Here is a 72,089-nt window from a genome sequence, read left to right on the forward strand (position 1 = left end):
CGTTGGTAAAGGTTCGGGATGTAAAATCAGTGTACAAAACTCAGTCGCATTTTTATGCACCAATAACATTCAAGCTGAACATCAAATTAAGAACACAATCCCATCAGAAAAGGAAAATGCTTGGGAATACAGCTAACCAAAGATGTGAAATATCTTACAAGGAGAGTTACAAAACACTGCTGAAAGAAATCAGAGATGACACACATAAATGAAAAAATATCCCATGATCATGGATGGGAAGAATCGATATTGTTAACATGGCCATACTGCCCAAAGCAACTTACAGATTCAATGCTATTCTTATCAAAATAACAATGTTGTTTTTCACAGAATTAGAAAAAACTATTCTAAAATTCTTATGAAGCCAAAAAAGAGTCTAAATGGCCAAAACAATTCTTAGCAAAAAGAACAAAACTAAAGGCATCAATCACATTACCCAACTTCAAACTATGCCATAGGCTACAGTAACCAAAATGTGTAGTACTGGTACAAAAACAGACACATAGACTGATGTGGAACAGAATAGCGAACTCAGAAGTAAAACCACCTACAACACATCTACAACCATTTGATCTTCTACAAGGTTGACAAAAACAACCAATGGAGAAAGGACTCCCTATTTGATAATTGTGCTGAGATAACTGGCTAATAAGCATATGCTGAAAAATGTAATTGGACCCCCTACCTTTCAACATATGCAAAAAGTCACGTCACTCAAAAAGGATTAAAGATTTAAATGTAGGTCCTCAAACTATAAAAATCCGAGAAGAAGACCTAGGAAATACCCTCTCAACACTGACTTTGGCAAAGAATTTTGGCTAAGTCCTCAAAAGCAATCGCAAGGAAAACAAAAATCAGCAAGTGGGATCTGATCAAACTAAAGAGCTTATGTGCAGCAAAAGAAATTATCAGTAAACAGACAACCTACAGAATGGGAGAAAATATTCGTAACATATGCATCGGACAAAGGTCTAATATGCAGAATCTATAAGAAATGTAAGAAAATCAACAAGGAAAAAACAAATAACCCCATTATGAATGGGAAAATATGGGGGTTTTAGAGACAAATGAGACCATCAATCATATTTTAACAGCTCTATGAAGGTATAATTTTCATACTATATATTCAGCCATTTAAAGAGATTTTTAGTGAATTTACACAATTATGCAACCAGCAACAAAATTCAATTTTTGAACATTTCCATCATCCCCAAATTGTCTCTTGTGCCCACTTCCAGTCAATATCCATTCCCTCTCCCAATTCCAGGCAACCACTAATTTGCTTCTGTCTTTATAGATTTGCCTTTTCTGGACATTTCATATAAATGGAATTATGCAACATGTAGTATTTTGCATTCGGTTTCTTTTCACACGAAGTTTTGAGGTTTATTCATGTTGAATGATAAATTAGTAGTGCTAATTCATTACAAAATAATATTTTATTGTGTTGTGTATGTTACATTTTCTTTATCAGTTAAGGCAACCATGTTTTGTCATTAAAATAAGCTAAAGGTTTTAATATCCTGTCTATAGAAAAAAATTAGTCCATATTTTCACATTTTAAAACATTGGAAAGTTGCTAAAAGTCATATTTGCTATTTAAGTCAGACCTTGGGGATGCTGTGATTCTTATTCTCCTGGGAGAATTTTGAGGGAGAAGGAAAGGCTCCAAAGCTGCAGACACCAAGATGGAGCTATTACAATACCCTATTCTTGAAATGGTTAAAGGAAAGAACATGATCAGAGGATACAGGTACCACCTATGATAGTTAGCAAGACTGACTCAAAAACTAATAATAAGAGCAGAGGTTCCACTTCTGGAATGGCAACATGTGGAGCCCCATAAAAGTGTTCCCCAGTGAAAGAAATACTGTATATATATATATGTATTTATGGGTGCATATTTGTACATGTGTGTGTACACACACTCACACCCCTCCACCACACCACTAACATAAAGTTTATGAAAATTGTCCTAAGGGCTTATAACAAATAAATGAAGAAACATTTATTCGGAAATTTGAGCTACATCCACTTTCTTCTTCTGCCTTCTCTCGACTCCCTCACCAGACCTTCGCCCACCAGCTCAGCTTGACAGAAGGGCCACCATTCTGGGTGGGTATGGCTAGGAAGACGGTGTTTCTCCTCCTTCCAGCTCCCTATCAAGGGACAGGGCATCTGATAGGAGGTGTGGGCCATCAGCATTTCTAATCCCCTCTAACTTTTAGTTTTAGAGGCTAAATTGTTGAATGAATTGCTGGGGGTTTCATTTCTCTATCCAGCCTCTACTCATAGAGCTCTAACCAGACGAGACAAGCTAAGAATATTAGGGCCCAGATTACTTTCACTCTAGTTCACTCATAAGGCAGACTCTCAATGTCAGGAGAGGCAAAATGAGAACAAAGGCTACAACCCCCACCCAGTATCCAGAGCAGCAGCCTAGAGACTAATAGTGCTCTCAAAAACAATGATTTAGATGATAAACAATTAGGAAGATGCTGTTAGTTCTATGAGAGAAACTAGCTAAACTGTAAGTCAGCTATTTTACCAGAGACAACCAGGGAAATAGACAACTAAGAAAAGCCCTTCTAGAGTCAAAACAAACCTCCAAGAAAGTACTGAAAGCCCATTCCTGCCCAAATTTAATTGGACCAGACTGCAGAGTAATTTATGCCCCAAGACATTGTCAAAAACAATAAAGCAATCAGCTCACAATTAGTGGAGTCTTAACAGCTGGGTGTAATACCAATAGAGGCAAGATAGCTTCACAGAGATCAGAAAAAGAGACAAAGAGAGCCCTACTAAAACAAGTGTAATCCCATGAGGACTGTGCACATAGCGGAGGCTATACCCTGGGAAGAATGAAGTCTTCACACAGCAGGGAGAATAGACTTCACTAAAATATTCCAGCCAAGTCACTAAACAAATAAGCAAGCAAATAACAATAAAAATAAACTCTAGAGAGAAAGATGACAACCAATATTCAGAGGTGTGACAATATATCACCTAAAATATCCAGTTTTTAACAAAAATTATGAGACATGGGAAGAACAGAAAAATGTGACTTTTGTACGTGGGGGGAAAAAGCAGGCAAAAGAAATTGTCTATGAGCGGGGCCCGATGTCAGATTAGAGAAACAGTAATCCCTCTGGAAGGAACCAACTCCCGTCTAGCCAGAATGGAAAGGCTTTCTAGAGGTTCAGGTCTTCAGGTTCCTGGCGAAAGACTCCTAGAGAGGAACCAGAGTGACAGTAAAGAAAAGACCTGTGATTGTGAGTAATAAGAAGCTGCAATATGTCGTGTAGCTTATCTTTTAAAAAAATTAATACTTTGCTTTGTAGATGTGCATATATATATAATATAAAACTAGAAAAATAATGAAAAAATAAAATATGTTTGTATCTGGAAAGTTAATTTATTCCTAAACCTCAAAAATGTTCCACCTTTTTCTAAATGCTAAATGGAATACTAAATAGAAACATTATTAGTTGGATTAAATTTAATGATTTAAGAAAATACATCACTAAAAATCCTCATCTTTATTATTATATATTGAACCCTAGATACTTTCCTGCACTTATATCAAGAATATAAAACACAATTTATAAGATCATTTCCCACTTAAACTGATTTTTCTTCTTTCCTACCATGAGATTGTTTTAATCTATGTTTTTTCAGACTACTACCATAGATAGTTATAGAGATGCCACAACCATCTTACATATTTGACAGATTTATTGTAATATGTTTACTGTGGGAAATAATTATATTTAATAAAATAAATTATTTGTTGCTTCATTGCTTCTAAAACCCTCTGGTATATGAGTTTCCTCTGTATCTGACACTTTGTGATGAGAATACCAGATGTTAAACTAATAAATCCATATAGAAGTTCAAGGAACACAAATTAAAAGAGATTTCCTAATTTTTCCACAAGTGACCAAATTAGTAATTAAATAGAAACATGAAGGCTGTTCACTTAAGATTGGAAATAGTGGATTCTAAGATGTTTTCATATCTTACTGCAGAAAAAAGCCATGTAAGAGAATCTTAATGCTATCTGCACGTATGTAAAACTTTGTGCACCTAGGTTGAAAAAAATAAAAATAAAAAGAAATTTGATAAATATGTTTAGAAATTCTTCCATAGAAAAATTATAATATTATTAGAATATATTGTGTATTAATTCAAAGAATCATGTAGATTACCTATGAAATTAAAAAAGAAAAACATTTCAATCAAGATAACAACTATGCTTTAAGTTCCTATCATTCTTTTTTTTTTTGAATCATGAAGATCTATACCACAAAGGTTAAAGATTTTAAATATTTAGCAAAATGTACCTTTTAACCTTCTCTCTCTCAGAAGGCAATCCAAACTCTATTTAATTCATTAAATTAATCCTTTGTGGCCACAGCAGAATAAAAATTTCATTTCTTTAGCATGCAAATGATGCTATTAATGTGCGGAAATATACAGCACAAAAGTCATTTACTTGTCTGTGTTAATTTTGTTTTAAAACCCACGATATAGTTCATATACAAGAAATAAAGATCAAAAGCAATGTACAACTTAATCTGTCAAAAAGTGCCAAACATTGGTTTTGTTTTTATGGATAAAAATTTTGTTTTAAAAATTGTTTTGGAAAGATTGTGGATATTTTCTTTTGGCATAAAATTAGAATGGGCTGCCAACTTAGATTTACAGAATTATTTCAAAGAGAGTAAAGAGTATTTGTTCTCTTTACCCAGTTTTCTCTATAATTAACAAGTAGAATTAGTGTGGTCCATTGGTCACAACTCATGAAATGATATCGGTATATTATTATTAACCCACGTCCATATTTCATTTAAATTTCTTCAGTTTTTTTTCTGTCCTTCCCAAAATCACATCCAGGATGCCACATTATAATTGGTCATCCTATTCCTTTAAGCTCCTCTTGGTTGTAAGAAGTTTTCAGACTTTCCTTGTTTTTGATGACCTTGACAGTTTGAAGAGTACTAATCATGTATTTTGTAGAATGTCCTTCAATTGAGATTTGTTTGCTGCTTTTCTCATGATTAGTATGTGGTTGTGGGTTTGGAGAGGAAGACTTTAGAGGTACAGTACCATTCTCATCACATCATATCTAGGGTACGTACTATCAATTTGACATAAATTTTCATGTTAATCTTGATCATGTGGCTTGGGTAGTGTTGCTCAGGTTTCTGCACTGTAAAGTAATTCTTTTTTTCTCCCTTTCCGAAGTGTACTCTTTGGAAGCAAGTTGCTATAAATGAGTTTATACTTAAGGAGTGAGGAGTAGTGCTTCGTCTCCTTAAATGTGGAATAATTACCTAAATTATTTGAAATTTGAAATTCTTTTGCTCCAGAATTTGTCTGTTCTCCCTCATTAATTTATTTTTTCAATCGTTTTTAATATCAGGAGGTACACATGGGTATTTAATTTATACTTTGGAACCCAATACTACTTTATTTTCTTGCTCAGGTGTTTCAGATTTGGCCATTAAGAGTTCTTTCACTTGACTCCTGGGTCCCTTTGACATAACCCCATTTTCCCCCTCTTTTGAGCACTTCCATATTTTCTGGCAGTGGAAGATACTCTAGGCTCCTCTTGTATATTTCCTGTCCCATTCCTAGAATCAACAATCTTCTCAAGGAGCCCTGGTTCTTTTTATTGTAGAACGACATTGAAAACCAAGATCCGTGCACTAGGTGTGCTCGTTACTACTTAGTTCTTGTTGCTTCTATGTTCTCTAAGCTGAACAAATATATATATGTATGTATATTAATCCATGTATATATGCACATATACAAATATATATACATACACATACAGCTATATATATATTCATCGGTATCTATATTAAAGTAAATGAGTTCATTAGATTCTCTAATTCGTTACTATACAGGTCATTCTAACCTCCTTTTCTTGCTTATATTCCTATTCCAACAGTGAGAAACCTGGCTCTCACCATCTGCTGTTCACTTACTTAATCATTCAATTCCAATGTCCATGCACAGGAGTTTCAGAATTGTTAACACATATGCCAATGGGAAATAACTTTACCAAACAGAGAACAGTGCTAGGTATAGTTACTTTTGCATTTAGTCTTATAGATTTCATTCATTTCTAAAGTTATTAGGTAAGAATCTTTGTTTTATCCTTTTAAAATATATTTAGGGTGTTTTATACTTTTAAAGTGTATTTAGATTATTTTGTCATCTTCTCTATTCCATCTGAGGATCTACCAATTTGCTAAATATGTATTTTAGATTTATATATGTTAAGGTTCACTCTTTGTGCTATATAGCTATAGGGTTTTGAATGAATGCAAAATGTTATGTATTCACTATCACAGTATGGTACAGAACACTTTCACTGCCATAACAATGTCCTATGCTTCACCTATTCAACTCTAGGTCCTACTCTGAACCCCTGTGAACCACAGATCTTTTTCCTATCTCTTGTTGTTTCTTTGCCAAAACGACATATAATTGGAATCATATAGTATGTAGATTTTTCAGAATAGTTTCTTTCACTCAACAAAATGCATTTCAGATTTATTCATGTATTGATAGCACATTACTTATAATCATTGAATAATGTTCCCTCATATGAAAGTACCATAGTTTGTTTATCCATTAATCTATTCAAGGATATCTTGGTTGTTTCCAGGTTTTGGAGATTTTGAGTAAAGTGCTATAAACATTCATGTGCAGATTTTATGGTGACATTTTTCAAATCAGTTGGTTAAATGACTAGGAACATATGATTGTATTTTATGGTAAGATTATATTTAGCTTTGTAATAAACTCTCAAACTGTATTTCAAAGTGGCTTTACCATTTTGCATTCCCACCAGCAATGAATAAGAGCACATGTTGCCCCATGTTTTACCACTAATTGCTATTTTCAAGTTTTTGAATTCTAGAATTTCTAATAAGTGTTCAACAGTCACAAATTTAAAATAAATTTAATATAAATTTGTTAATGTCTACAAAATAGCTTGCTAATATTTTATTGGAATTTTCTTAAATCTACAGATTAAACAATTGACATCTTAACAATATTGAGTCTTCCAATACATAAACATTTCATATGTCTTTATTTATTTAGATCTTATTTGATTTTTTTTCTCTATCAGTGTTTTGTAATTTCCTGCATGTAGGTTTATACCTAAGAATTTTGGGTTTGGGGATGTTGTTGTAATTTATATTTTTTAAAATTCCAAATTCCTATTATTCTTTGTTGATATGTAGATAAGCAATGAACTTTTGTCTATTAACTTTTTATCCTGTGACCTTGCTATACATTTTTTTTTTTTTAGTTCAGGAGTCTTTATTTATTTGTTTATTTTTGCAAATTCTTTGGATTTCTGCAGAGACAAACCTATTATTTGTGATTAGAGATGTTTTATTTTTCTTTTCCAATCTGTGTGTCCTATTTATTAATTGACATATAATAATTATATATATTCACAGGATACATCGTGAAAATATTATACACATAATGTATAATGATCAGATTAGGGTAATTAACATATCCATCATCTCAAAAATTTATCATTTCTTTATATTGGGAGCATTTAATATCCTCCTTCTAGCAATTTGAAAATATATAATATATTATTGTCAACTATAGTCATTCCACAGTGATATAGAATGATAGAATGAATCTCTCCTATTTAGCTATAAATTTCTATCCTTTAACAAATTTCTCCCTATTTTTGCCTTCCCCCGTACCCTTCACAGCCTCTAGTATCCTCTGTTATACTTCTTACTTTTAGATCAACTTTTTTTAGCTTCCACATGTGAGTCAGAACATGTGATGTTTAATTTTATTTCCTTTTATTGTCTCAGTGAACTACCTAGGACTTTCAGTATGAAGGGTGATGCCATGTTCTTGACCTTAATAGAGGAAAAGAGTCTAGTTTCTTACCAAGAAGTATAATGAGTATGATGTTAGCTGTTTTAATATATTTTTAATCAAGTTAGGGAAGTTATCCTCAGTTTCTAATTTGCTCAATGCTTTTATAATAAATATTTACTGAATTTTGTCATATGCATTAATACATCAATTAATATGCTCATATGATATTTCTTGTTTAGATTGTTGATGTGGTGGATTACACTGGTTGATTTTTGAATATTGAACCAGGCTGGTCTTACCTGGAACAATGCTCATTTTGTGGTGCTTATAATTTTTTTGGATACTTTGTTGGTAATTTTTCATTCTTATATTGTTTTTGTCTAGTTTAGGTATTAGGGTAATGATGACCTCAAAGAATGACTTAGGAGGTATGCTCTCTGATTCTATTTTCTGGGAGAGTTTCTGTATATGTGTTACAATTTTACCCTTAAAACTTTATCAAAACTCTCTGGGCCTGGTACTTATTTCAGGGGGAAGAATATTAGTATTATTTCAATTTCTTTAGAAGACATATGGCTTTTAGGCTTCTCCTCCTCCCTCCCCTCCTCCCCCTCCACCTCCTTCCTTCACTAACAACTCCTCCTCCTTCTTCTTCCCCTTCTCCTCCTCCTTCTTCTCCTCCTTCTCCTCCTCCTCCTCCTTCTCCTCCTCCTCCTCTTTCTTGTTTCTTCTTCTTCTTCTTCTTCTTCTTCTTCTTCTTCTTCTTCTTCTTCTTCTTCTTCTTCTTCTTCTTCTTCCTTCTTCTTCTTCTTCTTCTTCTTTTCTTTCTTCTTCTCCTTCTCCTTCTTCTCCTTCTCCTTCTTCTCCTTCTCCTTCTCCTTGCTCCTTCTTTCTTCTTTTTTTTTCCCCAAGAAACAAGGTCTCACTATGCTGCCCAGGTTAGATTTGAACTCCTGGGCTCAAACTATACTCCTGCCTCAGTCTCCCGTGTAGCTAAGACTACAAGCATGTGCCACTATACCCAGTTTATTTCTTCTTATTAGAATTTTTATAGTTTGAATCTTCCAAGGAATTGGTCAATTAATTGATCAAATTTGTGGATTATAGACTTCTTGGATTATCCCTTTATTATTCTTTTAATTTTCATGGGATCAGTGGTGATGACTCATAACTTGTGTCTGTTATTAACAATTTGTGTCTTCTTTTTTTGGTTATTCTGGCTAGTGGCTGTTTAATTTTATTGACATTTTCAAAGAATAAGGTTTTGGTTTTGTTAATTTTCTCTATTGATTTTCTTTTTAAAATTTTGTTGAATTCTGCCTTATGTTTTATTTATTTTATTTTGCTTGCTTTAGACATAACTTGCTATTCTTTCACTAATTTCTTCAAGTGAAGCAGAGGTTATTCATTTTAAATCTTTCTTCTTTTCTAATCTATGAGTTTAATGCTATACAATTTCCTTTAATTACTGCTTCACTGAATCTCCCAAACTTTAATAAGTTGTATTTTCATTATACTTGAGTTTCAAATACTTTTAATTGCTCTTGAGACTTATTTTGGGGCCCATGTGATATTTTAAAGTGTGTAATTTCCAAATGCTTGGGAATTGTTTAGCTATCTTTCTGTTGTGGATTTCTGTTTTAATTCAATTGTGGTCTGAGAATAAAGATTGTATGACTTTTATTCTTTAAACTTTGTTGTGTTTTATGCTTTATGATGTATTCTACCTCATTGCTTGCTTTGTGTGAACTTGACAGAAATGTATATTTTTCTGTTGTTGTAAGGATTGTTCAAAAAATGTCTATTCTATCAAATTGGTTGATGTTGCTATTCAGATCAACTATACCCTCATATCTGTTCTGTCTGCTTGATTTATCAGCTTCAGAAGAACGTGTTAAAGTCTCCAACTATAATTTCTCCTTTCAGTTCTATCATTTTTTGCCTTATGTATTTTGCTTCCTATTGCCAGGTGCACATATGTTTAAGATTGTTATGTCTTCTTAAGGAATAGCTCCTCTTATTATTACGAAGTGATCCTCCTTTTTCCTATAAATTTTCTTTATTATGAAGGGCATATTGTCTAAAATTAGATAAATATGTGAGGTTTCTTTTAATTAAAGCTAATTTTAAAAAAGTTTATTTTAATTAGAGTTATAACTTTCTCCATCATCTTTCTTTTAACTTATCAGAGTTTTATACATATAGTGGGTTTCTTGAAGATAGCTTATAGTTGAGTCTTGTTTTTCTATCTACTCTGAAAATTTCTGGCTTTGAATTGGTATATTCAGGCAATTAATGTTTAAAATGATATATTTTTATATATTTGGATTAATACCTAACATGTTTATAATTATTTTATATTCATTTCATTTGTTTCTTTTTATCAATTTCTATTTTTTATTTCTCTGAATTTACTGAGCATTTAAGTGGTTACACTTTATCATCTCTCTTAGTGTATCAATTATACTCCTTTTGTAAGTTTTTTAGTGGTTGCACTGCATTTAAAATATACATTTTTAATTAATCTAAGTCCACCTTCAAACAACACTAATCCACTCTCACGTGGTGGCAGTACTTTTCAATAGAGTATTCCCAATTCCTACTTCCTTTCCCTTGTGATATACTTGTCAAACATTTCATTCATCCATATGCTATAATTACCCATATATTGGTGCTATTATTGCTTTAAACGATGGTTACCTTTTACATTAATTAAGAGTAATAAAAATAAAATAATTTAACCTTGCTTCATTCATTATCCAACACCCTTTGTATTAGGAATTATATCATTTTTTCTCATGCCTTAAGAAATCTTTTAACATTTCTAGCAGTACATGTCTTCTGACAGTGATTTCCATTAGTTTTTATTGTCTGAGAAAGCCCTTACTTCTCATTAACTTTTGAAAGGTAATTTTGCTAGAGATAGAATTCTAGATTTTTTTCTTTCAACACTTTAAATATTGTATTCCATTCTCTTATTGCTGCAAGTTTTCTATTAAGAAGTATGCTCTAATTCTTATCCTTGTTCCTCTTTAGGTAGGTGTTTTTTTCCTTTGATTTCTTTAAGATTTTCTGTGTCTTTGGTTTTCTGTAGTTGGAAGATAATACGTCTAGGAATAAATTTTTTTGGTATGAATTCCACCAGATTTTCATCAAATTTCCTGGATCTGTGGTTTGAAGTGATTTGTCATTTTTGGAGATATTTCACCCATTATTACTGCAAATATTCTTCTGCTGAGATCTCTTTGTTTCTATGCATTGTATTCCAGTTACCTCTATATTAAACCTTTTGAAAATTTCCCACAGTCCTTGGGTGTTCTCTTCTTTTTCTTAAACTGCTTTTTCTTTGCAATTAAGTTTGGAGTTTCTACTGACCTGTCTTTAAGCATACTGATTCTTTCCTTGGCCATGTTGAATCTACTTATAAGCCTATCAAAAGCATCTTCATTTCTCTTCCAGTTTTTAAACATTTATATTATTTCTTTTTGATTCTTTTTTTTGTTTCATTTATCTGCTTTTATAACTCATCTGTTCTTGTAAGTTGACTATTTTTTTTTTTTACATTAGAGACCTCAGCATATTAATCATGGTTATTTTCTGTCTGATGATTCCAAAACCTGTCTCATATCTGAGTCTGGATCTGCTGCTTTTCTTTTCTATTCAATGTGTTTTCCTTTTCCTGTTTAACAGGACTCATATTTTTTAGTTGAAACCTGGATACAATGCATCAGGTAATAGAAATTAATAGGAATCTAGTGTGAGGTTCTTTGTTAATATGGTTAGGATTTGAGCTGTTCTTAATGCTTTCTATACTGGTAGTTCTGATTACAGCTTTTTCACCTCAGAATATGATTTCCCTTGCCTTTTGGTCTGCCTTGTCATTTTTTTGTTGTTGTTGATTTTGGAAAACCAAATGTGTTGTACTAAGAAATAGAAAGTGAATTAAATGGGACTTTGGTTTTTGTGGCTATGTGTTGGGCTTTGTTTAACGTTTGCTATAGGTAGAAGTGGTAATGTCTTCACATTTCTCTGGTAGTTTTGTTTCCATCTTCTAGACTAACTAAATTATTCTACTTAGAGAAGAAAGTCTATGTCTTGCAACTTTTTAAGTGGCAATTCACTATTATGCTGAAGCCCTATTGGTGAGATAATGAGAGGAAAAACAACTTAAAATCTTTCAATTAAGTCTTAGCCTTTTAGTGGATCTGTATCTCTGACTGCGACCTTCAAATATGCTTCTTCTTAAACAGCTACCCATCCTTCCATCTAAACCACCCATACCTGTTGAGACAGAAAAGCTAGAAGAGGCTAGAACAAATGACGTTCCCTCGTGGTCCTGGAACAAGGCTCTGATAAATTCTTTCCCCGTAGGAAATGTTTTTTTTTTCTCTCTTTTTTTTTTATTATACTTTAAGTTCTAGGGTACATGTGCACAATGTGCAGGTTTGTTACATATGTATACATGTGCCATGTTGGTGTGCTGCACCCATTAACTTGTCATTTACATTAGCTATATCTCCTAATGCTATCTCTCCCCACTCCCCCGACCCCACAACAGGCCCTGATGTGTGATGTTCCCCTTCCTGTGTCCATGAGTTCTCATTGTTCAGTTCCCACCTATGAGTGAGAACATGAGGTGTTTGGTATTTTGTCTTTGCGATAGTTTGCTGAGAATGATGGTTTCCAGCTTCATCCATGTCTCTACAAAGGACATGAACTCATCCTTTTTTATGGCTGCATAGTATTCCATGGTGTATATGTGCCACATTTTCTTAATCCAGTCTATCATTGATGGACATTTTGGTTGGTTCCAAGTCTTTGCTATTGTGAATAGTGCCACAATAAACATACTTGTGCATGTGCCTTTATAGCAGCATGATTTATAATCCTTTGGGTATATACCCAGTAATGGGATGGCTGGGTCAAATGGTATTTCTAGCTCTAGATCCTTGAGGAATTGCCACACTGTCTTCCACAATGGTTGAACTAGTTTACAGTCCCACCAGCAGTGTAAAAGTGTTCCTGTTTCTCCACACCCTCTCCAGCACTGTTGTTTCCTGACTTTTTAATGATAGCCATTCTAACTGGTGTGAGATGGTATCTCATTGTGGTTTTGATTTGCATTTCTCTGATGGCCAGTGATGATGAGCAGTTTTTCATGTGTCTGTTGCCTGCATAAATGTTTTCTTTTGAGAAGTGTCTGTTCATATCCTTCACCCACTTGTTGATGGGGTTGTTTGATTTTTTATTGTAAATTTGTTTGAGTTCTTTGTAGATTCTGGATATTAACCCTTTGTCAGATGAATAGATTGCAAAAATTTTCTCCCATTCTGTAGGTTGCCTATTCACTCTGATGGTAGTTTCTTTTGCTGTGCAGAAGCACTTTAGTATAATTAGATCCCATTTGTCAACTTTGGCTTTTGTTGCCATTGCTTTTGGTGTTTTAGACATGAAGTCTTTGCCCATGCCTGTGTCCTGAATGGTATTGCCTACGTTTTCTTCTAGGGTTTTTATGGTTTTAGGTCTAACATGTAAGTCTTTAATCCATCTTGAATTAATTTTTGTATAAGGTGTAAGGAAGGGATCCAGTTTCAGCTTTCTACATATGGCTAGCCAGTTTTCCCAGCACCATTTATTAAATAGGGAATTGTTTCCCCATTTCTTGTTTTTGTCAGGTTTGTCAAAGATCAGATGGTTGTAGATGTGTCGTATTATTTCTGAGGGCTCTGCTCTGTTCCGTTCCGTTGGTCTATATCTCTGTTTTGGTACCAGTTCCATGCTGTTTTGGTTACTGTAGCCTTGTAGTATAGTTTGAAGTCAGGTAGTGTGATGCCTCCAGCTTTGTTCTTTTGGCTTAGGATTGTCTTGGCAATGCAGGCTCTTTTTTAACTGGCACAAGACAGGGATGCCCTTTCTCAACACTCTTATTTAACATAGTGTTGGAAGTTCTGGACAGGGCAATCAGGCAGGAGAAAGAAATAAAGGGTATTCAATTAGGAAAAGAGGAAGTCAAATTGTCCCTGTTTGCAGATGACATGATTGTATATCTAGAAAATCCGATCATCTCAGCCCAAAATCTCTTTAAGCTGATAAGCAACTTCAGCAGTCTCTGGATATAAAATCAATGTGCAAAAATCACAAGCATTCTTATACGCCAATAACAGACAAACAGAGAGCCAAATCATGAGTGAACTGCCATTCACAATTGCTTCAAAGAGAATAAAATACCTAGGAATCCCACTTACAAGGGATGTGAAGGACCTCTTCAAGGAGAACTACAAACCACTGCTCAATGAAATAAAAGAGGATACAAACAAATGGAAGAACATTCCATGCTCATGGATAGGAAGAATCAATATGGTGAAAATGGCCATACTGCCCAAGGTAATTTATAGATTCAATGCCATCCCCATCAAGCTACCAATGACTTTCTTCACAGAATTGGAAAAAACTACTTTAAAGGAAATGGTTTTGTCATGTAGACGACACTTAGCAGGTTTCACAATGATTGCTTCTGTCCTCACTCAGCTGTATTTAGAATGGCAGCTTTCTCAGATTTTCACTGGGAGAATCTGGTGTGACTTCAGACAGGAAATGAAAGTGTGAGGTTCCCTTAAGCCTGAGGCTCCCAACACTCTCTCACACTTGTGGTAGTTCACACTGAACATCCAGTAATTAATTAAAATATTTTTTATTTGACTTTTTTATATTTAATTTTTTGGGGACATAGTAGGCCTATATATTTATGGGGTACATGAGATGTTTTGATATAGACATGCAATGCACAATAATCACATCATAGGAAATAGGGTTTCTACCACTCAGGCATTTATCTTTTGTGTTACAGACAGTCTAATTTTACTCTTTTAGTTATTTCTAAGTGTACGATCAAGTTATTATTGACCATAGTCACCCTGTTGTACTATCAAATAGCAGGTCTTATTCATTCTTTCTATTTTTTTGTACCCATTAACCATCTCCACTTTCCCATTACACTTCCCCACTATTCTTCCCAGTCTCTGGTAACCATCCTTCTACTCTCTATGTCCATGAGGTCAAATGTTTTGAGTTTTAGATCCCACAAATAAGTAAGAACATGTGATGTTTGTTTTTCTGCACCTGACTTATTTCACTAACCATAATGATCTCCAGGTTCATCCATATTGTTGTAAATGACAGAATTTTTTGTTATAGATGAATAGTTCTTCATTCTGTATATGTAGTACTCCATTGTGTATATGTACTACATTTTCTTTATCTGTTCATCTATTGATGGGCACTTAGATTGTGTCCAAGTTATATATTGTGAACAGACCTGCAAGAAGCATGAGGGTGCAGATATCTCTTTGATATTGTATTTCCTTTCCTTTGGATACATACCCAGCAGTGGGATTGCTGGATCATATGGTAGCTATATTTTTATTTTGTTTGAAAAACCTCCAAACTGTTTTCCATAGAGCTCGTACTAATTTATATTCCCACAATGGTGTACAAGGGTTCCCTTTTCTCCACATCCTCACCAGCATTTGTTATTGCCTGTCTTTTGGCAATAAATGATTGCCAATAAAATAAGCCATTTTAACTATGGTGAGAGACATCTCATTGTAGTTTTGATTTGCATTTCTCTGGTGAGCAGTGATATTGAGCACCTTTTCATATGCCTGTTTGCTATTTGTATGGTTTCTTTTGAGAAATGTCTATTTGAATCTTTTGCCAATTTTTTGATGGGATTATTAGATTTTTTCCGAAGTTGTTTGAGCTCCTTATATATTCTCGTTATTAACCCTTGTCAGATGAGTAGCTTGCAAACATTTTCTTTCATTTTGTGGGTTGCATCTTCACTTTGTTAACTGTATCCTCTGCTGTGCAGAAGCTTTATTACTTGATGTGTCTCAATTTGTCCATTTTGCTTTGGTTACCTGGGCTTGTGGGGTATTTCTCAATAAATTTTTGCTCAAACCAATGTCTTGGAGATTTTCGTCAACATTTTCTTGTCATAGCTTTATAGTTTGAGATCTTAGATTTAAATCTTGAATCCACTTTGATTTCATTTGGTATATGCCAAGAGAAGAGGGTCTAGTTTCATTCTTCTGCATGTAGATCCAGTTTACCCAGCACCATTTATTGAAGAGACTGTCTTTTCCTTAATGTATGTTTTTGGCACCTTTGTCAAAAATGAGTTCACTGTAGGTGTGTGAATTTTTTCTGAGTTCTCTATTCTGTTCCATTGGTCTATGTGCCTATTTTTATGCCAGTTTTGTGTCTGTTTTTATGCCATGCCGTTTTGGTTACTATAGCTCTGTGGTATAATTTGAAGTTAAGTAATGTGATCCCTCCAGTTTTGTTCTTTTTGCTTAGAATAACTTTGGCTTCTTTTTGCTTAGAATGGTTTTGGCAATTTTAGGTTTTTTTTTAATTAATTAAACAAAATTAATGTAAGTATCTCTACAAGTTTGTGGTTCTACTGCTTCTGCTATAGGAAAGGAGATTTCATCTGACTATCTGAAGTCACCTGTCTCTCCCAATTTTGGAGTGGCTGTTGTTTATGAATCCAAGAAAAGTCATTGATTTTTCAGTGTGTCAAGGTTTTTCTTGTTCTTCCAAGGCTTTCACATGTTGGAGTTAAAACAGGGAGTCTCTGGTAGGTTTTTAAAGCAGTTTAATTTCAGAAAATTGTTAGAAATTTTACTAATTTTTTCCCAAGTGGCCATATGGTAAAATCTATAGTCATGTAAAGATGTCCAGTTTTGAATTTGTAATAAATTCTCACCTTGGACAAGGCAAGGAAGAAATTGTTAAACTCCAGTAGGGTGAGGAAGGGGGCTTCAAACTCAGTGGTTACCCTCAACATCTGAGATATTGCCTTCTACAATTCTAATTTCAATTTTGAGTTTTGAGTTAGACATATATTAAATATTTACTGAACAGATTTGAATTCACTTTAGCTAATGCAGGGCTCCAAATAAGATTAGATTTGTGTGATGCAAGTAACCATAGAGTCAGTATTTCCAAAGAATTGTTAATTGAAACAATATAGGAGGATTTTTTATATTCAAGGAATATACTTTTTATCTAAAATACAGATGTTTAATAAGGGTATGGTTTAAAAATGTATTCCAGTTGCCTTAATCCCTTATTTCTGGAAGTGTTTTATTGAAATACAGAACAAAATTAGTCCATGTCTTGATTTCCCATTTATCTTCCGAGTTAACAAGGCTAGTAATGAGAATCCATTACTTAGATGTGACTTAAGTAGCCCAATAGACCGATGACCTCTCAGATTATATTATGCTGTTATGAAGACAATTCTCAGAACTTTACTTACAAAATAAGTAATTATACGATTCTATTGTATGGGATTCAAGGCATTCTATATGATATCAAGGCATTCTATACTATAAACTATCTATATACTTCACTCATGAAACATTTCCTTCTACGTTCCTCAAGTGGAGCATTAAACATACACTAACAGACTTGTGCAATCAGTCCAATACCTTTCACTTACCTCGGAAAGACCTTTAGAGAACTGGCACTCATCTTTTAAGATGTGGATAATTTACATCTTAACCCACTAGGAGATTGTTAGCTCAGAAATCTGTAGTAGGCATAGGAAATAATGAGCTGGAGACTCAATTCATCTCACCAGCCCACTCATATAAATTCACAGCTTAGTGGGAGAGACAGAGAAGGAACAGACAGTTACACTACTCTGAGATAAATATTTTGTTTGAGGTTAATATACAATCTTCCCCAATCCCTATGTTTGGAATAATTTGATCATTTTTCTTTGCTTATACTAACCTTATTTTACTTATTTTATTTTATTTTATTTTGTGTTATGATAAATTATTTTCATAATCTGTTAATTCAATATAACATTCATGAAGACAGATAAAATGTTATTCATTGCTTTATTTAGTATAATGCTTTGACCAGAGAACAGCTTTGACCAGACAACAGCTGTTCAAAAATTTTGTGAAATAAACCTTTAATATTTTACTAGTATGTAAATAAAATTTCTTATCAAAATAATCTTTTTATTATGAAGCATATAAAAACTTTTGGAAGTCTTTACAGTTAGTACTACATGATTTAGCTTGTAGGTAAGTATTTTATGTTTAGAGTTCAATAGCTCCTTTCAATTAAAGTTAATGATTTATTTTTGGAGCATGGTTAGACATTGTATAAAAAATAGAATAATATGTCAAATGTAAAATGCTTCTAAAGAATATGACAATTATGAAATCTAAAGACACCTGGTGAGAAGTTTTAATATAGCTAAAAACAGAAAAAAGTTTAATCTGAAGTAAATATTAAGAAAACTTTGACAAAATCAAGTTCTTTTGAAAGTTAAAAATGAGTAAATATTGATATAAATTATGATATTGGTTGAATATTTAAAAAGTTATGTCAAAGCCCATATTTAATCACTGATTTTGAGACACCATTAACATTACTAGATACAGGCCAATGAAAGCTAAAAAAAATGAGTTTAATAAAGATATTTAACTTCTATTCATTTTCGTTTGCATTCATTTTCAGTCAAAAGAAGTAAAGTCCAATTGCCTGCATTGTATTGTTTAAGAACAGTAAATTTCCTCCAAAGTGTAAAATGTACCTATACAAATTGATTGTTGCTATGAGTTGATATTCAGCAATGATTTGGGGTGGGGAGGGGGAGGAAGGAAAGGGAGGTTATAATTCAATTAGAGCTCCTCCTTGAAGAAGTTGACAGTCTGGTGTAAAGATTACATAAACATAACATCATTTACTTGAATGAAATCCTAATGAATGATAATAGACATGAGTGAGGCAAACCCTCTTGAAGATGTTTAGAATTAAGTAATATATGCATGTGTTTTCTTAATAGAATTGAGTGTGAAATCTCTTTTTTTTTTATTTGTTCACTCAGCATGTATCTATTGAATACATAGTATATACAAGGCATGATGTCTGGTGAGAAGAGGCTTATGAAAATGTTACCTCATCCTTCTCTTTCTCTCTACTTTGCTCTTTTCCTTTGTTCAGAAAATGTGTAATGTAATATTTATTCTAGAATTTTTATGTGGATATTTGCTTTGTTTGTCCATCTTATTTTGGTAGTTGAAATAACTTTGTATAGCAGATGCTACAGCATGTGAGCCAGAGGACTCCCTTCAGCGAAGAGGCACTTCAAGCTATGGCTGGCAAGCAGCTCACAGTTGCATTCATTCAACTGCCCTCACCTAAATGCTGTATTCCTTCCTCTGGAGCAGCCTGAATCCAATGTCTGGTTGAGGTAGGGGGAACAAGGCCGGGCCCCTGTGCCTTGGTTTGGGAAAACGGAAGTGTCAGCTTAGCTCCTGTGCTGTCTGTAGAACTGCCTGAAGGTCTGAGGCCTCTGTTGCACTTACATTGAATTTAAACTTATCCCTCTGCCAGTCACTTCCTGTCAAGGGTTGTCCCCAAGTATAGCCAGCATAATCTGCACACATAGCTCCTCAGTTTCTATATAGAGATGATCTAAAAGAGTTAGCACTAGAAGTGACCTAGAAAAAAGGCTCTAAAAGGAGATTTTGGAACTACATCACCTCTGGTCAACTGGCAGGAAGTATAGCTACTGGACTGTTGGGATGGTGTAATTGTTATGAATTGTACTGATGGCAAACTGGATAGAAAGAAATGTGTTAATGATTGCACTATTTTGAATATTTCAGAGATACAAGAAAATTAATAAATGTAAAGACAATTGAATTAAATGGCTGTTTCTAGTAGTACTAATTTCTTAGAGAAAGACAGGCTGAGTGATTAATCATTAAGTACAGCTCAAAAGTGAACATTTGACAGTTTCCTTGGCAGCATATAAACAGACTTCCATCTCCTGCATCCAGAGAACAGAAATAGCTGAGGATGAGGCGAGCTCCAGAGAAGATTCAATTCTCAATCCTAGGAATTTTCTTGTAGCAGAGTTAGGGCTCTAATTGAGAAGAAATGGGACTCAAACACTTGGATGGAGATATGTGATATGATGCACTTAAGATCTTAGAACTCAGAATGCATCCATGAACTTACATAAATGGAATTCTCCTCCTTGGTAAAGTCTAGCAAGTCTCTTTTCTTGAGGCTAATGGAGAGACTTCTGCCTCATAAGACAACAGAAGTGTTGATCTGAGCCTGTTCATGGAGGAAAGGGACTATATGCAAATGGAGATACAGGTTCTAGCCAACACGTGCTGGCCATAGCTGTAAGAGTACATATGGAACTGATCTTGAAGTGCTCAATCAAGATGGGGAGTTGGAATATAAAACTCGAAAAAAGAAAGTTTATTGATATGGAAACATTCTATCTAGAAAAGAATTTAAAGTCCTACATAAGACTCTAGTGGTATCATGCTGTGAGGATGGGTCTTGTAAGCTGGGGAAAACTAATGGCCTATACTATATTAGTATTAAGTAGAAATCTACGGCCGGACACAGTGGCTCACGCCTATAGCACTTTGGGAGGTTGAGGCGGGTGGATTACTTGAGATCAGAAGTTCGAAACCAGCCTGGTCAACATGGTGAAACCCCATCTCTATTAAAAATACAAAAAAAATTAGCCTGGAGTGGTGGTGGGTGCCTGTAATCCCAGCTACTCGGGAGGCTGAGACAGGAGAATTGCTTGAACCGGGGAGGCGGGGGTTGCAGTGAGCCAAGACCACCCCACTGCACTTCATCCTGGAAGACAGAGCGAGACTCTGTCTCAAAAAATTAAAAAAAATTAAAAAAATGTACATATCAGATAGAGGAAAGAATAAAAATGCATAGAGAAGTGGGAATTCTAGATAAACTATATGACCCTGGAAAATACATAAGCTGGTCATAATTCAAGGAGAGCCTGAAGGTCATGCCAGTTACCAACTCGGTAAAGAATGGTACCAGTGTTATTGAGAAGCTCAATGGTAGCTCTCTTCTGTAGGCCAGGGATAAAGTTGGGAGACACTGTTACAGAAATGGGCTCCCTAGAAACAATGGATATAATGGGACCACAAAATGAGAGAAAACAGGTTTAAATACTGGAAGCAATGTGGGAACAACTATTACAATCAGTGGCAAGCTTAAAGTGTCAGCCTGAGGACCTTTCCTACAGAGAGCTGTGAAGATACTTATAGTAGACAGTTTCCAGAGGGGCAAGGTAGATGGTCAGTCAGTAAAGGTATTTATTAATTTATAAGATCAAAATGAATTAGAATTTGTACCTAGGAGGCAGAAGGCAATCATCCTAATAAAATTTAAAAGTTTATATTTTTAACTCAGTTCTCAGATTTGGAACCCATTGACTAAAGAGGATGAGGCCCCATGACAGAAGATCCTAAAATACTGCAAAAATCATGTATAATAATGATTTCTGCAGTCTTTTTCCTGAAGGGAATTATGGCTACTTGCTCAGATAAGCATTTGTTGGAGAAAGAGGACTGCCTGGACATTTAGAGAACTATTAGGCACAACATCCTAGTTGACACTTATAACTTGATCCAAAATGCCATCATGATCCCATGTTAGAAAGATTATAGGTGTCAGCTGTGGCTGCCAAGATAGAAACTGTGGTTTATTCAACTATTTTTTGTTCCTGTAAATTTCCTTAACAAACAAAACAAACTGGAGTCCTGATCTGTCCAAATATTCTATTAGAAGAGATTTAGCAGCGTAAGAGTGTAATAAGTAAATTGAAAGTGATATACTTCTCTGATCCCCATTTCATACAGAGACACTTACCCAGCTTCCGGAAGTATGGGTTGCTGAGAGCTCACATCAGTTACCCTCATCAGGGTTTGTCTTTGGCTTAAAGAAGCTTTTCTCCCTTTTGCTTTCATTTCATTCCTAAAGCCAGAATGTAGATATGTCTATTTAGAACTTGAGAAATATGCAATTGGAATCAGATGCTGTCTGTTCCAAAACATGCTGCCACACTATTGCTGCTGTGAAACAAGCCAGAGGCCCTGGTGATGCCAGTGAAAATCAGACAGTTCAAAGAACTGCTTTTGTTTAATTCTGCAGCTGCTACCATTGATGTTGAATTGTGTGTCTCGGATGGTCTTTTTTGGCACCAGACCTTTAACTCAGACATAGTCCCTTGAGGTTGGAAGACCACCAAATTGCTACCAGATACTGAATGCTCAAGAGCCTACCTGGCTTTTTTCATGACACAACTTAAAAACACACATACACACCATGCAGCACAACCATTTTCCCACTATTTGCTTTTAGATCTACATACTGGGCTTGATCAGAACCAGATCATTTGTCCAGGCTCTTTCTAAAAAGGAAGAGGTTGGGATCCAAATCACTTTCTTTCCAGTTGGATGTTCATGCCTTATGCTAACTTTCTCCCATATTGCCCAGAAAATTTGAATTCTACATACCAAAAAATTTGGGGTGAAGTTGTTGAAAAAACAACAGAAAAAAAAACACAAAGAAAATCTGTTAAACGTCCTCCAAAGCAATGGGTACTCACTGTCTTATATCCGTTTTTGAAAAGAGATTACATGAGTGATTCTTCCCAATGCAAAAACAGTAATACCAAAGGATCTTATCTCTCTGTGTTAGATCTAGAAGTTTAAATGTCAGATTTTTACTAATAATGTTAGTAAAATATTTAACGGACCACCTTACCAGACATGCTTTAAGATACATGTGAACTTTATCAGTGATAAAGGAAAGACAAAGTAGATATATGTTTTAAAGTATATTAATCAATATTGTTATGCTGTTAAATTAATCAATTAAAAATAAAATCCAGTCTAATGGCTTGTTTCATTTAACTATTTCATACATTTGCAGTCTAATTGTCACCTAATGTTTGCTATAAAGTTGGATTTTTTTTTTGAGGCAGAATATCATACAAGCAAAGTAAATAGTGGTAAGTTTGCCGTGGACGTGGAAATGAAATGTTAGAACTTTGGCTATACAGACAGGTAAGTGAAGTCAGAGTTTAAATAAAGGATTTTTCCCTTGAAATACACAGATTGGTTGTCTGCATTTGATAAATATATTTTTATAATTTCTCAAGTCATATTTGAAGCTGCCTTTATGAATAGTCTCCCTGGAATATTTTAAATCTTTCAATGCTTTTATTAGGTGCATATATTATAAAGTGTGAAATGATTATTTAATGAACTTTCTCTTCTGCTTCAGTTCCTACTATGATGCACCCACCCACAAAACTATATTGAAGTGAAAGTAATGTGTCATATATAGAACATTCCTAAAAACCGTGATACAGAATAATTTTAAAACTTTAAGTTGCTAACTGGTGATAAATGAGGTTTCAGATGGAAATAAAAAACTTCAGTTGATATTTTATTGGATGTCAATGGGTAGCCTATCTGATATGGGAAAATAGTGTTTAAAAATAAAGCCTGGGGCCTGGGGTGGTGGCTCACGCCTATAATCCCAGTACCTTGGGAGGCCGAGGAGGGCAGATCATGATGTCAGGAGATGGAGACCATCCTGGCCAACATGGTGAAACCCTGTCTCTACTAGAAATACAAAAATTGGCTGGGCATGGTGGCACTTGCCTGTAATCCCAGCTACTCGGGAGGCTGAGGCAGGAGAATCACTTGAACCAGGAAGTTGGAGGTTGCAGTGAGCTGAGATCACGCCACTGCACTCCAGCCTGGCAACACAGCAAGACTGTGTCTAAAAAATAAAAATAAATAAATAAATAAATAAATAAATAAGAAAGCCTGGAGCTGCTGTAACAAGTGGGGGAGTATGTGTTACACAGGCAGTGTGAGGAGGTTCATGACTTGTGCATGGACAGAGGTGATTTTTTTGGTTCAAATACAGAATGCAAGTTCCTCATAAAAGGACAGAGACTATAAAATTTTCCAATTACTTTAATGAAATTCAGAAATGGCTATTCAAGGAAGGCAGAAAACTACAACCCCATGCAAAAAGACCAATGCCATTTTCTAGGAGCAACTTGGCCTTGCGTTTTGCAGAGGGTATTGGAGGAACAATCTCCTTGATATTGTAACCAAAGTCTCTTGATTCTTATTTATATCTTTACTTTGTAATTTTTTTTTTTTACAGGGGTGGGAATTTCAGAAAGTGAAAAGCATTATACAGAGACAAGTCCACAGGTAGCCATTGATCTGTACACTGAATGCCACACCAACATGTTTTAATGGAATACAGATAGAAAAAGAGAAATGGTGAGAAGCATATTCTATACAAAACTCTGCCATATATATTGTCATTGGCAATACCAATAATTTACTTTAAATATTCTTTTCTCAGGTTTTTGTTGCTCTTACAGGAGAATTAACTGTCTCCACAGAATCAGGGGTGGGGGTGCGGTAGAAAGGGTATACCGACTCGGTAATTCATTTGATCCTGCTAAATCTCTGGCACGACTGATTCTCTGTATCTTTCCCCCAAGCAAAACAAACCAGACATTTCAGGTTTATATAATTGTGTCAAAGCCAAACAACGAACAAGGCCCATTTTAGTTTAGAATAATTAATGATCTTTCAGTGTAACAACTTCTGATTTAATCTTAAAATTTTTTTCAACATTAAGGATGTAAAACTGAAAATACAAATTAGACCAGAATGATACTCATTAATAAAAGAAACACATTTGTGAAATTATACCGCATCCCAGTTGACCCTTTTAATGGGCTTGGAGAATCAAAACTAGAATAGGAAGAAAATTGTTATTGAAATAAAATCACAAATTTATTTTTTATTACATTATAAAGTATAACATTACTGGGTGCAGGATTCATTTAATTTCAACAAACAAAGATTAGACATTTATTATACGCCAAGAACTGCACAAGTTGCTCAGGATAAAAATGTAAAAAAGACACCAATTCCTGCCCTCAACTTGCTTACTGTGCAGCTATGAAGCCAGAGATGCGTAAAACAGATCAATAAATGGTATCTAGCATCCATCCCATATCAGTAATGTTGTGAACTAAACTAACTGTAAATACGGAAGCAAAAAAGCCATTTTTTAAGCCATAGTTCTTGAAAATTATTAATATATAGACTGGGAAGGAAGGAATACTGTCAATTACTACCCTGAATTCAGGCAGAAACAGATAAAAGGAAAAAGAGGGGGACTGCCAACTTGTACCAGGTTTTAACAATGTAGTTTCATTATTTGAAAGGGAGTGAATTTTTAAGATTATTAGAAATACCTATATAGTAAAGCTATACTCACACCCAACAAAACCATAAACATTTTTGGAATTATCAGATACTTTGTACTATTTACGCTTCAGCCCCTCTCCATTAGAATAGACTGTATGTTGAACACTGGTGGACTTGCTTTCCATTTCGCCTCTGTCAGTGTGATTAAAAGGTGAACACATATTATTCAGCCCCAGGCAACATCTTGCACAGGATCTCTGGCATTCAGTGGGGAATTATTTTGCAGTTAATGAACTACTGAAAACCTTTCTAGCCAAGCAAAATGTTTTATCAAATTCGTTTTCTACTTTTAAAATATATGCTCATAATTTTTGGCACATGAAGGAAATGCCAATTTAAAAAAGTCATTTAAAGTTAAAAGTGGTTTCTAATCGAACACTGTTGGAGGGTTGAGGTGAAGTAAAGAGCAAAATATTAAAGCAGCACTGCCCCAAACAGAAGCATGAGAACTCCTCACTGCTAAATGCTCCTGTGATTGACCGAAAAAGCAGATGACTTTGAACTTCGCTTAGAAAATGTGACTGTGTATTTTTAGGAAACTAAACATTATTAATATTCACTGGTGAGAAGGTAACTAAACAGTGAGTAACATTATTTTCGTCTTTCCAAATGTAAATATATTTGCTGTTTTCTATTGTAAAAGTACTTCATGCCAATTGCAAAAATCCAAACCATGTGAATGTGTTCGAGTATGAAAAACAAACCAATGTCCATGAAACCTCCCATGCATGACCAGCTGGGTGTTAATTCACTCTGCCCCAGCCACCCTGGTCCGCTGGTTCTCCTGGAACCATGAGAGCATGCTCCAGCATCAGGCTCTTTCATACGCAGTTCCCTCTGCTTGGATATAAGAAGCGCTCACTCCCTCACTTCTTGTCGTTTTCTTCTGAAGCCTTTGGGAGGTCTCCTGTAACCACTCTAACTGAAATACCACTTCCCATACTGTCTCTCTTTATTATCCTCACTCTATTACATTTTTTTTTTCATTGCACTGTACCACTGAGAGAGTATAAGTAACTTGCCCAAGTCCACACGGCTAGTGAGTGGCAGACCCCAGATTCACTCTAGCTATCTGGCTCCAGAGTCAGCGCTTGTAGCTGCTATGCTATGCTATCCTTCTGTACTAGGCACTTAATCATTATTTATGGAGTAAATTTAAGATATTTCCAGACACATTCCTATGTATATATGCTTCTTTATTTTATAAATAGAAGCATATAAAATATACTGTAATCTAATTTCTTAAAATAGATGAAATTAACAAATTTATATGCCTATGTGTATCTCTCTGTATCTCTAATCTAGCTATACATCATAATGATTTTAATCAATACATTTTTGTTGGATACTTAAGTGGTGTTTACGTTTTCACAACTGTAGTTTTTTAAAAGACTGTTTTGAATAGTTATCTGATTATTTCCTTAGAGTAAATTTCTAAATATTAGATTATTGGGTCAAATAAAGGATAAGCACATATTAAAGGCATTTTAATCATTTTTACAAATTTCTATTTAGTCCTTGGTCCTGTCTTGCCCCTATGGCCAACACTGCCATTTGTCACATGTACTGTGAGCCCTGCAGTACATGTTTTCTCAGCAAACAGTAAAATTCCAACCTTGTCATACTGCTTTCTTAGCTATACAATTTCAGGCAAACAATTTAAACTTCTACTTTTTTATCTTTTGTATTTTTAAATATTATAGATATATAATTTATACTTTATTGTACATGTTATGCATTTTTTATTCCTTCAGTTTCTTTGCTTTCTATACATTTCTTTCTCTTTTTTAATTGGGGGAGCTGCTTTTGTAGTCTTGTTTTAAATTTTTAACTGTCAGATTTACTAAACATCATTATTTCTGCCTAGATATAAGAATAAGAACTTTTGGTTAATCTGTTTAACTTTTTGCTTAATCTTTATTTTTTTTCAACAAAAAACTGGCCTAATATCAACCTATTCTTTCTCTACTGATTAGAAGTGCATTTAATTATGTACTTAATATGAGCATATATGTGGAAATTTGGTATTCTAAGTTTCTCTCTGTTGATGGACCTGTATGTATCTGAAATTGTTTTATACTATTTTATTTGCAAAAACCTTCTAAAATGTTTTGATATTTAGTGGGGCAAATGTCTTTTATTACTACATTTTTTTCAGCAACTTCAGGTTATTCTTATACATGGAAATTTATACTTTATTAATGAATATATTTTAGCATAACTTTAAAAAATTATAACAGAAGGACTTGCTCCTTATGAGGAAATCAAATATTAAACAAATACACAAAGCGGAAATTCTCATCTCCAATTTTCCTCCCTCCCTTTACCTATTTTAGGATTGTTATTAACAATTTCTTGTGTATACAAACTGCAACTTGCTTCTCAATTAACTATGCAATGTGCTCCTTCTATATCAGTAAATTTGTATATAACTTATTCTTTTAATTGCCTACATACATTTCCATATTATAAAAATATTGACAATTATTTAATTATTCATAAGTGATAAATTTCTAGGCTAACTCTAGTTTTTACTGTTTACATAGTGAAGTAAATTTTTTTACCTATGTCCTTGCATATTTATACCAATATTTATGAAGTATAGATACCTGGATATTCAACTGTAGTTGATATTCACTCAAAGAATATGCACATTTAACAGTTTTGTAGAAATTGTCTGTTTACTCTGTTGATAGTTTCTTTTGCTGTGCAGAAGCTCTTTAGTTTAATTTGATCCCATTTGTCAATTTTTGCTTTTGTTGCAATTGCTTTTGGCATCTTCATCATAAAATCTTTGCCAGTTCCTGTGTCCAGAATGGTATTGCCTAGGTTGTCTTCCAGGGTTTTTATAGTTTTGGGTTTTACATTTAAGCCTTTAATCCATCTTCAGCTGATTTTTGTATATGGTGTAAGGAAGGTGTCCAGTTTCACCCTTCTGCATATGGCTAGCCAGTTATCCCAGCACCATTTACTGAATAAATAGTCCTTGCCTCATTGCTTGTGTTTGTCAATGTTACAGAAGATCACATGGTTATATGTGCATGGCCTTGTTTCTGAGCTCTCTATTCTGTTCCATTAGTCTATGTACAAAATGAGAGACAATATTTGCAAACTATGCATCTGACAAAGGTCTAATATCCAGCATCTATAAGAAACTTAAACAAATTTAAAAGAAAAAAACAAACAACCCTATCAAAAAGTGGGCAAACAACATGAACAGACACCTCTCAAAAGAAGACATATTTGTAGTCAATGTATAGGGAAAAAGCTCAATATTACTGATGATTGGACAAATGAAAATCAAAAGCACAGTAAGATACCATCTCAGACTAGTTAGAATGGCTATCATTAAAGAGTCAAAAATAACAGATATTGGTAAGGTTGCAAAGAAAAGGGAATGCTTATACACTGTTGGTGATGGTGTAAGTTAGTTCAACCATTGTGGAAGACAGTGTGATGATTCCTCAAAAAGCTGAAAACAACTATCATTTGACCCAGCAATCTCATTACTGGGTATATACCCAAGAGAATATAAATCATTCTGCCATAAAGACATATACACATGTATGTTCACTGCAACACTATTCACAATAGATAAGACATGGAATGAACCCAGGTGCTCAGCAATGGTAGATTAGATAAGGAAAATGTGGTGCATATACACCATGGAATACTATGGGGCCATAAAAAGGAATAAAAATATATGTCCTTTGCAAGAATGTGGATGAAGCTGGAGGCCATAATCCTAAGCAAATTAATGCAAAAGCAGAAAACCAATACCACATGTTCTCACTTCTAAGTGGGACATAAACACTGAGCACACATGGACACAAGTATAGGGACAATAGACACTGAGGGCCTACCTGAGGGTGGGAGGAGGGAGAGAAACAGAAAAATGAGCTCTTGGGTACTAGGCCTAGTACCTGTGTGATAAAACAATCTGTAAAACAAATTCCTGTGACATGAGTTTACCTATATAACAAACCTGCACACATACCCCTGAACTTAAATAAAAATTTAAAAAAATTGTCAAATTGTCCCCCAATTTATACTTTCACCCAGAGTTAATAAGCCTGTTCATTCTTTACTCTTCAGCAAAAATTGAGTATTTTCAGTCTGATTCTCAATCTAATGTAAATAACTTATCTTTCATTCTGAATGTGGTAAGAATGTGTCTTTATCTTTTGATGTCCCAGGTTTCATGAAGATCTATCCCAGCTGTGTGTCTCTAAGTAAAATTTTATATATTATTTGACCATATTTCCTATTCTCTTATTTCTGCCCTCTATTTGTGGAATATTTACACTGCTTGTGAATTTTTTATTGTATAGATGTTGGATCTTTCAGATGTACTCTCTGTGTCTTAAATTTTCCTTATAATTGTATATCATTTTTTATTTCATACTATATTGTGGGAGTGGTTAGGCATATCTTCTAGCTTAATAATTCCATCTTGTGTTGTTTGTTCTTCAACTTATTCTTTGTGTAGAAATTTTGAATTATTTCAATAATCATGTTTTTAATTTCTGAGAACTCTAATTACATCCTACCTTGTGCTAATTATTGCTCATTTTCTATCATTTCATCCTTGTCTTCTTTCAACAGAATATTGGATGGCAATTTGCTCCGTTAAAAATATATACATATTTTTCAGCATTTTTTGCAGCTGTGGCCAGTTGTGTTCTGGTAAATATTTAACAACTGGTTCTCATTTTTTTTTTCTTAACTGGAATGTGAGTATGAAACTGGAGTTAGGGACTGGGTGCGGTGACTCACACCTGTAATCCCAGCTCTTTGGGAGGCCGAGGAGGGTGGATCCCTTGAGGTAAGGAATTAGAGACCAGCCTGGCTAACATGGTGAAATCTTGTCTCTACTAAAAATACAAAAATTAGCTGGGCGTGGTGGTGTGAGCCTGTAGTCCCAGCTATTTGGGGGGGCTGAGGTAGGAGAATAACTTGAACCCAGGAAGTGGAGAGTGTGGTGAGCCAAGATCGCACCACGGCACTCCAGCCTGGCAACAGAACAAGACTTCCTCTCAAAAATTAAAGAAGGAAGGAAGGAAGGAAGGAAGGAAGGAAGGAAGGAAGGAAGGAAGGAAGGAAGGAAGACAAACGATTTAGGGCAGCAATCCTGTGATAATGAGGGTTGCCACTTCTGAGGAGAGTAGTGCAGAAGGATACAACTAATAGGAAATATTTAAAACATTGTAGAGTGCTATGACATTTAACTCTAAACTTCTTGTTGTGCTACTTTCTTTTAACAACCAAACCAATTCTCAAACTACTAGCAGTCTTCAATTTACACTGTAGTGAGGCTATAAGAATAATCATTAAATTTGAAACTATTTAATGTAATCTTAATAATCAATGGGGAAAACTATAATTATTCCTTGTATTAAGCAGGTTCACTGTGCAGTGATTACCAATATGCTTGAGGCCAGTGTGACAGAACACACTCATATGCAATGCATTACGTGAAGTGGATTTACTACTTACAGGTAGGCAGCAAAGGACTAAAAAAGCCAATGATTCATTGTGCAGCAGTCCTCTAGGCTCAAGAAAACTACCCAGGGTAGCACTCTCCGATGCACAAGACTTACTTGCACTGCAGCTGAGGGACCCTGAAAAACAGTCCATCCTGGGTTATATACCTCGGAGTCCACATGACTCACTGTGAAAAGCTTCAAAGGACATCCTTCTTCCGAGAGAGATGAATAAAGCCTGGACTGTCCTGGGCAGTTCCTCTCTAACTCATGATACTACATATCCTTGGAGGGACAGGAACAAGGTTTATGCTGTTTTAGACAGTTTCTCTCTATCTCAGGATATTGCACCCACAGAAGATTTTGTATTTAATCTTTGGAACTACAAACAAGAAAGGGGGAAGAACTAGTTTGGTCCAAGGCCATCTGGAGAACCATCCTGCACCATGATCTCTAGAAATTTTTGTCAAAATATTAAAAATTTCCTTAATGTCAGTTACAAATATATAGAAAAATTAAAAATAGAACAAATATATATTTAACACATTTTAATTTAAAACATTAAAACATTGAGAATTAAAGTGTTTTATTTCTTTATAAAAAACTTGAGTAGTTTGAGCAGTGTTCATCTTCTTGTCATGTAAGTTAAGATAGAGTGAGCATCTTTTCTGTCTTTGTGAATTGTTATTTTTTATTTTTTAATTAATTATTGTTCTAATTAACAATTAAGAATTGTATATATTTAGAGTACAAAATGTTTTGATATATATGTACATTGTAGAGTGGCTTAATCAAGCTAAGTAACATATGCGTTACCTAATTTATTATTTTTTTGTGGCAAGAACATTTAAAATCTACTCTTGGCAATTTTCAAGTGTAAAATACATTGTTTTTAACTATAGTCACCATGTTGTACAGTAGCTCCTCTGCACCACTCCTTCTGTCTAACTGAAATATTGTATCCTTTGGCGCATATTTCCTCATTCCCTCCACTTCCCCCAATCACTGGAAACCACTTTTCTATTCCCAATTTCTGTGAGTTCAACTTTTTTAGATTCCATGTTTAAGTTACACAATTTGGTATTTGTCTTCCTGTGCCTGGCTTATTTCACTTTATGTGGTGTTCTCCAGGTTCATCTATGTTGTCACAAGTGAAAATATTTCTTTATTTTTTAAGGCTGAATAATATATAGAATTAAATACTATTCAGCCTTAAAAATTAAGAAAAGAAAAGTTTAAAATCTCTCTCTCTTTCACACACACACACATACACACACACACACATTTTCTTCAACCATTGATGGACACATAGGTTGACTCCATATCTTGGCTATCAAGAGTAATGCTGCAATGAACATGGAAGCACAGACATTGTTTCAACATATTGATTCATTTCCTATATATACCCAGTAGTGAGATTGCTGGAGCATATGATAGTTCTATTTTAGGTTTTTTGAGGAACATCTATGTTATTTTCCATTGTATCTGTATTGATTTACATCCCCAGCAACAATATACAAGCGTTCCCCTTTCTCACCAGCACTTATCTTTTGTCTTTTTGATAATAGCTATTCAACAGGTGTGAGGTAATATCTCATTGTGGTTTTAATTAGCATTTCCCTGAAAATTAGTGATGTTGAGCATCACACTCAGCTTCTATGAGTTCATCTTTTTTTAGATTCCACACTTGAGTTAGATAATTTGATATTTGTCTTCATGTGCTTGGCTTATTTGTATTTTTCTTCTTATATTTTTGATCCTGTGTTGTTACAATGCTGTACTCCTATCTAAGTTTGAATCAGCTTCCAATATTTTATTCTCTACACTTCAACGTTTTGGAATATTCCTGAGAATTCCTTTAATATGATGTTTCTTGCTGGGACACCTTTATCTTTTTCGTCACAACATTTCCTTCCTTAATGCAATAAATTTCATGTTCTATTTTGATTTATAAAATTATGTTTAAGTTTAGTTAATTGATAATGTAATTTTCCTCCATAACCATAATTATCATTCTCCTACCAGGATTAATGATCCTAATTATAATAAGAATTTGGGTGGAGACTTGTAGTCTGGTGGGTCTTTCCTTTCAAAGACTATGGGAACACCTATATGTGAGGGCTTCTTATTTGTCACAACATCTGAAGTTAGCTGAAGAACTCCCATCCCTCTAGTTGCAAAGTCTACTATTTAACCCTATCAAGAAATATGCTCCACATTATTTCAAGAGTTGATTTTATGATGTTCCCTGGACACAAACATCACAACAATGCACGTGGATTACTCAACTTGTCTTGTATGAATGACATTGCTGACTACTTCTTGTCTTATTCTCATTCTATTTTGCAGGGACCTTGGGTCCCAATTTCCTAAGGTAATTGCATTTTATTTGGAATTTCTCCCATTTTCCTGATGAAACTGCATGTTGTTTGGTACTCTAAGGTTCTCTTATTAATCTGATGCAATTTTATTTATATTTTCAGATGATTCCTCAGTGTTGCTCAGTGGATTTTTTCCTTCTTACGATTATTTTTCTATTCATATTTTTTCTTTTTGTAATCACTTTTTGGTAGAGAAGAGGAACATGTTTTGCCTATATTGAACTGGAACCAGATGAACTTTAAAATTAGGTAATGACATTTTGAAAAATTTAGATGTTGAATAGAATTTCATGAATGCAGTACATAAGGAAAAATATATTAAAGTTTTAAGTTAGCTATGGTATTGTTTTGCAAACTTCTTAGTATTCATAAACACTTAGGATTATATACTTAGCAAACATTTCCCATGTCACTAATATTTGAGAAAACTCTTGCTACCACAAAAGCACAGTTAAACACATAGCCCAAAGGCACTACAAAGCAATCATGCAATCAAATCTACATAACAATCAGCTAATAGTAGGATGACAGGATCAAAATCATGAATATCAATACTAACCTTGAATGTAAATGGGTAAATACTGCGCTTAAAAGACACAGAGTGGAAGGCTGGATAAAAAGACAAGACCTAAGCATCTGTTGTCTTCAAGAGATCTATCTCACACATGATGACACCCACAGGCTCGAAGTAAAAGGGCGGAGTAAGGTCTGCCATGTAAATGGGAAACAAAAAAGAGCAGGAGTCACTATTTTTATATCAGGTACAACAGACTTTAAACTAAAAAATATAAAGAAGGACAGTGAAGGGCATTACTTAATGATAAAGGGTACAATACCTCAAGAAGTCTTAAGTATCCTAAATATACACACACTCAATACTGGAGCCTGCAGATTCGTAAAACAACTTCTTCTTGCTCTGTGAAAAAACTTAGATAACCACATAATAATAGTGTGAGACTTCAGCCTCCCACTGACAACATTGGACAGATAATCAAGGCAAAAAACTAACAAAGAGACTCTGTACCTAAACTCAAGACTGATCAATTGGATCTAATAGACATCTACAGAACACTACAGCCAACAATGACAAAAAAAATACCCTTTTGATGTTCTAAGATAGACCACATGCTCAGTCATAAGCAAGTCTCAAAGAATTCAAAAACAGTGAAATCATACCAAACACAGTCTCAGACCACAGTGCAATAAAAATCGAAATCAATACCAAGAAGAGCTCCCAAACTGCACAAATACATGGAAATTAAACAATTTACTCCTGAATAACTCCTGGATGAACATCAAAATTAGGATATAAATAAAAAAAATTTGAAGTTAATGAAAATAAGAACACTACTTACCAAAATCTATGGGATGCAGCTAAAACAGTATTAATAAGGATGTTTATAGCCCGCAACATGTTTATCAAGAAGTTAGAAAAGTGTCAAATTAGCAATCTAAATTTTCACTTAAAGGAACTAGGGGAATACGAGGAAATGCTTATACATTGTTGGTGGAAGTGTAAATTACTCCAGCCACTGTGGAAAGCAGTTAACAGATTTCTCAAAGAATCCAAAACAGAGCTACCATTCAGCCAAGCAATCCCATTACTGGGTATATACTCAAAGGAAAATAAATCACTCTACCATAAAGACACATGCACTTGTGGGTTCATTGCAGCACTATTCACAAGAACGAAGATGTGGAATCAACCCAGGTACCCATCAAAGGTAGATTAGATAAAGAAAATGTGTGGTACATATACATTATGAATACTATACATCCAGAAAAAGAATAAAAGTATGTCCTTTAGAAGAACATGGATGGAGCTACAGGCCATAATCTTAAGCAAATTAATGCACGAACAGAAAACCAAATACTACATGTTCTCCCTTCTAAGTGGGAGCTAAACATTGAACACACATGGGCATAAATATGGGAACAGCAGACATCGTGGACTACTAGAGGGTAAGTAAGGAGAAGTGGTTTAAAAAACTACCTATCGGGTACCATGCTCACTACTTGGGTGATGGGATTTATACTTTAAAACTTCAGCAAAACACGATATTCCCATGTAACAAACCTGCATATGTGCCACCTGTATCTAAAATAAGAGTTGAAACTTAAAAATATAAAGTAAATGAATAAAGGTAAAACTATTGTTCAAAAGAAATTATATTTATCACATAAATATAGATCTAAATAATTATTTTGATAGTGCTATTTCAGATAAAGATGCTAAATGAAAAGAAAATTGGGCTTAGGAGTCAAATAGGTGTTGGTTTTAATGTCATCTCCACTTTTTACTAGCTATAAGACCTTGAGGATATATACGTTAGTATCTGTATATCTCAATTTGTTTACATGTAAAATGGACAGTAAACATATTTTTTCTTTCTTTCTTTTTTTTTTTGAGATAGAATCTTGCTATGTTGCCCAGGCTTATCTCAAACTCCTAGACTCAAGCAGTCTTCCCATGTTATCTTCCCAACTAGTTAGGATTACATGCACATGCCAATGTACCTGGCACATATTAAAACATCTTGCTATGAGATTGTTGTAATGATTAAATAAGATGCTGCATGCAAATCATTCTGTGCTTGATTAATAATGATTTATCAGTTATGTTTAGGCGTATAGGTTGCACATTGCAGTTGTACAGCAAACGCCTGTGCGGTTGTACATGTAAACACTGGCCAAAAGTAAATTGTTGCTCATCTTATTAATGTATCTTATCATTATAGATGTCAAAGTTTTCTAATTTTTTTCATTAGTGTTCTAAACTAAAGCATCTAATCAATTATCTCAGTTTTTTTCAAGTTACAGTGTCTTGGATCTACATTTTACAGTTTTATTGAAAATTTCATTTTCACATAGGCCTATTTGATGAATTTCATATTGGCAAATAATTTGATTAAATTTCCATCCTGAACTTTTGGAAGAAGAAGCTCTGCTTTATGAAACTGGCTTCATGCACATTCCTTCTTCATAGAATTTTAGGGTCTTCAGAAAAATCGTTGCTGTTTCCCTCATTCCTCCAGGATTTGTCCATATTGTTGGAGAGAACAGTGTTCATTTCGTGAGTAATTTTGCATTTTGATCTTTTAGACTATAGTCTGTTGGCTTTCTTGTGTTTTTTTTTTTTTTTGCAAAAATCTAACAGGATAGCACTTGAGACAAAAAACATATACAGCAACAAGAATACATGTTGCCAAAGTAAGAGAATAGAGGAAACATGTAGGCTAGCACCCAATTCTGAAGCAAATATTGAATACCTACCCTATGGCAGACTTTCTTGTAAGTGCTGGTAAACAAGACACATATGGTACAAGAGATTCAAAAACTTCCCAGAGCCAAAATACTTCATTTCTCATTGAATACATACATAAAAATTAAATTCTTCTCAAAGGAATTACCAATTGGGAAGCATCCAAATTAATGACATATTTAAAGAGACTCACACAAAGAGAAACCTGACAGTCATTAGCAATTCTCTTCCATTATCTACATGTACATGAGAAACAAATCAAGAGCTTTCCTCTCAGTTTCTCACGTACATACCAGCCTTTAAAAGTAGAGCCTTGGCTGAACAGCATTGCCAATGCAATTGCTTCCCACTGAAGTCTCTAGCTTTTTCCAATCTGCAAAATAACATGCATAGAATTCTTACTTCTCCCTGAAGCTTATCCATTACCTCAAAGAAGAATCTCTGCTTTAATTTGGCAATGGAGGAAAATACTTTAAACCTTTTCTACTTATGTATGAATATACTTCATATTATTATAACACATACATTGTGTCATAAATATGTTATATTAATATACAAAATAAATATATATATTTATGATATGTGTGTATATGCCACGTTTGCTTAAAAATCTATTTACTCCTCTTTCCCTTTAGGTTTCAGTTTCCTATTTAACATTTTATTGTATCGCTAAAATACTAAAAACTGACCTCAGTGACAGAGAAAATGTATACCAAAGAGTTTAGTTCTGGTATAATCTAAACCACAAACGTGCATAGAAATATCCAGTAAAGCAGTTGGAAATGTTAGACGAGTTCAGAAGAGAAGTCTTTTCTAAAAATATAAATTTTAGAGTTGTTAATATTCAGATGGCATTTATGGTCAAAGATCTGAATACTGTTATCAATACTGTTTCATATCTATATAAATAGATATGAAAAGAAGACAAAGAACTGAGTCACGGAGCACTCCGACATTAAACATAGAAGTCCCAAAGTGTATATGGAGAGGCAAAAGACCCACAATGGCCAACACAATCTTGAAGAAGAATAAAGTCAGTGGACTGACACTACTCAACTTCAAGGCTTACTATAAAACGACAATAATCAAGACAGTGTGGGACTGAAGAAAAAACAGACAAAGTTTTCAATGGAACAGAAAAGAGAACCCCAAAATAAAACCTAACAAATGTAGTCAACTAATCTTTGACAAAGGGGAAAAAGCAATACAATAGAGGAAAGATAGTCTTGTCAACAAATGGTGCTGGAACAACTGCACATCCAAATGCAAAGCTATATAACTCCTAGAATATAACATAGGAGAAAATCTAAGTAACCTTGGGTATGGCAATGAGTTTTAAAATATAATGCCAAAGACATGATTCATGAAAAAATTGATAAGTTGGAATTCATTAAATTTAAAAATGTTTGCTCTGCAAAGAATACTTCTTAAGAGAATGAAAAGGTAAGCCACATAGTATAAGAAAATATTTGCAAAAGACATATCTGATAACAGACTTCTACGTAAAATATACAAAGAACTCTTAAAATTCATCAGTAAGAACACTAATAAGTCCATGAAAAATTTGACAAAATATGGGGAACAGACCCTCATCAAAAAAGATATACAGATGGCAAATAAGCATACAAAAATATGGTCAACACCATATGTCATTGATGAAATGAACATTATAACAGCAATGAGAAACCACTACACATGTATTTAAATGGCCAAAATCCAGAACACTGACAACACCAAATGCTGGTGAAGACGTGGAGCAACACAAACTCTTATTTATTGCCGATGTAAATGTAAAATGATATAGCCACTTTGGTAAATAATTAGGCAGTTTTTTCTGTAAAATTAGACATAGTCTAATACACAATCCAGCACTTGTGCTACTTGATATATCCCTAAATGAGTTGAAAGTGTATGCTCATACAAAGATTTGCACATGGACATTAATAGTATCTTTATTTATAATTGCCAAAACTTGTGGGCAACCAAGATCTTCTTCAGTAGGTGAGTGGGCAAACAAACTGGTATATTAGGGCAATGTACCATTATACAGTGCTAAAAACAAATAAACTATCAAGCCACCGGAAGACAGGGAAGAAATTCATATGTATGTTACTAAAGAAGCCAATCTGAAAGGGCTACATACTGTATGATTTCAACTATACAGCATTGTGAAAAAGGCAAAACTATGGAGACAATAAAAAGATCAGTGGTTGCCAAGGCTGGGGACAGAAAGAAAAATACATCAGTGGAGAACATTGAATTTTTAAGGCAGTAAAACTGTTAAATATGGTACTATAATGATGGGTGCATGCCATTATACATTTATCCAAACCCACAGAATATTCAACACCCAGCATACACCCTAACGGAAACCATGGACTTTGAGTGATGTGTCAAGGTAGGTTCATCACCTGTAACCTATGAACCACTCTGATGCAGTATGTCGACAATAAGCGAGGTTGTGCATGGGTGGGTGCAAGTGAATTCTCTACATTTTCTGCTTAATTTTGCTGTAAATCTCAAACAATTTTAAAAATCATTTTTTTAATTTAAAAATGTGATGGAAGAGAAGAACCAACTGATTCTCCTGAAAATAGAAGGAAACTAAGATTATTGTATCTTGAGAGTTAGATGAAGAACATACATCAAGGAAGAGGGAGGGATTGACTGAATCAAATCTTATTGATGTGTTAAGTCTGAAGACAGCCAATATTTAACCAGTATATTTTTTAATGACAAGAGTAATTTTATGCTGTAGTGGAGATAGAAGCCTTACTAGAGTCAACTTAAGAGAGAAAGAAAGGAGAGGAGAGAAAGTTAGAACTGGGAGGTATCAGGATTTTAAAGAGGGCAGAAAAGTGGAATAGTTTCTGGAAAATAATGTTACATACTGAAAAAATATTTTTTAAAAGGTGGGAGATGTTATAACATTTCTGTATGAAGATTAAGTAATCCACTTTTACCAGAAAAAAATAATGATGCAATTAAGACAGGAGTGAGTTGCTAGGGTAATGTTCTTAAATAGGTAAAGTGGAAGGAATCTGGTTCACAAATGTAGAAGATGGCTTTATACAGGGCACAATTCATCATTTGTAACAGGGTGACAGATAAAGTCTACAGACATAGATGCTGGTGGTTGGAATATTTAGTGGTGGGAGCATGTGAAAGTTCTCTCTTGATTGCTTGTATTTTCACAGTAAAGTAAGAAGCAACATTAAGAGGGAAGATGTTTAAAGAGGAGTTCATTTTTGAAGAGTGTAAAAAGTATGAAATAATTGCTTAGGAATATAACTGCATAGACCAAAGAAATGTAGGGTTATTCAAAAACACCAAGGATCATATGATATTGGGGGTCATTGATTTAAATGAGAGTGATTACAATGAATGATCGTTTAGTTTAAATTGATGAATCTGGAAGTCAAGAACTGGATGAAGGAAAAGAGAAAGGGCAAGGAGGAAGGAGGACAGAGGAAAAACGAAGAAGTGAGGAAGAGGGACTGAGAAGAACTGAGGCACAGTGAAAAAGTAAATTCAATGGATTGTAGTCTCATGGATATGCAATACTAAACTATAGTGACTGGAGATTGTTTTCAGTGAATGGAATCAAGTTTAAGAACGGTGTGTAGTTATTAATAGTGATGAAATATAAGGAATAAACCATAAGATGATATGGCTAAACTAGAGAAGATGAACCTATGGGAGCAGTGGAGTCAAGGAACAGAGACCAGAGGATTGGAAAGATCATCTAAATGAATAATGACATTATCAAGAATTACAACAAATGACACTGAAAATAGTGAAATTAAGGAGCTAAGACCTTCGAAGAATTATAAAGGGCTCAGGATGAGTGCAACATGGAAGGATGGCTAGCAGCATGGTCTAATGGCATTAACTTCAAACCTAAGTTTTTTTAGGGAGATGGAGGAAAATGGTCATGAAGCACTAATGTGCATCAAGAAGAACATATCATACCCTCCTGGCTCAGAACATAAGGAGCATGAGAGACATAGTCAATATTTAAGAGTGACTCTGCAATGAAAGCAGAGACTCCCAAGAGGAGAATGCAATCAATAGAACAACAAAAGAGTTTGAACAATTAGGGGATATTAATGGCCAAGACCTCTAAGTTGTAGAAAACAGAATAGTAAGGATAAGTAGGGAAGAGATGGGAAATAGTGTTATATAATATTCATCAGAGAATGGAGGTGTGGATTCATGGATTTAATGCAGGTGAATCCTTCCTGATGCTATCGAGTCTCTGTTGCTTAAGATACTGATATTTGAGTTTCTTCTTACTTCTAACTAAACTGATCCTAATACAGTAAATATTGGTTGCTTTTTTGTAAAAGCCTGATTGAATCTAATGTACTTTTTAAAAAGAATATTCTGGTTGCTCTGTGAAGAATGAAATAGATGGGGACGAAGGTAGAGGCAAAAGTGCAAATGCCCAGTAATTTACTAAAAGATGTTCAAATTGACTTTTAATATTCATAGGCCACTTGTATTTGTTTTTATATCAATTGCTTGGTGTATTCATTTTTGAGGACTACCATAATAAATTACTGCAATTGGGGGGCTTAAATCAACAGAAATGGATTCCTTTATTCTTCTGGAGGCCAGAAGCCTCTAGTGTAGGATCCTTCCTGGCCTTTTCCAGCTTCTCTTAGCCCCAGGCATTCCTTGGCTTGTGGAAGCAAACGCCAATCTCTGCCTCCCTCTTCATGTGGCTGTCTACCTTCTGGATCTGTGAGTCCAAATTACTCTTGCCTTTTAAGGACATTAGATATCGGATTTGAATCCAATTTAACCCACAATACTTGGTCATATTATTTACCTATTGTTATTACTAGAGGATTTGTCTCTTTCTTATTCGGTAATCTCTTTATAAATGTACGTGCACTGCAAACATTTTTAAAGCTAGTTTTTATTATTTTATCCAAGAAAAAGTAGACATGGAAAACTTAATTTTTAATCAATAGTAGCCTTTTAAAATTTATAGCATTGTATGATTCTTACAAAATATGTATTATTACAAGATTATCTTTATATGTCCCTATTTTAATCAATTATCTTTTTAATATTTAATAAATTATTTTTTAAATTATGTCATAATTAACTTTGATTGGAATCTTAATTATGTTGTTTTTCTTCTGCCCTTTAATCTCTTCCTTTAGCAAGGAGATAGACTTGTGTTTATTGCTCACATATTGGATGCCTGATACAGACCAAAGGGATGCATTATGTAGTCCCTTCTGTCACCCAATTGCTCCTCTAATATTCTCTTCTCTTGGTTATCAGGGTGAACTAAGTTATTTGTGAGATAACCCCGAAGAGCTTTTTGGTAAGCAACTATGAAAACTTCCAGGCTCATTCCTTCTGGTCCAAAATAGAGGATCCTCTTGGGAAATTATACTCTAGTAAATCTAAACTTTTCCAAGTGTCTTTATAGACTATCACTAAATAGATATACTCATAAGGATTAAGGAGAGAAAACAGCCTTGGGTGGAGGGACAGGGCATGGAGTATAGAGTAGAAGAAACTCCAAGTCTTGATGCTCAGGAGAAAAGAACTAGTGAACAGAGAGTTTTTAAGCCAATATGAATTATGAGTAGTCACTATTTGCATATACACATTTTTTTAAAAGAAATAAGGACTTTCAGTCTTACGGTCGGCAGAGGCTTCCTTTAGTGGCCATAAATTCCTCCCAAATGTGAAGAATCTGCTAAAATTTGGCAAGACAGCTGAGTAAAAAGGTCATCTTCTTGCCTAATGGCAGGTTCTGTAGCTTTTACCATACAATTCCCTTTATGGTCATAATTGTCCCATGCAAGAATATAGTGTTACAGCTGACTCATAAAACTGCTGCATCTGGAATAAATAGGAAAGGGCACATTTTCATTTCAAAACAATGTATGCATCAACAGAGCTTAGCTTCCATTTAAAATGGAAAGCAGTGATTCCACTAACAATGCAATACTTTTGATAGACTGCCTGTTTGACCTTTTAGTGCATAGATGAATCTGTTTGCACTTATTTGAATAGGTATATCTTTTAGATGGTAGATAGAGATATGACTCTCCCATATTTATAGTTTTTATAGGGAAGCAATGCTGTCTCCTTCAGTTATTCCAGGACTCAGCACAGTTTTAAGTGTAAGGAGGAACTTAATACATGCGTTTCAAAGTAAACTTTGTTATCGTTTTTATTACTGAAAAAAAGTAAAAACAAAAAGAAAAAATAAACAGTGCATAGTGAAGAACTGGTACAGTCCTCAACCTGAGAGAGAATTTAAATTGACCTCTATACTTTGAAGTTAGCGAGAGCATGAGGAGTAGAAAAAGAAATGAGGAACAGTAAACATCCACATGGGGGAGAAAAAATGAAATCAGGCAGGGTTGTAGTGGGTTACTTCTTTTTGTGTGTGTGATGGGAATAATGGATTTTGCATACTGTGACTCAGAAAAGGAAGTAAAAATTTTGAGAGATAGCTAAACTGGGCAAAAGGACTTCCCAAGAGATCTGATCTTTGGAGAAAAGAGTGTCTTACACACACATGTAGCCAGAGGGAGGAGAGACCATTAGACCACATGCAAAACAGAAGCCATTGTCCAGCTCTTGAGTTTTAAGTCCTTTGATCCAGTTGTGCTTTGTTTCTGACCAAGTATGGTATGCAGATGTTGAGAATGTGAGCTCTAGAGTTAAATGGCCCGGTTCTAAACCTATATTCCAAAATCTCTCATTGTGTGTGCAAGTTAACTATCATTTACTTCCAATTTACTTTTTCTGTAAAATGACAATAATAACGTTGTTTACCTTATGGAATTTGTGTTGGAATTAAATGGGTTAGTACATGTAAAGCGCTTAAATTTTTATCTGGTACTGTATTTTTAAAAAAATTTTGGTTATTAGAAGTAGCTGTAGAAACAGTAATAGAAGTTGTATTCATTTGTTTGAACTGCATAATAAAGCACAAGACTGAGTGGCTTAAACAGCAGAAATTTATTTTCTCATAATTCTGGAGGCTAGAAGTCCAAGACCGAAGTGTTAGCAGAGTTAATTTATTCTAGGGCCATGAGGAAGGGTCTGCTTCATTTCTCTCTTTTTGACTTGTAGATGGCCATTTCTTCCTATGCCTTTACGTCTTCATACTGTCTTCCCTCTCTATGGGTCTATGTCCAGACTTCTTATAAGGATACCAGTCCTTATAAGGACTCAAACTAATAACTTCCTTTTAGCATAATTAACTCTGCAAAGACACTATTTTCAAATACAGTCACATTTTGAGGTATTGAGAGATTAACACATGAATTTTTGGGGGAAGACAATTCAGTCCATAACAGAAGTCTACATTTGGATGTTAGTGAGATGACTAATTGTATCCTTCTATAAAATTTCCTCTAAGCTCATTTTAAAGAGTTTTACTTGCAACCAAATAATTGCTGATAAAAATACTGCTTTATAGGTTTGTTGAGAACCTTAAGTGATTTTATAGATAAACATGCACAATAGGTGCTTAATGCATGATTTTTTAATTAATAAAGGCCATATAATGAAAACTAAAATCTAAGAGTAAATCAAGAATAGAAATGAGCTGATTTGATTTCAATTAAACCAGTTTTCTGAGTGTGGAAAGATATTCTACTTTTATCTCTCATTAAGCTTCTTTTCATTTTTTAATATTTGATAAATCCTGATTCCAAAATAATTTTTACGAAGTACAGAATGGTTATCAAAGACTAGTGTTACACCATTGAAGCTCTCATAACATGTCACAGTCTGCTTACCTTTCAAGTTCTGTAGAACATGGTCCTTTTTTTTTTTTCCACAAAGTGTATTTTCTGTTTTCATGCTGCTGATAAAGACATACCCGAGAGACTGGGAAGAAAAAGTGGTTTAACTGGACTTACAGTTCCACATGGCTGGAAGGCCTCAGAATCATGGCCGGAGGCAAAAGGCACTTCTCACATGGTGGTGGCAGGAGAAAATGAGAAGAAGCAAAAGCGGAAAGCCCTGATAAACCCATCAGATCTCATGAAACTTATTCACTATTATGAGAATAGCATGGAAAAGACCGGCCTCCATGATTCAATTACCTCCCTGTTCCCACAATACGTGGGAATTCTGGGAGATACAATTCAAGTTGAGATTTGAATGGGACATGGCCAAACCATACCACAAAGTGATGCCATTGTCTTAATATGAACTTCAACAACAATTAGTAAATTCATCCTTATGTTGAACAAAGGTGCCCAAAACACAAAATAAAAAAAAAATAGGTAATTCTTTGATGTTAGCTTTGGAAAAAAAGAATTATATTCTTACTCAGAATTTTTTTTTTTTTTTTTTTTTTACCTATGATTGATACATGTATTAGTCCATTTTCATGCTGCTGATAAAGACATACCCTAGACTGGGCAATTTACAAAAGAAAAAGGTTTATTGGACTAACAGTTCCACATGCCTGGGGAGGCCTCACAATCATGGTGGAAGGCAAGGAGAAGCAAGTCACGTATTACGTGGATGGCAGCAAGCAAAGAGAGAGCATGTGTAGGAAAACTCCCATTTTAGAAACGGGATCCCATAAAACCCATTGTTTAGAAACAGATGTTTAGAAACAGATCCCCCATGTTTAGGAACAGATCCCATAAGACCATTCACTATCACGAGAACGGCATGGGAAAGACCAGCTTCCATGATTGAATCATCTCCCACCAGGTATCTCCTGCAACATGTGGCAATTATGGGAGTTACAAGATAAGATGTGGGTGGGAACACAGAGCCAAAAGATGTCAATATGGAACTGGGGATACAGCACTCTTCATCTTCCCCCTATAGGAATGAGATTCAAAACTTGTTTTGACTGTGCCCATGGAGAATAATACATTTGGCAGCTGAAGACCAGCACAGATAATTGTCTTTTTAATTACTTTCTGAATAATTTCATTTCCTTCTTTCAAGGGGAGTTATTTAATGATGTACATAGAATAAGACTAGAAGACAATGTAGCCAATGTTATTCGTGTGGTTTTTCTTCTTAGGAAAACCACCTCGTATTAGTTTTTTGGGGGCTGCCAGAGATGCACAGAGAAAAAATGAGCCTCAATCCTAATTTGTAGTTCGGGAGACAATAAATCTAAACTCAAGGTGCCAGTGAAGGATTCAGGGATAATTCTTCCTTGCCTTTTCCAGCTTCTGGTAGTTCTTGGTGTGCCTTGGCTTGTGGCAGCATCATTCCACTTTCTGCCCCTTGTCTTTACATGGCCTTCTTCCTTGTGTCTCAGTGTCTCAAGTCTCCTTCCTTTTTCCTTTATAAGGATGAAGGTGACTGAACTTAAAGTCCATCCTAAATTCAGGATGATCCCATTTTAAGATCTTGAACATGACATCTGCAAAGACCCTATTTCCAAATATGGCCAAATTCATAGGTACCAGAGATTAGGACTTGGACATATCTTTTGGAAGGAACACAATGCAACTACAACATACCACAGGCCCTGGGATTCAGGCATGTCTTATTTCACATATTGTAGCCCTATGTGCACAGATGTTTTAAACCTGGGTTGTTTAAAGTAGTCCATCTCTTCAATCTCAGTAATAGGTTTAGGATGGGTTGATAATTCTAACTGGGTCAATCTGGTCTTTCCTAGAGTTTTAAGACTTTCCTGCTTTGGTGATTTTAAAGTTTTATTTTTTTCTTTCTTTCTTTTATTGAAAATTAATAGTCTTTTGTAAGAGTTGTTTGAGGCCATTTTACCCAAGCACTCTGAGGAAGCCACTTATGTTCCAAAACAATGAGGGCAACATACAAAAAGCACAGCTTTGACAATGGGGAGCCTAGGAAGGAAGAAGGGAAGGAAAAATGGAGGTTGAGAGGGAAAAAAAAGAGAAAGAGAGAAGGAGAGGAGGGAAGAGATGGGAGGAAAAGAGGGGATGAGTGATAGGGGAGGAAAAGGGAGGGGAAAGGAGACACACATATTAACATAATGTAAGTCACTGGATCCAGGTAAGCCTATAGGTCAGCCAACCCTGGAACTTGTGATGTGAACAATTTATTATTTTTTGTGTCAACTGATTTGTGAAGTGCTTCTGGTATTTGCAACCAAGAGAATTCTGGTAAATATTGAATTTTTGGTAAAGATCTCACAAAAGGACTCTTTTGTAGAAGATAACTTTTTAAAATATTGTGTACATTGTAAGCGCCAGGCTTCATACCTTTGTATGAGCATTCAGATGAGTTTTGTGACAATAAAAATGATAATAAAATAACTGTCTAAAAAACTGAAAATTCCATATGGAGTCAGATCAACTTTCTATCTATTTCAATGACATGTGGTAATGAATGAGCATTTATGGTATTATTAGTTAATTGTACTCTATATTTGCAACTCTGAAATGAGTATGACACAATATGATTGGTGAAATTACAAGAACTCTGCCATTTTTCAGATGATGAAACAGTTGCTTAAGGGGCCTCGCAGATATTCAGTTGCAGTATAAGGCAATTAATCTAAATCTCTTGATGGTCATTCCAGTGAACTGTCTGTCATATCATACTGTTCTAAAATATTTCTAACTTCCTTGTGAGAGTCATTAAGAAAGTCGCAATTTTACTTATTTATTTTTAACTTTTATGCTTGGGAGGTACAAGTGCAGGTTTGTTATATAGGTAAAATTGTATCATGGAGGTTTGTTGTAGAGATTATTTCATCACTCTGGTATTAAGCCTAGTACCCATCTGACTCAGCAATCCTATTACTGGGTATATATCCAAAGGAATATAAGTCAGTCTATCATAAAGACACATGCACACTTATGTTCATTGCAGCACTATTCGCAATAGCAAAGACGTGGAATCAACCTAAATGCCCATCAATGATAGACTGGATGAAGAAAATGTGGCACATATACACCATGGAATACTATGTAGGAATAAAAATGAATGAGATTATGTTCTTTGCAGGGACATGGATGAAGCTGGAGACCATCATGCTTAGCAAACTAACACAGGAACAGAAACCCAAATACCACATGTTTTCACTTAGAAATGGGAACAAAATGATGAGAACACATGGACACATAGAGGGGAACAACACACACTCAGCCTTTTGGAGGGTGGAGGATAGGAGGAGAGAGAGGATCAGGACCAATAACAAAAGGGTACTAGGCTTAATACCTGGGTGATGAAATAATCTGTACAACAAACCCTCATGACACAAGTTTACCTATGTAACAAACCAATTTTAAATTTATCTGAACAAGTTTAGTATTTTTTTACAGATATGAGCAGTATAGATTTTGCTGTGATATTTTCATAATCGTGACCTATTTTGTAAATGTATTTTATCTTCTCAAACAATTTTTTTGCAAGTTTCAAAATGTGGTGTCTAGTATTTGAGAATTTAGTGCATATTCTAAAATGTATTGTGATAATTTTTTTTGGGTATCAGTTTATGTCCCAAGCTGTTATCTCCCAAGTAGATACTCTTTATTTCTGGGTAGTGTACCAAGTATTGATGCACAAAAAAAGTTTTAGTCCTTCATTGAACACCCATTTTTTGTCAGACACCACTGGTCATATTCACATTTATTTTGTCATTTAATTAATGTGATATTTAGACACACATCTGTGAGGTAGCCATTTAGGAGAGGAAGACAGAATTTTAACCATGAGTAGATAAGTAACATAGTCAATCTTTGGCCAGATTACTTTTGATTACAAGTTTCAAAGCATTTTCCACTATAGTTCTAAAACCTTATTATTGAGTAATTGTGAATTAAAGCTACGGACTTACTAAACAGTAATAATGTAAAGCAACATAAATTTCAAATAAATATAGAGTAAACCTTTATCACCACTGGTAGAAATGCTTTCTTTCTCTTTTTGGTTTAAACAAAATTTAGCTTTTCACTTATAGTAGGTATCATTTTATACCACTGCACTACAGACATCGCCTGTATGTCTTCTGTCTTTTATTACATGAGGCATGGAAGACTCCTTAAAGGTAAGGTCTATATGTAATTGATATTTGTAACCTGTCAGTTTCTAGCCCATTGCTTGTTCCAGTGGGAACCAAATAGACATTCATTGAATATGTTGGGAAAAGCTGGGATTAACAAAACTAATCTCTTAAAATCTCTGCATTCCACATTCTGTGCTATATACTTTCCATAAATCATGCCATTTATTTATTCATTTTTTCTATTTCCCCCACCTTATCTTAATGGAATGTAAGTATTCTAAAACTAGGTAAATGTCTGTCTTGCTGTTAGTTGCATCTGTCCTTCCCAGATCTCTGGTAATCACAAGCCCTTAGTAGGTATCTACTGAATGAATGAATAAGAGTATAATAGTGTAGAGTGACTGTGGATTGGCAGGACGCACAATAATGGAAATTAAACTCAGATGTTACAGATTAAATACTTGAAAGTGGTTGGCAAGAGTACAAAGTGCATTAAGGATGTCAGGATGTAAAGTAGGACATTTTGATATAGCCATTTTTATATTATAGTTTGTTTCTGGTGCATTTGCATCACAATAGTTCTGACAAAATGTATGTGACCATGGCAAGAATGTTACACGGCAAGTATACATAGGCTTTTCTTCCCTTATGCTGGCAAAAGAAGAACTCACATTTTGTTATTTTACATTCTATCCTTTGTTGTGCTGATCAGATAATGGGAGTTATCTATTATTAGAGAGATATCTCCATTATCTCTATCGCCAATAGAGAATAATTAGAGTGAGGTAAGAAAAGCTGTGATTTATTTCTATTAGACAGGTATTGCAGTAAGTCATGAAAGAAAATAATTTATCAGGAAGGCAAGGAGTGGTAGAAAGGGAGTTAATATTCCAAGACAGAAAAGGGGAGTAGCAGTGTTCCTGCAAAGAGAGGTTTTGGGGAGTTAGACAGATAAACAGGATTGAGTGGGACATTTGAAGTGTTTTGTGTGATGTGGTTCTCCTATTTGACCATCTATTCAAGGTACTCCAGTAGAGAATTGTGTGATTTTTTTCAAGGTTACTGGAGTTGGATTTTTGTTTCTTACTTTTTGATCTCTCACTTAAAAATATCATTTCTAAATATGAATAAGTAGACTAAAAATAGCCCTAATAACGGTACTTTTCCTATTTGTATATATGGGAAACTGTTTCTGGTAAGATTCCTGATTTTGCCAATTCTATTTTACTGAGAATATTTATTTAAAAAGAAGAATTTATGGGAAATGGAACAGATAGTCAGGACATAATAGTATTACCTATCTCAGATTCAAATTGCACAGAAAATTCTCAATAACATTTTTATTTGTTTTAATAACCAATGGTATACATATATTTAATTTTATTTTGTCAGACATTTCATTTTTATAATAGTATAAACGCATTTAGTGTGGCAGGAACAGAGGTCAGGAAGGAAATCACGATCAGGGATACATGTTGCAACATGACTTACTAATAAAAATAAACTTACCATGTAGCTCAGATAAATAAATCTAGGTACATTTCCAAGCTCTAAGGCCTCCAGGATGTCCTCTTCAAAGGTTACTGACTTTGCACATAAATGTCCCATAGGAGAGACAGTTGGCAATGTTTCTTCAACTTGGGGCACCTGTACCCTCTGCATGCACTGGACTATGAGACGCAAATAACTTTGACAGTACACATACTGAAGTTAGAAAGAATAGTAAAAGGATTCAAATAAGCTAGATGGGATATAATGCTATACTGCCTTAAAAGCAGGGGAATGGTAGTTTAGGAAAAAAATTCTCAATGCTGTAGTATTTAAGAAATTTTTGAAAGATTTAGTATAAAATAGACATTCTTGAGATATTAATTATCCCTTGTGCAAATCTATAAATCTGCATCCCTAATATTTTATTAGCCTATATTTCTAAGTGTAATTGAATATTTTCATCTTTAATTAAATGTGACATGTGTCAAACTCATTATAGCTTGCTCTACCTATTCTCCTTTTTGTATAATATATTGGTCTCATGCCTCAATCTCTCAAGCTCTAAATAAGTATTCGACTTTTTAAAAATTTTGAAATATACATTTTTATTAACTGTAGTCACCTTGCCGTGCAATAGATCTCAAAACTTATTCCTCCTGTCTGTTGGAAACTTTGCAGCCTTTGACCAACAAGTCCTCATTCCCCCTCCTTACCCTAGTCTCTAGCAACCATCTTTCTGTTCTCTGCTTCTGTGAATTCAACTTTTTAAGGTTCCACATATAAGTAAGATCATGCAGTATTTTACTTTCTGGGCCTGGTTTATTTCACTTAGCCTAATATCCTCCAGGTTTATCTACTGAACTAAAAAGTCCTTCTTAAAGATTGAATTTTATTCCATTGTGTATATATGCCACCTTTTCTTTATCCATTCATGAATCGATGGGCACAGGTTGATTCCAGTGCTTGGCTATTGTGAATAATGCTGCAATATGCATGAGAGTACAGATATCCTCCAACATATTGATTTCAATTTTTTTGGCTCTATGCCCAGAAATGGGATTACTTGATCATATGGTAGTTATATTTTTAGGTTTTTGAGGTACCTCTATATCATCTTCCATTGTAGCTGTAATAATTTACATTCCCACCAACAATGGACAAGAATTCCCTGTATTCTGCATCTTTACCAACAGTTGTTATCTTTAATATTTTTGATAATAGCCATTCTACTAGGTTTGAGGTGATACCTCATTGTGGTTATAATTTGCATCTCCTTAGAGATTAATGATGCTGAACATTTTTTCATGGACCTATTGGCCATATCTTCTTTTGACAGATGTCTGTTCAAGCCTTTTGCCCATTTTTAGTTGAGATATTTATTTTTTTGCTAGTGAGTTGTCTAAGTTCCTTATATATTTTGAATTTTAACCCCTTATCAGATGTATGGTTTGCAGATATTTTCTTCCATTCTGTAGCTTTTTTCTTTACTCTATTAATGTTTTATTTGCTGTGCAGCAGCTTTTTGCCCTGATGCCATCTTATTTTGTCTACTTTTGCTTTTGTTGGCTGTGCTCTCAGGGTCCTATCCAAAAAAAAATTGCTACTTCCTCACACTAGACTTCCCATTCATCCAGCCAGATTCATCTTTGACTCTTCCTTATAACTACCTGAAAATTTACCAAAAACTTGTCACTTTTACCTTCTAGTTAGGTTACTAATCTCTTTCTACATCTCCATTTTCTCCAACTTATCTTAATATTCTGTTTCCAAAATTATTTTCCTAAGAACAAGTCTAACGGTGTCATATACACATTGTGCTAGAAATACTATAATAGTTCCTGACTGCCTAAAGGATGGAGTCATACTTCTAAGTGAGGGCTCATGCAACTTCGTCTAGACTCCACTATTGCCATTTCTTCCTTATCGGAGCTGAGGCAATTCCCCGATAGGATACAGGAATTAGGTCTCTATATCCTTTGTACATGTTGTCTCCTCTACCCAGACTGTTCCTTCTGTCTTTTCTCTATGTGATGAAGGCTCACTTATTCTTTAAAATTGTTTGCTTGCTCTTTGAAATCAGTTATGAAGGTATTATATATAGCTGTCATCATCTCTGACATACTTCAGTGTTGTCATTTAAATAAAGAAAAACAAGATAGTTCTGTTTCTGTATTCTCAAAGTCAGTTTTCTCTTCATGAGTAAGCATTTCCTCCAATTTTCTGGTGAAAGTATTGACATGGAACTTTCCCAAGACTTTCTTAAAGTTGACATAAATTATTCCCATTGGTTTCTCTGTTGTCTCATGTTTATCAAAATATAAATACCATTCAGTTAAATTTTATTTCATTCTATGGCCCACTTTACCTTTCTCAAAACAAAACCACTTCTTTCATTACTAATATTTATCATATAATTTGCTAATTTCTAACTCTGAAGCAACAAATCAATTCCAAGGTCACTTTTCAAGTCTTTTTAAAAAACGAGATGGCAATGAGCCAATGGTTTGGTGCAGTGTCCAATTCTAATGAAAGATTAAACATTTTAGTGAGCAATTCCAGTGTCCTCTGACTGCTTTAAAAACATTTGGTTGGATGCCATCTGTTCTTGGTGATTTATTTATGTTTTGTTTGTCAATTTGTTCTTGAGCATATTCTCCATTTATTTATTTATTGATCAATTCTGTTGGCCTATGCACTACGCAAGGCAATAATGTATTAAACAGCTAAACTGTGCCTAGCATAATGCTGGCTAATATGGGAAATACAAAACTTTTGATACATGCATCTATTCTCAAGTAACTTTTTCTTTAATTAAGAAAATAAAAACAAAAATATGGGAAGCATGTAACTAAAATGACCCGGACACTGTGAACTGCAGGTACAAAACATATTAAGCTTCAGATTTTAATGTCTCCTCAGCTCCTTCTTGCAGCCCTCCCCACTTCCTGCCAAGCCCTTCCATTATTCTGTAGAATTTCTAATAGGTTGTTCTCATGTGCTTCAGAAAATTTCTACTTACATTCTTTTGTGTTAAATCTCTTGGGCATTTATTGCTCAAAAATCTTGTGAAAGATATCTCCCTATGGCGACTGCAGTCCATGGATTTCTTGAGGTACTTGTCTGTCTGTCCAATATAGTTGACACTGCTGATGCTTCTGGTCTGCTATTAACACTCTAGCCCGACTCTTCTACTTCATTTGACAAAGAAATGGGAAGAGCTTAGTTCTTCCTACCCTTGCATCTCTTGAGCCTTGAAGTCTGGCTGACTGCATGTCTGGTCTCTGACTATCCCTTGTCAAGACGCCCCCTCATCTTCTTTGCACCTCTTTTATAGAACTTGAGGTGACTGGAGAATAGACTTTATAGCATTTTCTGTTTCCCCACCTTGATTTATTCTGCCTCTGGTGATTGTGAACCACCCTTTTCCTTCTTGCTTTAATCAAAAATAAAAGTTCTCATTCATACAGATTCATACAAAACAACAACAACAACAACAACAACAACAAAACAGCTGGGAGATATCACTGACCCTACATGTCTAATCTTCATTTGTTGCTGAAGGAACCCACAGTGCATCTCAACCCTGACGAAAATTTTACAAGGTATGTGCTATTGTTCAGGTTTTACAGCAGAATACATGAAATACAGATAAAACTGAGCTCAAGGGCACACAACTAGTAAGATTCCATTACTAGAAAATGTTGGCAGCCTATTCTGTGAGTGGAAAACTTCAACAATGTGGTTGCTTTGATTTTCATTACTTTTTGCTATTAAAAATTATAAAAGCAATATTTTTATTACAGAGAAACCAACAAAGTAAATTTAAGACACGATGAGAGCTTACATTAAATTCACAGAGTCTAATTGATTCCTCCCTCAAAAATTTTTTCTTAACTCTAATGTTGCCCTTTAATCCAAATTTGAAATAAATAAACAATAAGGCCACTGTTCAAATCAGACAAGATCTGCTTCAGAACTCGCCATGTCTCAGTTTCTGATTGGCAAGTGAATCACAGCCAAGTATTTATTAGACTGTTAGGCTCCCTTCCAGTGCAGTCTTCAATTATCTTTGTTATTGTGCAGCAAAGAAAATTTGCTTGATGAAGTAGGGCTGATTTGCTTATCGTATGTCGCCACATTCTCCTTAATCTCTCTAATTCTGCAATTTGTACTGGTTTTCTAGTTAGTAGTGTGAATTCATGAGAGTATGCTTTATGATTAGTGCTGTCTCCTACCAGTATCTAACCCTTTGGAATATGGAGAAAATGTGACAAATCTGTTTTGCAGGCTGAGTATGAATGGCTACACTACAGCAAACTGATGGGAAAGAGTACTAATCTTTTAACTGGTAGCACAACATGGTGAATAGGAATTCATTAATATTCATAGACATTCCTGTGTCTTAAATGTAACTGTAAAATGTATTTCCACATGCTTGTGGGATGTCAATTCTTCATTTTCTTCCTTCAACCTTTTGGTAGTATATTCCACAGTGATGCTAGACTCAGGCTCAATTATATGGTAGGGCTTTAATTAGAGATTCAATTAAAGATCCTAACAAAGATCTCTCCATTGGGTAAACATATTAACTCTCCAGCTTATAATTAAATCTTTAATAAATATTTTTATTATGTCTCTTCAGAAGATCCCATATTTCTAGACTTTGGAGAAAACTTGTCTTTTCCATTCATTGGATTTCCCTAAGAATCTTCATGTAGTACATGTCCAAGGGTGGATCGGATAGGGGTCCTGACCTCCCTTAAACATTACTTTAGGGGAAAAATGAAACAGTAAGAAAATTCAGAGTTTTCTAATCAATTCTCTTCTTCAAAGTAGTATCCTGTCTCCATAAAACTGTATAACTCTTGCTTCAAAGATTGAAAAACATAAATTTGCCACAGGATATGGGGATTCACACGTAGGATGTCATGTTGTAGCATATATACAATATCCAAATAGCAAATTACTGGCAATAACTTTTTTGAAATGCGATTAAAAGGTTTTGATAAATGGATTTTTAGAAAAGGAATAATGGAGAAAGTGAAATTTTTTTTAGAGGAAGATGATAATAATCAAAACATATTTTGCTTTTACACAGGGAAAATGCCTTTCTGTTTAATCTCTCTGAAAATTGGAGCCCCGTTCTTTCTAGGTAAATATCCAGAAGCAAAACAAACATACACTCTTTAATTTATGTACCTTATATATTTTGTATTTTGGTAGCTGATCATGTACAGTCTTGTGACTTTCTTTGGTGTTGAGTAGTATGCTGGTACTGTATTACCTAAAGGGACTCTGTTGTAAAGCAGATCTACAATAAGTCAATTTTATGAGAAAGAAAACAAACTACAAATTTATTGAAGTGGTAAATAGAAGATGCCAATGGGATATGACCATTTCCCCATTTCTGATCAAGTCTTGTGATACTTAATATTGTGCAAATATGCCCTGGTAGGCAAAGTGCATGAATAATTATGCTTTATGGCCGCAATTATTTCTCAGTTGATTATTCATTACTCATAGTGTGAACCTTGAGTGAAATTTACGTTCTCTTTCTATAGTTAAATGTGACTATCAATTTAGTGTTATAAATTTCTGCTGGATGTAGAGTAATCATGCTTCATTTCCAATATTGAATTGCCTTTAAATGAGTGATCATATGTCTCTACGAAGCCAATTTCTATTAATTACTAATATTTTCAAGCTTATGTAGTACCATAAATCTTACTCATTAAATGAGAAATTATGGCTAGTTCTGACTCATTAAATGAAAATTAATGACTAAATCTGACTCAATTCATGATAGTATTTTTCTAAATTCCGTGTTTGCCCTAATGTCTGTGAAACCGGATGTATTTATGTACTTACTTCACATTTGTGTTTTAGCCTTTATAGTAGTTTATTCTCTCCCAAACAGTTTTATATTTGTACCTTGCCTTCTTCCAAAAGGTTTTAAGACAGCTTTCTACATGGTTTATCATGGATTGAATGTCTGTCTCAAATTACTTTTCAAATCTCTCTTCCTAGGAAAATCACAATATCCTGATCTTTATTTTCTCTTCAACATATTTTGAAAAGATTTTTTATGTTTGTTTTTAATACTACAATGTGTTCACATGCTTGTCCAAAAACATTTAATAAATGATTATATAAGGCATTCAGGATAAACAGGGAATAATTTTAGTTATGTGTACATTGTTCTTCATTTTTCTGCTATTATAAATAAATAATGCTCTGTATCTTTATTTATATCTGCATCTGTGTCCTGTATCTATGTCCTTACACACATCTTTTTAGGCATTTTTTCTGCTTCTTTCCTTGGGATAAATCTTTAGAAGTTGTATTGCCAAGAAAAAGTTCTTAACTAGACAATTCCTATCTTTGCCTAAATTTGCTGGTTGAAAAATATTCTGTGTGTGTGTTATTTGATACAATTGTTTTTTGTTTATTTACTAACCACTGATATTTCTTCATTTATTTCTTCATTTGCGAGTTGCCTGTTTATTTTCCTTTGTCCTTGTGCCTATTGGAGTTTTTAATCTTTTTATTGATTTGTAGAAAACATTAATAAATTTGTGGCATCTATCCCCTTATACATACTCTTCTCTAGTTTTTCATTTGTCCTTTAATTCTGTTAGATGCCTTTCATACATTAATTTTATTAGGTGAAATTGATAAGTCTTTCTTTACAATTTTTTTCTTTTAAACTAATAACTTATTTTGCAATGCCATACTAATATTTACCCATATCTTCTTTTAGATATTTTTGCACTTTTTTCTACTTATCACTTTAAAAATATGTAGTTCATTTAGTTTCTCAAAGAACTTATTGCAGATCTGCTTTACAATATAGTCCCTGTGTGTAATACAGTACTGTGAACTTCAACATTTGTTGACAGCAGAGCTCATGTGTCTTTGTCCATTCGTGCTGCTATAACAAAATACTTGAAACTGGGTAACGTATAAACAATAGAAATTTGTTTCTTACACTTCTGGAAGCTGGGAAACCCAAGGTCAAAGCATCAGTGGGTTTGGTGTCTGGTGAGGACCTGGTCTCTGCTTCCAAGATGGCAACTTGTTGCTGCATATTCCATAGGGGACAACCACTGGGTTCTCATGTGACAGAACACAGAAAGGCAAAAAGGCCTGGCTAATTCCCTCTTGCCCTTTTATGAGGTTAGTAATCCCATTAATGAAGGCAGGGCCCTCATGGCCTATTTACCTCCTAGTGGCCCCACCTCTTAATACTGTTGCACTGGGGAATAAGTTTCAACATGTATTTGGGGGAGTACACAAACATTCAAACCACAGCATTATGTTATGTGTACTTTCCACAACCCCACACACAAAAAAATCACAAAAATCATACAAACAGAAGAAACAAAAAGACACAAGAAAACTTTGGAAGGTATGAGATATGTCTTTTACCTTGAGTGTGATGATGGTATCATAGGTGTTCGCATATGTCCAAACTCATCAAATTGTACACTTTAAATATGCAAATTTCTTGGTATAACAATTATGCCTCAATAAAGCTGTTAAAAACAAATTGATCTATTTTACTCACTCTTTCACCATTGACCTCTTGATTAGTATGCAATTATTGCCTTTTAGAAAGCTTGATTAATTTTACACTCCTGTTTATGATACTCATTCTCATCCTTTTCTGTCACTAGCAGCTTTATTGATGTGACTCCAACTGGTCCCTAACACATCAGAGGTGCTACAATTTGGTAGGCAGAATGGTAGCCTACAAAAGATACACATGTGTATTAGTTCATTCATGCATTGCTGTAAAGAACTACTTGAGAGTGGGTAATTTATAAAGAAAAGAAGTTTAATCGACTCAGTTCCACAGGCTATACAGGAAACATGTCTGAGAGGCCTCAGGAAACTTATTATCATGGCAAAGGGGAAGCAGGTGCATCCTACATGTCTAGAGTAGGAGGAAGAGAGTGAAGGGAGAGGTGCTATATACCTTTAAACAACCAGAGCTCCTGAGAACTCTATCATGAGACAGCACTAGAGGGATGGTGCTAAACCATCAGAAGCCACCCCTGATCTAATCGTCTCCCACCAGGCCCCACCTCCAACACTGGGGATTGCAATTCAACATAAGATTTAGGTGGGGACACAGAGCCAAACCATATTAACATGCCTTCATCTCTGTAACACATAAACATGTTCCATTACATGGCCAAAGGAACTTGGAAGAGGGAATTGAGGTCATGGACCTTAAAATATGGATTTTCTCTTGTATTATCTGGGAAGGCCCAATGTAATCATGTTAAAAGCATATAAGGAGGGCAGAAGTGTTGATGAGAGAGATGTGACAGAAGAATAGACAGGGACATTTGAGGCATGAGAGGGATTTGACCTCCCATTGCTCATTTTGTTGATGAAAGAGGAAGCCATCAGAAAAGGATGTGGTTGGTCTTCAGAAGTTGAGAATGGCCCTGAGTTGACAGCCAACAAGGAAACAGAAACCTCAGTCTGACAACCATAAGGAACTGAGTTTTGCTAAGAATGGGTATGAGCAAGAAAATAGATTCTCTCCAAGAACCAGGAAGGAATGCAGCCCTGATAATCTTTGGCTTTAGCCTGGTAAGACCTGCCCTGGACCTCTAACCCACAAAACTGTAAAATAATACATTTGTGATGTTTGAGCTACTAAATTTGTGGTAATTTGTGGCAATAGGAGACTAATATACAAGGCCTAATAGATGTCAGTATTAGACATATTTGGTTTAAATTCTCACTTAATCCCTTAATAGCTGAGGAACTGTAGAACTTTATTCACCACATGCCTCACAGGACTATTGTGAGCCACAAAGTAGTTATGATAATGATAGTAATAATGATAACAATTCTCATACTAATTATATTTAAACATGAAATTTCACATACATATGCATATTTTAAAATAGTGATTATAGGCAACACATCAAATATTTATATGCCAGATAATTTTTAAGTACCTAAATATATTGTTTTTTAATTCTTATAATAAAACCCTATTAGATGATATTATAGTCCTCTCTGATATATATATTATTATATATAATATAAAAAACAGCTCTAGCATAATGATTAATATTGAAATAACAACAACAGCAACAGTGATAATAGAGTGGTTGTAGCAAGGTGATTAAGCCTGCAGGCTGTGGATCACACTGCCTATTTATATCCTAGCCCCAATACTCGCTCTCTCTCTCTCTCCCTCTTTCTGTCTCTCTCTCTCTCTCTCTCTATATATATATATATATATATGTATATATATATATACCTGTATATAACAGTGTATTAGGCAGTCCTTGCATTGCTATATGGAAATACCTGAGACTGGGTAATTTATAATAAAATAGATTTAATTGGCTCATGGTTCTGCAGGCTGAACATGTGGCATAGCAGCATCTGCTTCTGCAGAGGCCTCAGGAAGCTTCCAATCATGATGGAAGCCAAAGAGGGAGCAGGCATATCATATGACAAGAATGGGAGCAGGAGAAAGAGTTTGGGGAGAGGCGACACACCAGATCTCATGATAACTCAGAATGAGAGATCACTTATCACCAAGGGGATGGCCCAAACCACTGATGAGGAATCCACCCCCATGATCCAAACACCTCCCATCAAGCCCCATCTCCAGCATTGGGATTATGATTCATCATGAGATTTGGGTAGAAACAAATATCCAAACTATATCAGACAGTTATTTATTACTTTTGTTTTAAAAAATGGGGCAGAGGAACAGAGAGGGTAAGTAACGTGCCTAAGCTCATAGAGTCGAAGAACATTGGGGCACGGCGAGGTGCAGTGGCTGACGCCTGTAATCCCAGAGCTTTGGGAGGCTGAGGCAGGCAGATCACTTCAGTTTAGGAGTTCGAGACCAGCCTGGCCAACATGGTGAAACCTCGTTTCTACCAAAAATTCAAAAATTAGCTGGGCGTGTTGGTGCGTGCCTGTAGTCCCAGCTACTTGATAGGCTGAGGTGGGAGAATTGCTTGAGCCCCAGAGGTGGAGGTTGCAGTGAGCCAAGATAGCGCCACTGCACTGCAGCCTGGGAGACAAGATTTAATCTCAAAAAAAAAAAAAAAAAAAAAAGGAACACTGGGGCTAGAATATAAATAGATGTGTGATTGACAGCCTGCAGCCTGCAGGCTTAAGCACCTTGCTACAGTTACTTTACTATCACTGTTGCTGTTGTCATTATTTCAATATTAATCATTATGCTGCAGCTGTTTGATTATAATTGTTTTTGTTATCCTAATATCAATAAAAAGCCCACAGATGATAGAAAGGATAGTGGTGAAAATGAAAGTGCCTTTGCAAAAATTATACCAGTGAAAGAGATCTGAGTTAACCCATTATCTTGGATTTCCCTTAATTATTCCTTGGCTATTGGGCCAAGCTAACCTGGGAAGACATTTAGGCTATAGTCTAAATGACAACAGGCCTCCTCTAAAAGTTGATCACTTTTGTAAAGCTAATGGAGATCATCAGGCTGGGGAGAGGGGAGGAGCCTGCATCCTGCTAATGCACAGACATAAAAGATTGTCAGCTATTACTCTGGAGGTTATAAGATATGCAACTTTGCCAGTTACTCCTGCAAATAGCACCACTGTTGTGGATGGGCCTTTTGAAGTATGTCTGCAGAGTTTTTGCATGTCTGATACCCATGGCTCCACCTAGACCCACCTGGACCCACCAACTCAGCACTTGTGACTCTATCCAGAAGTGACTAAGCATGCAGGAAGACAGCTTTGACCCCCTATGATTTCATCTCCACCCCAACCAATCAGCAGCAAGCCTAGCCAACACACCCCTTCCCCCAAACTGCCTTTCAAAAACCCCTAACCTAGGAACTTCAGATGAAATAATATGAGTACTAAGTCTGTCTCCCACATGGTGTGGCTGGCCTCGTGCCTATTAAACTCTTTCTTTATTGCAATGCTATCTGCAATGCCATGGTCTTTCTCTATGCAGCAGGCAGTAGGAGCCTCTTGGATGGTTACAAGAAGACTTAACATAGGGAATTTTGACTGTAAATAAAGGTTCCTGTGGAGCTTCCTCTATGGTTTGATCAAGGGGCCAGTTCAGAGACTTAAACCTGATCTAGGAGTTGGCAATTCATCCTGGAATCTGGAGACCTGCCTCAGTAATTACTAAATTGCTCTGTAAATTTGAATAGTCTATTTAACTTCCATGTTCTGGCTACATAATTGATCTCCCTAGTCACACACGTTTTTGGTCATGAACTAAGTCAGACAAATGGCTGCCAAAACTATGAAAATATGAGCTGTGTCATCCAAATATGAGGCTTTATATCAGCCGAAAAACTTTTGTTTTTAGGATTTATTTTAGAAAAGAACAGAACAATGCACTGTTGGATTTGTCACTTATATCCAGAGGTTCTGTGTGTTTTGTTCATCAGTATTGTTGCTTTTATAACACATTTCCTCTGGTTTTCACAGTGTTTAGCCATGGGACTTGTGACTGATAGAGCAGAAGTGTGTGAGAAATGAGACAGTGAGAAGCAGTGACCAGCTGTTCAATATTATGATACCACTGAAATGAATAAATCTATCTTCCTGTAGGAGACAAAAAGTGCCTTGCTCTAAAGCAGTAATGTGTGTAGAGAGGAGATAAGTGTGTTGTGGATGTGATGACAAGGACAGGGCTAAAAGCTGCAAGTGAATTCTCAGTCAGATTAGACTCCTCCCTGACCCACTAAGTATATGCTGTACCTGATTGGCCTTCTGCAGGCCACAAATAGTGTTTGCATTTCACTTGCTGAAAAAGCAGCAGTCATGCTTTTTTCCCCAATCTGAACAAAAAGAATAATTGAGAGCTCTTGAGTTTTGTAAGAGAGGTTGGTGGGCAGAAGTTTGAGGGGAATATGGAGAATACTTCAATTAAACCTGGAAGTGTGACAAGCCTGGGCCAGAGGAAACAACTTTATTCACCTCCATGACTCTTCCTCATCCTGCTCAGTACACATTCGGCTTTTCAATTAGCATTTAATTTCTTTGGCATACTATTTACTCTGTTCATGGTGTACATGTATGGTACTCACTTACTTTCAGTCATGGATCATGGGTAACTCAGCAAAAGCTCAGCTTATCAATTTTAACATCCTTCTAATTAGGCTCCTGATTAAACTACCAACCCATCGTCCACCCAGAAGCCACCAGGGTATATCTAAAGAGCAGATCAGAGAGGGACTTTCCTTGTCTGACTCCAAAATCAAAATCAAAGTCAAAGCCTTTTTATATCAGTCACTTTACTCTGAGAAGAAATTCCACATTCCTTAATACAATCAAGAGTCTTTATTCCCAAAATACCTCTCCCTAGTTGAGGTCTCCAGTTTCAGATTTTGCTGCAAACAAACTCCAGTTTCAGTTTGCTCCAGTTTCAGTTTTTCCTGTTTTGCCCTCTGTATCCACATGCTAGCCACAATGAACTGGGTTCTAGTTACTAGTGGTTTCCACTTGCTTTTGTTTCCATGTATTTGCACCGTGACTTCTCTCTATTCTCCTACAAACAAGTACTCACCTTTACCAGGAAATTGCCTTTTTATGCCCCCGTCCTTAGTTTAGGGGTTTCTTAAACATGAGGATGAATTTGTGTCTTGAATCTGTATTCCTGTTGTGTCCCCAGTCATCCTGTTTTCACACTTTGCCACAGCGAATAGTATATGTCTATTTTCTGAAAGCATCTTTCAGTATACTACAAGTTCCCTAAGAACATGGCTCCTCTCTCATGAACCGTCTTTTTTTTTTTTTCTAAGATGGAGTCTCACTCTGTTACCAGGCTGGAGTGCATTGGTGCCATCTCAGATCATTGCAACCTCTGCCTCCCGCATTCAAGCCATTCTCTTGCCTCAGCCTCCAGAGTAGCTGGGACTACAGGCATGTGCCACCATGCCCAGCTAATTTTTGTATTTTTTTTAGTAGAGACGGGGTTTCACCATGTTGGCCAGGACGGTCTCTATCTCTTGGCCTTGTGATCTGCCTGCCTTGGCCTCCCAAAGTACTGGGATTACAGGTGTGAGCCACCACATGCGACCTCTCTTCATTGTCCACCACAGTGCCTGGCAATGAGCATCTCTTTGTTAAAACTTCATGTTAACTTGCTGTTCTCATTGCGCTGTGTTTGGGGAAAGGATTTGGGTTGACTAGCTAAATACAAAACCACAAGGTAGGAAATCCAAAGTTACGCTTTGTGAGGCTACAAGATGCCTCGATACTATATTATCAAATAACAAATAATTAAAATTATGAATAACTTATTTTTTTCTGCAATCATTTTTCCCATGTATTATCTATGTGTCTACATTAGCAGAAACCTCATAACTTCCCAATCTGGTAGCAACTGTTGCCATCATGTCACATAATTATTACTTTTCATAGTTTCAGATAAAGTCTTGCTCTGTTGGCCAGGCTGGAATGCAGTGGCATAATCATAACTCACTGTAGCCTCAACTCCTAGGCTCAAGCAATCCTCCCACCTCAGCCTCCCAAGTAGCTGGGGCAACAAGGGCATGCCACCATGCCCTGAAAAATTTTTAAAAAATTTTTGTAGAGATGGAGTTTTGTCACGTTGCCCAAGCTGGTCTTGAACTCTTGGGATTAAGGGATCCTCCTGCATTGCCTCCCAAAGTGCTGGGATTACAGGCATAAGCCACTGCCCTTGGCTAATTGTTATTTTGATAAGGTAAATATATAATGTCTTCACCTTGAAAAGCATAACGATTTTCTTTTTATGTATGTATATATAGACAGATGTATGCATCTATCTTTGTTTGTGATAATTTCACATGCATTATGTTATTTATTCTTTACAATACTATCTTGAGGTGGATAGTGCAATTTTTATTATCTCTATTTTATAGATGACACTCGTCTATAAAGTATGTTTATTATTTAGCATGTGTCAACAGCCAGTAAGTAATAGAGTAGGCATATCTGACTCACCACATAGAGTCTCAATTTACGAGGAGTTTCTTCTCAATTTTGGAGTGTTTAGGAAAGGCTCAGTCTCAAAGCCTAAAATAATCTGTACTGTAAACCCCATCAGAGCAAGGCTCACATCTATTTCCTTCACGACTATGCTTTTTACCACTAGGCTTGACAGAGAATAGGTACTTAAGAATTATTTGTTAAATCAGTGAATGAATCTATACTTGGAATGCTTTTCATTGCCTTCCAAGCTTTTTTATATTTGCAAATGGCACACAGAAAAGAGGCGTGATCCTCTATGGCACCTGACATGGAATAGGATGGTAGAAAGAGACAGGCTGAGTTCAATTCTGGCTCCGTTATTTATTAGCTGTGCACTCTTGGACCATTATTTAAATTCTAAATCTCAATTCTATCATCTGGAATTTCCATTATCTGGCTAGAACATAAATACAATATTACTCTCTTCATAGGTTTTTTTTGTGGGAAGTAAATGAGGTAATGTATAAAATGCATTGACACAGGTCTAGTATTTAGTAGATGCTAGATAAATATTAGCAGTTACCTTCCTGCTGTGAAGGAGAGGTGTTAATTCATATCCACTTAGGTCAGCAAGAGATTCAATCATTAATTTTTTTTTCTAAACAGTTATTACATATTTATAATTCCAGGCTGCTTGATTTATATGTGCCCTGTTAGCTGCTTCTAAGCAGTTTCCAGCTTTTGCATACCCCTGGAGTTTATCTTATTCTGCTTTATAGGTTGAAAATAAATTTTGAAAATCATACCAATATAACTCAACAATCTTTTACGCTGATGGATTTAGTTGTGAGTCTTAGCTAGGAAAAATAACAACAGGAGTAAAATGTTTTGTAAATCCATACCTGATTGGAGAGAGGATATTAGAAGTTAAGCTCTTGGTTTTAATATATCTAGGCATTAAGCTACCTTTTGTATTTTGCTTGGTATGCTAATCCACACAGAAAGCATTACAGAAATTTCGATTTCATGAAGCCCTCTCAAGTGGTTCTTTTAACCATGTGAGTGCTGAAATGTGCAGCTTTCCATCCATTCTATCTACCTAAGGATTCAGAAAACAACATTAGTTTTGCTTTTAAACAAAAATCATTTTAGGCAGGAGCCTTGTCTAGGGAATTAGAAAAGATAATGATGCCTTTTTTGATTCCTTGTATTGCTCTATTAATTAAATTAGTTCATTTTGTTTCTTTCCTTCTTTGTTATTTTTAAAAATAAGTTAAATATATGTTCTTGTCTATTTCTGCAACTGAAATTGCTGCTTGTTAAGTTTTGGGGGCTCTTTTCTGGTGAAATATATGTGGATTTCTGAAGCAATATAAAAATCTATGTAAATGGTTTCTGTAGAGTCTTTTGCAATCAGGCTATGGTTTGAATAGTGGCTCTGATTTTATAACTAGATTCCTTTAACTATTTTATTTCCCATTGGTCAAAAGCAGTGATTAATATCCACCTAACTAGTTTGTTGTGTAGGTAGAGTAATATATATACATTTCTCTGTATGAAGCAGAAGCTCGATAAATATTAATCTCCTCTTCTCTCAAGTATTCTTCCACCATCTATATGCTGTTGATAATTTTATGTTTGGTAATAATACCACGTTGCATTTATGTATCACTTTTGAATTTTGCCAAGTACTCTACTGTGCTATCTTTTAACCTCACAACAAATCTGGGAGGTGGATAGCACAATGATTATCATTTCTGTTTGGGAGACTAAAACACTTATTTAATTGTAAACTTCTTAGCTGTAGGGGACTTTTGCTCTTTTTTCTGTATCTCAGGCTGAGCCTAACACAGAGCTTGGCATACATTAGGGGCCATATATATACTTGTTGTACTGAACTAATGTTAGCAAGAACAGTAATTTGCCCAAGGTCACACAGAGAGATGTAATGTCAAGACCAGGATAGGGCTACTCTGACTTTCAGAGTTTTTCCATTAGGTAAGAGGTGAGCATATATATATTTCCCAAAACAGTCAATTCTGGGAAAATAAAAATGTTGATGTGCTACAATTTAAATGAAAGTAGCTTTGTTGAGTCTTGAGGAAAAAAAGTACTGCTTCTACTTAGATTACTTACTTCTGCAGTAGAAAAGTGCCAATGGGAAATATTAGCAATCTTTTTTTCACCACTAAAATGTTAATATCTGGGCATATTTGAGAAGGAACCATCCAGAGGCAGCTTTCCAATATTTTATCCCTTATATTTGCAGAGCACTTTAGGGTTCACAAAGTGCTTTCACAGGCATTATCTAATTACATTTTGAAACAATCCCAGAAAGAGGTTTCATTACCAACCACCCTTTGTAAGGGACATACTAAAGTTGGAGATGGAAAATGACTTGCCTACCGTCGCACAGCAAGTGTGCAATGAACAAGGCTATGTGCATTGCTTCCTATACTGTATATAAGAAGCACTTGCCCTCTCGGCATTGTTCTTGGTACTAGGGATAGATATAAGATAGATTCCCCCCACTTAAAACTGAAGAATTCTGACTTTATCTCTTACATTCTCCCAATTTATGCTTACGTGCTTTCTTTTTTTTTTAATCCACTGATTACAGTACAGCTTGGGAATGGGCCAGTCCAAAAAGGATATTGCACAATATCCTGGAGGTTTTCTGCCCTAAATGCTCTGCTTTGAAAGACATAGAAGTCTACAGTGAGAATTACACCTCACAAAGTAAAGCTGGGTGGTCTACATGCTGCCCTATGTGACTTAATTGTGTGATCCATTCTACTAAGTCAGGTTTTGTTCTGGTGTGTAGAACACTGGCAATTCAGCAGAGTCTTTACTTGAAAATCTAAAAATTAAAGTTGTGATATTGTTAAAATTGTAAAGCTGTGCACAAATATAATAATGCTTTGGAAATGTTTCACTAACTGTGCATTTAGTAATCTTCCTTTATCACATTTATCCATGCAGTATTTTCATACACTCATTCTTTGATTTAGTTTGCTTGCAACCTTGGAGATTGCAGTAAAACAAGTTTATTTAACCTGACTGCCCAATGATGGCAAATGAATAGACACCCCCACACCTCCAGCTCTCTTTAGGGAGTTCTCCAAGCTTCTTTAGAGAGTGGAGGAAATCTGTGGAAATGTGCTAGGAATAAGGTACATATTTGCATAAAGTGTCAAAGCTGGGAAGTATGAGGAGGGCGTGAGAATGGCACAAAAGGTCTGGCTTTCTGATGATGTAACTGTCTCTCTGTGTACAGTCTCACCCACTGGTTTCCTTCTGTAACTCTCTACTAAGGTTTCTCATTTGTCACAGCTAAATGAGGTAAGAATTAATTTTGAAGGTTTTAAATTTAAAAAGAAACTTTTTTTTTTTACTTATTTCTGCTTCCTCCCTCATCTATACTTTATAGTTTACCTTTGTTGTAAGTGACATTTTTGTACCAAATTCTTTTGAAATTGTAGGGATGTCTAAAATTGAAATGTTCATAATATCTTTTGCAGGGAGAAAGAGCACTTAAGAAATGTTCTGTTGGCCTCAAACAACATGCTACTTTTGAAGAAATCCAGACATGCTTTATATTTGATTTTCTGCTTTCTGACCCAATAGAAGTAATCATTGACTTGTTTTAGACATGGCTGTGTTTGCTAGCTGATTGATGAAGTCCATATTTAGTGGACTTGCTAGGTTCTTCTGTCTATTCTTTGAGTAATGCTGCTGAAAGTGAAATTAGACCCTCCAGAGCAGGTGCTATTTCAGTGGGTGCGTGGATAGATTTAGTCTGTGGTATGGAGGTCACCTTAGACTTGAATACAAATAATTTTTTCATCTCATATTTTCTTAAATCTGCATTTATAAACTATTGCTGTACTCCTTTTATCAAAAAATATAAATGCGAAGATAATAAGGGTTCGTTTAATTGGAAATCTTCTCAACCTGAAATTTGCAAATATTTTATCACTTTTGTGTTGTTTGCAACTTTCCATATTTCCAACATGCTAATGACTATATAAATAACATTTCCCAATGTGTTTTTATTTAATAAAAAATTAAAATCTCAAAATACGTGCTAAAATACAGAACTTTCCAATAAGGTAATTAGTATAGCTGATGAGAAAAGCTTGTGTCCTTCCCTCTATCTGGTAACTCAGCTTGTCAAAGATAACCTTCAGTCCAATATTGTTCACATTCAGTGAGGACTTAAGAAGCACTTACAGCCCAAAACACTAGCCTCAGCTCTTAGAATACTAACATGTGATCCTACGGTATTGCAATGGTGTCTTAACTGATTTTTCATGCATTTTGTCTTTCTGTCACCCAATCAATCCTCTACACTGACAATTCCTTTATGAAGCCATTTCTGATTCTTCATGAGAATTACTTTTATCTTTTTTAATTTATGAAACAATGTTTAGTATTGTTTTATGACATATAGGTTATCATTAGATACATCTAATTATAAACCTGCGGCAAACCAGATACAGTGTGTCTTCCCCTGTATTCCATTCCTTTTTTTTCTTTTATTGAAACAGAATCTCATTCTGCCACCCAGGCTGGAGTGCAGTGGCATGATCTTGGCTCACTGCAACCACCACCTCCTGGGATCAAGCGATTCTCCTACCTCAGCCTCCCAAGTAGCTGGGATTACAGGTGTGCACAACCACCACCCGCTAATTTTTGTATTTTTAGTAGAGACAGGGTCTCACCATGTTGGTCAAGCTCTTCTCAAACTCCTGACCTCAAAGATCACCCATCTCAGCCCCCTAAAAGTGCTGGGATTACAGGCATGAGCCGGCATGCCCGGCTATTCCACTAATTTTTAAGTATAGTTATAAGTATAACACAGACATATAGAAGTGCAAAAGTCACAAATATGTTTTTCAATAAATTTCACAAAGTGAATATGCTCCTATAACAGCTATTCAGAGGAAGGAAGAAAACATTACCAGTTCCCATGTGGTCCTCCTTAAGCTAGCTCCCAGTTACACCTCCCCTCATCAAGGTAACACCACTCCAGCTTCCATCATGATAGGAGAGTTTTAGTTTTGTGGGCCTAGATTTTTTACTCAATATTATGTATGAATTGTAGTACATTCATTAGTAATGCTATTTAATATCACATTTTATGTACATACTGTAACTTATTCATTCTACTGTTGATGTAAATTTGTTCTTTCTTGTTTTTTTACAAGTTTAAAGTTATAAGAGAATGCTGCTATGTTCGTTTGAACACATAGATTTGAGTAGGCAAATAATATGCATTTTTGTTTATTAATCTACTCTTTTTGGAATATATTATTGCAAATATTAAATCAGGAATTGATTTAATTAAAAATACAGGAATGTATGCTGCAAATATTTGCATTTTGAAAGCAAATAAAAGGAACCTTTAAAGCTGATCTATTTCCCAATCTCAAATATTGAGGATTTTAAGTTTATCTCTTTTCTAATTCCCCAGAAGAAAACTAATTAGTAGATATTGTTAGTTTTAAAAAATGTTCCTAGTTTAAAAGAATTAAAAAACCAAAATATTCTGAAGCATCGACAATAAAGAAGAAATCATAAAAACCTTAAAGGTGATATTAACTTCTGAATAACTTTTTTTGTGAATATCTAGAATCTTTGGTAAAACAGTTCATACCAGTGCTTAGTGAACTGAAACTTCATTTTAACAACGAGCTCAGAAAAGACTAAAGTCATTTTAAGATAGAAAAATAAAATCATAATGGAAAACATTCAATACAGTGCAGCAGAACTGTCCTTGAAGAAAATCCAATAAGTGAAGTACAAGATAAACTGGAGTAATTTGAAAAGTGTATATAGATAATTTCAAGAGAAGTTTGAAAATAAGGATATACTAAATAATAGGAGTCCCTAGAGAAGAACAAAGAATAAAGAGTAATGAATAAATAAGCAAAGATATTATAAATGAAAACATTCCAGAACTGAGGTAAGTGGGTACATAAATACATCTTCAATATTGGGAATTGAGAGAAATTTAAATGGGCTAATGTCTTCGGAGTAAATATGTAAGTGTAAACAACTATTAACAGATGTTTTTTTTTTAAAAATTAAAGACTTCGTGTTATTTCATTTTCACGCTGCTATATGCCATAAAGAAATACCGGATACTGGGTAATTTATAAAGTACAGAGGTTTAATTGACTTATAGTTCCATACGGCTGGGAAGGCCTTAGAAAACTTACAGTAATTGCAGAAGGCAAAGGGGAAGCAAGCACCTTCTTCACAAGGTGGAAGAAGAGAGAAGAGTGAAGGAGGAACTTCCAAACACTTGTAAAACCATCAGATCTTTTGAGAACTCACTCACTACCATGAGAACAGCATGGGGGAAACTGCCCCCATGATCCAATTACCTCTCACTATGTTCCTCCCTTGACACACGGGGATTACAATTCGAAATGAGATTGGGGTGGGGACCCAGAGTCAAACCGTATCAGACTTTATTTTATTAGAGAAGTTTTAGATTCACAGTGAAATTGAGAGAAATGTGCAGATATTTCCCGTGCATCCCTTGCCTACTGCACATGCCTTCTCCATTATCAACATCTTTCACCAGAGTGACATATTTGTACAACTGATGAACCTACACTGACACATTATAATCACCCAAAGTCTATAGTTTACATTAGGGTTCACTCGGTGTTTTGTATTCTATAGGTTGGGACAAATCTATTTTTTCATTTACCCCCCATTATAGTATCATACAGAGTGTTCTTACTGTCCTAAAAATACTCTATGCTCCATCTAGTTAAGCCTCCTACAACCTGTAACAATTGCTGATCTTTTTACTGTCTCCCTAGTTTTGCCTTTTCCAAAATGTCATATAGTTGGAATGATATAGTATGTAGCCTTTTCAGATTGGCTTATTTCACTTCATAATATACATTTAACTACATTCTTCACTTGATAACTCATTCCTTTATAGTGCTGAATAATATACTACTGTCTCGATATATCATAGTTGATTTATCCACTCATATAATGAAGGATATTTTGATTGCCTCCAAATTTTGGTAATTCTGAAAAAAGCTGCTATAAACATTTGTGCTTAGGTTCCTTATGCATATAAGTTTTCAGTTTCTTTGGGTAAACACCAAGAAGTGTGATTGCTGGATTATATGGTAAGACTATGTTTAGTTTTGTTAGAAACTACCAAACTGTCTTCCAAACTGGCTGTACCATTTTATATTCCCATCTACAGTAAATGAGAGTTCATGTTGCTTCATATTTTTGCCAACATTTGCTGTTTTCAGTAATTTGAATTTTGGTCATCTAATAGGTGTGTAGTGGTATCTCATTGTTGTTTTTATTTGCGTTACCCTGATGACATATGATGTTGAGTATCTTTTCATATGCTTATTTGCCTTTTAGTGAAGTGTCTGTTAAGGTCTTTCACATTTTACATTTGTGTTTATGATCTATTTTGAGTTGAATTTTGTAAATGGTATAAGGTCTATGCCTACATTTATTGATTGATTTTTGCATGTGGATGTCCAGTTGTTACAGCACCATTTGTTGAAGAGACTTTGCTCTATTGCACTGCCTTTGCTCTTGTCAAAAATCAGTTGACTAATTATGAAGGTTTATTACTGGGCCTTCTCTTCTGGTTTCATTGATTGATTTGTCTATGTTTTTGTCAGTACTTCACTGTCTTCATTACTATAGATTTATAGGAAGTCTAAAAGTCAGGTAGTGTCAGTGCTCTGACTATTTTTCTCCTTCCATATTCTGTTGGCTATTCTGAGTCTTTCCCTCTCCATATAAACTTTAGAATCAGTTTGTCAATATCCAAAATAACATGGCAGGATTTTGAGTGGTATTGTATCAAATCTATAGATCAACTTGGAGAGAACTAATGTCTTGACAATATTGAGTCTTCCTATCTATGAATACAGAATATCTTCCAGTTTATGTAGTTCTTCACTGATTTCTTTTATCAGCATTTTATAGTTTTCCTCATATAGATCCTATACATATTTACACCTATTTTAGATTACAATAGATTTAGATTAGACTAGTATTAGATTTATGCCTAGGTATTTTCTTATTTTGGGCATTAATCTAAATGATACTGTGTTTGTAATTTCAGATTTCACTTGTCCATTCCTGGAATATAGGAAAGTGATTGGTTTTTGTATATTAGCCTTGTATCCTGCAGCCTTGCTATAATGGCTTTTTAGTTTCTAGAGATTTTGTTGATTATTTTATATTTTCCACACAGATAATCATGTCATCTTTGAAAAAAGACAGTTTTATTTCTTCCTTCCTAATGTGTGTATCTTTTATTTCCTTTCTTGTCTACTGCATTAGCTACAACTTTCAGAAATGATGTTAAAAGCAGTGGTGAGAGGGGACATCCTTACTTTAGTCCTGATTTGAGAAAGCTTTTTTTTTTTGAGACAGAGTCTTGCTCTGTTGCCCAGGATGGAGTGCAGTGGCACAATCTCTGCTCACTGCAAGCTCCGCCTGCCAGGTTCAT

Source organism: Nomascus leucogenys, chromosome 12 (genome assembly GCF_006542625.1).
Source record: "Nomascus leucogenys isolate Asia chromosome 12, Asia_NLE_v1, whole genome shotgun sequence".
NCBI lineage: Eukaryota > Metazoa > Chordata > Mammalia > Primates > Hylobatidae > Nomascus > Nomascus leucogenys.